General features: G+C 41.7%; 5 protein-coding genes across 6 annotated transcripts; 4 read left to right on the forward strand and 1 right to left on the reverse strand.

The window, feature by feature from the left end:
* The first annotated feature begins 4063 nt into the window (after window positions 1–4063).
* LOC120051055 (polyadenylate-binding protein 2-B-like) lies at window positions 4064–19763 on the forward strand. 2 transcript variants are annotated; one of them, XM_038997674.1, is made up of 7 exons: window positions 4064–4532; window positions 6200–6308; window positions 8041–8108; window positions 8366–8472; window positions 9682–9769; window positions 10399–10553; window positions 18291–19763. In XM_038997674.1, exons 1-7 carry the CDS (start codon window positions 4386–4388, stop codon window positions 18328–18330), a joined length of 714 nt encoding a protein of 237 aa, XP_038853602.1. In that variant the 5' UTR covers window positions 4064–4385; the 3' UTR covers window positions 18331–19763. The 2 variants fall into 2 exon arrangements, with proteins under 2 accessions (XP_038853602.1, XP_038853601.1); XM_038997673.1 differs by having other exon boundaries at window positions 19202–19570.
* Window positions 19764–25756: 5993 nt separating this feature from the next.
* ngdn (neuroguidin, EIF4E binding protein) lies at window positions 25757–31614 on the reverse strand. The gene is made up of 11 exons (XM_038996951.1): window positions 31579–31614; window positions 31238–31297; window positions 30459–30530; window positions 30200–30337; window positions 29914–29998; window positions 29735–29787; window positions 29113–29233; window positions 28777–28951; window positions 28480–28630; window positions 28153–28219; window positions 25757–25919 (listed from the first exon to the last, which is right to left on the reverse strand). Exons 1-11 carry the CDS (start codon window positions 31600–31602, stop codon window positions 25906–25908), a joined length of 960 nt encoding a protein of 319 aa, XP_038852879.1. The 5' UTR covers window positions 31603–31614; the 3' UTR covers window positions 25757–25905.
* A 5717-nt stretch (window positions 31615–37331) lies between these two features.
* Window positions 37332–38901, forward strand: cebp1 (CCAAT/enhancer binding protein (C/EBP) 1). Its single transcript, XM_038996952.1, has 3 exons — window positions 37332–37406; window positions 37672–37989; window positions 38158–38901. The coding sequence occupies exons 2-3, from the start codon at window positions 37672–37674 to the stop codon at window positions 38473–38475; spliced, it is 636 nt and encodes a 211-aa protein (XP_038852880.1). The 5' UTR covers window positions 37332–37406; the 3' UTR covers window positions 38476–38901.
* Window positions 38902–46563: 7662 nt separating this feature from the next.
* Window positions 46564–48606, forward strand: LOC120050368 (pistil-specific extensin-like protein). The gene is made up of 2 exons (XM_038996953.1): window positions 46564–47026; window positions 47945–48606. The coding sequence occupies exon 2, from the start codon at window positions 48003–48005 to the stop codon at window positions 48498–48500; it is 498 nt and encodes a 165-aa protein (XP_038852881.1). The 5' UTR covers window positions 46564–47026; window positions 47945–48002; the 3' UTR covers window positions 48501–48606.
* A 248-nt stretch (window positions 48607–48854) lies between these two features.
* On the forward strand, window positions 48855–57363 carry LOC120050647 (solute carrier family 22 member 17-like). The gene is made up of 9 exons (XM_038997227.1): window positions 48855–48860; window positions 50563–50666; window positions 51126–51280; window positions 53248–53413; window positions 54070–54185; window positions 54313–54418; window positions 55041–55264; window positions 55960–56071; window positions 56277–57363. The coding sequence occupies exons 1-9, from the start codon at window positions 48855–48857 to the stop codon at window positions 56551–56553; spliced, it is 1266 nt and encodes a 421-aa protein (XP_038853155.1). The 3' UTR covers window positions 56554–57363.
* The last annotated feature ends 14294 nt before the right edge of the window (window positions 57364–71657 follow it).

Consider the following 71657-nt stretch of genomic DNA (forward strand, 5'->3'; position numbering starts at 1 on the left):
AGGACCAGGGTCCAAATAATAATATAATAATAATCAATAATTTTGCTCTTTATTTAACCATCTTTTTATATAAAACCTTATTTGTTCATCTTAAATTGTGAATAACTCACCACAGGTTAATGAGAAGGGTGTGCTTGAAAGGATGCACATAACTCTGCAATGTTGGGTTGTATTGGAGAGAATCTGTCTTAAATCATTTTCCACACAGTCTGTGCCTGTATTTAGTTTTCATGCTAGTGAGGGCTGAGAATCCACTCTTACATGGGTACATGGTTGCAAAGGGCATCGGTGTCTTAACAGCTCGATTTGCCAAGGCAGGATACTCTGAGCACTGCCCTATCCAGAAATCTGGCAGTGGCTTCTGATTAAATTACATTTTCACAGAACCACTTGTTGCAATTTCGATGAGGTTCTCTTGTTCAGATATCGGTAAGTGGACTGGAGGCAGGGCATGAAAGGGATAACGAATCCAGTTGTTTGTTTCTGGAAAGTAATTGCGCACCCAGCTCACTCAGGTGCTTTGCTATATCACATTTGACATTGTCTGTAAGTTTGAGTTCATTTGCACATACAATGATGGAAATACCTGTGTGTTGTCCTTGTTAATGCAGACAGAGAAGAGCTCCAATTTCTTATTCATAGCCTCAATTTTGTCCCGCACATTGAATATAGTTGCGGAGAGACCCTGTAATCCTAGATTCAGATCATTCAGGCAAGAAAAAACATCCCCCAGATAGGCCAGTCGTATGTGAAACTCGTCATCATGCAAGCGGTCAGAAAAGTGAAAATTATGGTCAGTAAAGAAAACTTTAAGCTCGTCTCTCAATAAATTTTTTTAAAACGTGTCAATACTTTGCCCCTTGATAACCAGCGCACTTCTGTATGTTGTAAAAGCGTTACATGGTCGCTGCCCATATCATTGCATAATGCATAAAATACATGAGAGTTCAGGGGCCTTGCTTTAACAAAGTTAACCATTTTCACTGTAGTGTCCGAAACATCTTTCAAGCTGTCAGGCATTCCCTTGGCAGCAAGAGCCTCTCGGTGGATGCTGCAGTATACCGTTTGCATGCGCGTTACCACTCCACTATGTCTCCCTGTCATGGCTTTTGCGCCATCAGTACAGATACAAACACATCTTGACTACCAAAGTCCATTTGATGTCACAAAGCTGTCCAGTACTTTAAAAGTTTCCTCTCCAGTGGTTTGCAGAAGAGGATGTCTTCCTTAATTTACCCCCCATAAACGTAACAGACATACAGTATATCAGGAGCTGTGCCAGGCCCGCCACGTCTGTTGACTCATCCAGCTGTAACGCATAGAATTCAATGGCTTGTATGTGAAGCAGTAATTGTTTCGAAACATCTCCTGCCTTGTCACTGATGCATCGTGAAACAGTTTTGTTTGATGAAGGCATTGTCTGTATAGTTTTTTTGGCCTTTTCCCCCAGAATTGTCCCAGCCATATCTGCGGCAGCAGGAAGAACCGAACAAGAGACAGGGGCGTTGAACCATCGAAGAGGCGCAAATATGATGAGAACTACATTGATTTGGGGTTCACTTATATTGGGAGTAGTGCCTTTCCCCAGTGACAGTGTGCTATATGTGCAAAAGTACTATGTCACAACTCGATGAAACCTTCACTCTTGCGCAGACATTTAGAAACAAAACATGCCAATTTGAAAAATAAGCCATGGGAGTTTTTTGAGCGAGAATTAAGACAACTTTCAAGTAATAAGACATGTATAAAAGCAAGAGATACCATTAATAAGAAGGGGCTAGAAGCGTCTTATATGGTGAGCTACCGAGTGGCTAGGACAGGCAAGCCCCATACTATTGTGGAGGACTTAGGAACGCCCCTGTCTGTTGTTCGGTGCTTTCACGGGTAATGGGGCAGAAGCTCTTCAGCTGCATCAGATTCACAACTGTCAGTGTCCATGCTAGCTGGGCTAACAACAAATGTAGAATTACTGATGCTAGCATTGGATGTGTTCATGGAAGCAGAACAACTTGTGTCGTCGACAGGTGCAGGTGTAGTACTGCTGGTAGTAGCATTACTATCAGTAGAGCTGGTATGTGTCTCTATGGGCGCGGGCCTTACTTTTTTTAACCATTTATCAATTTTCGAGCAAACGGAATGAGCAGCAGCTACGTTTGGCTACATACGGACCGTTAGTGGAATTCCCGCAAGAGAGTAACGGTTAATGTGATTGGATGTTAATTATTTGACTAGGATACCTGTATTTGACATTGTGTTGCTATTTCGCTGAACACTAGATGGTTTAATTTTATTTTTGGCAGTGAAACGAGGCTATTCAGGCGAGAAAAAAACCTCACCCAAATGTATAGCCCTGTTGGAAAATATAAATAGACAGTTTGAAAATGTGAAAAAACAAAACCCCAAAAAAGTTTAATTTTTTATTTAAAAAATCTGAATCACATTTTTATTTGGCGTACCCCCGACGGCATTGCTCGTACCCCTGTGTTACACGAACCCCAGTTTGGGAATACCTTCTCTAATTGAACAAAATACTTGACTTTATATGGATTATTATCTTAACAAATGTACTGATGGGTGTCAAATTATACATAGCCTGTTAAGATACAGTATGTTGCATGAATTCACAAAAATTATTAGGCCTACTCTCACAATTTCACACATTTTCAACACCTTTTCCCCATTCTATGTTTGACAAGCAGTTTCACCACTTGGCACTGTGCATACACATGGTCATGACTGTGCGTAAATTTATGCACACACAAGCAAACGTTCATATTGATCAATCTCACATTTTGCTTGGAAATTATCCCACGCATGGTTTACGCACAGATTTGTAAATAAATAAATAAATGAGGCCCCTGGGCTGTTGGTGTGGATGGTAGAGCTCTCATCTCTGGACCGCAGGATAGTAAGATAGCACCCAATTACAGTACTTATGTGTACATCACTGGTGGCAGAGGTGAGATACCTATAGGGCCTTTGTGAAAGCTCATTTGGATAGGCCTATGGGGCCTGGACACATGGACGCAGTAGCATAAGCTGATGATAGTTCTACTGCATCTGTGAGGAGCTCTCAATATACATTGGTCGTCTACAGTTAGATATTTACAGTTATTACACATCCAGCAATTTATTTTCTAGATTACAACCTAATCTGTAACCCAACCTGATCTGGTAGTTTAATAAAAACAAACTGTATAAATTACATGGTAAACATTTAGCTATGTGCTTTATTCACAACACTTTCTCTCACTAGACTTTTCTTGCAGTAACATCAATCCCCACCATTTCTGAGAATTGTTATCATTTTTATTATTTTAATATTGAAAGTGTGTATTGCTGCCAAAGATAGGTCATTGATTGAGGTGGATTTACCTGACTCGAAGGTGTCACGCTAGCAGCAAATATTTATATAATTTAACCAAGACAGACCACAGCCTGTCGTTTCCAATGGGAAATAATTAGTCACAGTGGGCAGAACAAGCAAGGAGGTGGGAAAGTGCGCGTGTGCAATAACTCAATTCGCCTTTGCACTCCTTCTAATTAACGTGATTTAAAAATATATATTGGCAAAGGGTAAAGTGTACAAGACTTAGTCTACTCTGTTCATAACATATTCTAGTTTTGGGAACAGAAAACTGTAATGAGATCAAACGTTTAATCGATGAGAAATTTTGTAGAATGTTCCATCTTTCCCGTTGCCGGGCACTGGGCTTTTTCTCAATACCAGATTTGGTAGTTTGTGCAAATGCCAAGCGGATGCTTCACATTTATACATCCGGTGAAATATCTGTCTCATTGTTCTATCTGTGCTAGTGGAGTAGCAGAGAATTAATGAAAATACAGTCATAGGTCGAAAGACAAATTGGGTGGGCTTTGTGATTGACATACTTCTAATCGAATCAGAGTTTGAAGTGTAAGGCGAAATTGGTAAGAATGCATAAATGTGCTGCCATATATCCAATAGACGACAACGAAAGACGGTAGAAGGTGTGTCTACAATGCTTAATTGAGTAATAAGATTGCGAGTTTACGCCCGCAGTACGTAACTCCACCCCCGACTTCCATTTCTGAACTGAGGACACAGCACTCGTGAAGAGAATCTTTTATGTTATGTATATTTCTTAATGTAAATCAACTAACGTTAGGCTCTCCGCTGAAACGTCGATACACACACACAACTGAAGTAGCCTTTGCAATTGTAGTTGGTACCCGTTCGGACAGTGGCTAGAGTCGAAGCTGGCCTTTTATTTCACGTTTTAACTTTGCTAAGCGGCGATTTCCGCCGTTTTTTTTCTTTCGCCCCACTCACTCCCGCTGTGTGAGTAGGGGCCTGTAACGTTGGTTTAAGCCACGAGGCGCGTCGGATAAACCGGAATTGGGAGATGGCGGAGTTCGGTAACGGAATGGACTCAGGGATGACGGAAGAATCCCTGTTGGACTCAGACCCAGGGCACCCAGAACTAGAAGACCCGGGTGTTGGCGATGAGGAACCTGGATTAGAGGAAGGAGAGGCCGCGATCGAGGACCCGGTAAGTGAAGGGCATAGTTTATGCCCAAAACCTCACTCAAATTGAGACAATACATGTGTATTGTACGATAGAGATTGCGGGTGTAAGCACGTTATTTTAAGCTGCAATCAGCTATATTTTTTATTCCCGGTGGTGTCTTTTTTTAAATCTCTTGGTTGATATCCGACATTGAGGCTCAGTAGAAATGTGTGGTGACATGCGTGATTTTGGCGGCCATTTTGGCGCAGCAGCGTTGGTAGTTTCTCTGCGCCAGTACTGTCGACCTAGTGGGGGAAAAGTATTCGTCGCAAAAATGCAAGACGGAGATGTAGACAGGGGCGAGGGTAGGACAGGCCGCCATTAGCCGCCGGATTGCGAGTCCATCCGCAGACACTGCGAGAGCTCACGGTAAACACGCCTCCTTTCTTTTCTCATACGCTGACAGCTGCTGTAATGGAAGCGCTGATGCGCGTACGGAACATGATCGTCAACTCCGTGAATTTAAGTGATGACTTGTAAAAAAGCTTTAATGTTTTGACTTATTATCTGTTATATAACTGTTATAACTGTTATATAGCTAAAATGCTATCAGAAAAGTGTGGCACTTGCTCTGTTGTAGTAGGGATTAATGGATATTTGGGCTGGATAAAACGTTAGTGGGAGGGAGCCGACGAGTTAATGGTAGTTGACTGGCTAGCTAATAATTGGGATGTTGCAGACATGCACCTGACACGCATGTTTATTCTCTCAGTAAAGGCATTGAATGACTTGCGAAACGCAAACATTTTTAAACATGTAATTTTGACTATTATAAGTAGATATTATCTCTTGATAAATTAGTGCGTTATGGATATTACTGTGTGGTAGTGTGCAAAGATGCGGGTTGAAAATACTCAAATTAAAGCTGTTGGCTTGCATTTAAATGTTATCTAGAATGTTTCTGATTTGTATATGCATGTGTGATCGTGGTCTTTGGCATAGAATGTGTTCGAAAGAAATTCTGTAAGCACGAGACTGGGGGTGCGGTATTTTTTAGGGCTGGGCTAGCATCCTTCGATATTTTCAGGAGGGAATAGACTACACTAAATATGCGACAAAATGCAGTCAGTCATCACCAAATCAAATAAGCCATGTAGTTTCCTCTTGAAGCCCGTCGAAGCTGTTGAATTTGTCTATTGGTTGTTATGATCAATGGGGCCATGTAAGACATCCCCAAGACCTGGAATGGATTAACCTGCAATGCAAATAGTGTCAGTAGTGAAGGATGGATTTGGAGCAACTCCCATTGCGCTGCAATGCAGCAATGTCAAGGAGGCCTGAACCCAATAAGGGATACCACCCAACAGTATGTATGGCACCACCGTCTTATTGGCCATCACTGGGGCGGTGGGGATCCTTGCTGAGCGAGCAGTCTGTGAAATGAATGGTGAAGCCTGATACAAAGACCCCGGGCCGATGGTCATGTGCTGCGAGCCTGTTCCACTCAGCAGCCAGTGCAGGAACAGGGTCATCTTAGGCTACTGAACTGCCAAGTGTGTCATGCGCTTGCACGGCATGGATGAATACGATAAAATCATTCCTTTAGTACATGTTTCTTGTTTTCTTCCCATGATGTGTCTGTCAAGTCTGCCGACTAGTGTGGTGGGTGTTGCTATTGATGTATTGATTTATATATAAAAAAAAATCAGGAGCTGGAGGCGATCAAAGCTCGGGTGCGAGAGATGGAGGAGGAAGCAGAAAAGCTGAAGGAGTTACAGAACGAGGTGGAGAAACAGATGAATCTTAGCCCTCCACCAGGTGAGTTTGTTTGGGAAGAAAGTGATAAGGTGCCTCGAACATGTCTCCCAAAAATTACTGTTTGAGAAGACCGAATGATTTTTGTATTTCACAGAAGTTTCCAGAGCAGCTACAAGACAGAGATGAATTAATATCAAACCCTTCCAAATATACACTACCGTTCAAAAGGTTGGGGTCACATAGAAATGTCCTTGTTTTTGAAAGAAAAGCACAAAAAAATGGCCCATTAAAATAACATCACATTGATCAGAAATACAGTGTAGATGTTGTAAATGACTATTGTAGCTGGAAACGGCAGATTTAAAATAAATATATATATTTTTTAAAGGAAAATCTACAGAGGCCCATTATCAGCAACCATCATGCCTGTGTTTCAATGGCATGGTTGTGTTAGCTAATCCAAGTTTATAATTTTAAAAGGCTAATTGATCATTAGAAAACCCTTTCGCAATTATGTTAGCACAGCTGAAAACTGTTGTGCTGATTTAAAGAAGTAATAAAACTGGCCTTTTTGAGTATCTGGAGCATCAGCATTTGTGGGTTCGATTACAGGCTCAAAATGGCCAGAAACAAGGTACTTTCTTCTGAAACTCGTCAGTCTGTTCTGAGAAATGAAGACTATTCCATACGAGAAATTGCCAAGAAACTGAAGATCTGGTACGATGCTGTGTACTACTACCTTCACAGAACAGCGCAAACTGGCTCTAACCAGAATAGAAAGAGGAGTGGGAGGCCCCGGTGCACAACTGAGCAAGAGGACAAGTACATTAGTGTGTAGTTTGAGAAACAGATGCCTCAACTGGAAGCTTCATTAAATAGTACCCGCAAAACACCATTTTCAACGTCAACAGTGAAGAGGAGACACCGGGATGCTGGCCTTCTAGGCAGAGTTGCAAAAAAAAGCCATCTCAGACTGGCCAATGAAAAGAAAAGATTAAGATGGGCAAAAGAACAGACACTGGACAGAGGAAAATTGGAAAAAAGTGTTATGGACTGACAAATCTAAGTTTGAGGTGTTCGGATCACAAAGAACAGTCGTGAGACATTGAAAAGATGCTGGGGGAGTGCTTGACGCCATCTGTCAAGCATGGTGGAGGCAATGTGATGGTCTGGGGGTGCTTTGTTTGTACAGGATAAAAGGGGTCTTGAAGAAGGAAGGCTATCACTCCATTTTGCAACGCCATGCCATACTCTGTGGACGGCGCTTAATTGGAGACAATTTCCTCCTACGACAGGACAATGACCCAAAGCACAGCTCCAAACTATGCAATAACTATTTAGGGAAGAAGCAGTCAGCTGGTATTCTGTCTATAATGGCGTGGCCAGCACAGTCACCGGATCTCAGCCCTATTGAGCTGTTATGGGAGCAGTTTGACCGTATGGTACGTAAGACGTGCCCATCAAGCCAATCCAACTTGTGGGAGGTGCTTCAGGAAGTATGTGGTGAAATCTCTTCCTCAACAAATTGACAACTAGAATGCCAAAGGTCTGCATGGCTGTAATTGCTGCAAATGGAGGATTCTTTGACGAAAGCAAAGTTTGAAGGACACAATTATTTAAATTCAAAATCATTATTTATAACCTTGTCAACCTTGTCTTGACTATTTCCTATTCATTTTGCACCTCATTTCATGTATGTTTTCATGGAAAACAAGGACATTTCTAAGTGACCCCAAACTTTTGAGTGTATATAGTGTAGTGTATATAAATTTGTCTCAATTTTGCTCTCTAGCCGGTCCCGTCATCATGTCCATCGAGGAGAAAATGGAAGCCGACGCGAGATCTATCTATGTTGGAAACGTAAGGCTTCAACCCTCTCCTTAACCTCAGATGGTGTTTCTATTTTGGGTGAATGTGGAATTCACCTGGTTAGGTGTTCAAGGTGATTCTATCATATGATGAGTGTAGCAGAGTTTCAAATTGACATCATGCACGATTTCACACTACTTTGAATGCAAAAACCTCAATTTGGGGTTTGGCTCTGAGTTGATTCTGTATGTGGATTTGACTAGCCACTGTGTCAGCGGTATCTCACTGTTCTCCCTCTCTGTGGACAGGTTGATTACGGCGCCACGGCGGAGGAGCTAGAAGCCCACTTCCACGGTTGCGGCTCTGTCAACAGAGTCACCATCCTGTGTGACAAGTTCACAGGGCATCCCAAAGGGTAAATGCCTACACCCTCATTCCCTCCATGTGCAGTAGTGCTCTTTCACTTACAGACCTGTGAGTACACTATGCAGCATTCTTCTATCAGTCAATCTAGAGTAAATAAGACGTTTACAGCCTCCACCCTAAAGATTGTGTAGACACCATTTTACTAGCTATACCCTCTCGGCATCCCAGAGGGTAATTGCCTACATTCTATGTGCGGGTTAGAGAAGTAGTGCACCTTTATTCACAGGTACGTAAATACATGGTCCTAGTCATCTAGAGCAGTGTGATCTAGAGTTAAGAAGACTTTCAGCCTCAAGATCATCTACATGCTCACAAGTCTGATCATCATGTTTTGAATTGAATGATTTTGTACATGCAGGCCTTTATCTCAATGGGATTTTCCTGTTTAACTAAAGGTTAAAAATATTTAAATGATCCGTTTGCCACTGATTCGCATGAATCCATTATTGAATAGATACAAGCTGAAATTCCCAAATGTAAGGTTACAGATCTGTGTTCAGCCTACCCCTTATTTTGTCACATTGCTCATAGACCTAGTCTGTAGGTGCTTGCTTGGTTGGACCTTCAGAGTGTGGTGAGGGGGGGGGGTTGTCAGCAAATTGCATATCTGCATTCACTTGACATCTTCATAGGTTTTTGAAAACTATCAGAAATAAACCGCACAATGCAGAAGTGTCTATCACTTAGCAACAGCTAAGGAGGAGAAAGTGGCGTTCTCGAAAGACTGAAACCGCATTGCCCTAACTTTCTATAGAGAGATGACTCGGACTGCAGCACAGAGGATTTCTTTACTGACATGGTGGTCTAGCTCACTCAAGTGCCTATGTCCATTTTATAGCCACTCGCACAGGTGTACAATTCATGACTAGTATAAAAGCTTTTATCATTCCCTTTCCACTTGAAGTAATGCAATTAAACTAGCTAGTATTATTCTGTTTGATTCAGGTCTCAGTAGTGTTACTTTTAGTTAATTGAAAGTAACTGCTTATTCTAATAGGCTGGGGTTATTTTCTAAAGCTTGTATTTGTGTATGAGAAACCAGTTAGGATGATGATCAGGTTGCTAAACTATTGCTCATCACACATTTTATTCTCATTATTAGGGAATTATTGAAAAGAGGTGTCCATGATTTTTCAGTGAATTGTGCTCTGTGATTTTAGTGCTTCATGACGCTCTTTTATTTCTGCTGCTGTTGCAGGTTTGCCTATATCGAGTTTTCAGACAAGGAGTCTGTGAGGACGGCCATGGCATTGGACGAGTCTCTGTTCAGAGGAAGGCAGATTAAGGTGAGGACGCAACACTGTTTCATAAACCAGGTTTCCATCCAACCTTTTTTATGCGAGTAAAGTACATGTTGGGGGAAAAAGTCACGCCTGTCATGGAAACTACAGATATTTATGCCAAATATTGATATAATAACCATAATTTTGAAGTAAACTTGGGCGTCACGTGATATGCTGTGTGGTCCTCCCACTATGACTACAGTTTATTAGGTTACAGATTAATTAAGTTATTAACTTCCCAGGGTGATGAAAGTGCATGGTGAGGAGTTTGATGCGCCTTTGCACGACATCATCACGCACAGCCTTTTTTGTCTGCAGCAAGTCAGTTTGATGGAAACAAGTCCCTGGTTTGCGTATATTGTTTTTATGCAGATTTTAGAATATTTGTATGAAAATCTGTCGCCAATTGGATGGAAACCTAGCTACTGTCAGTCAATTCCTTTTCAAATAAATTAAAGAAATGGGGAAAATCTAAATTCTGAGCAATTTAGCTGTATGAATTGAATTTCAGTTCCATTTCCTACATTAACTGGGTGTTAAATGGGACTGACCCCTGTGCCCTTCTGAACTCTGTGGACCTGTGCTATTGTCTAACCTGTGGTTTCCTGTTTCCCCTGTCTTGATCCTGCCAGGTGGGTGTGAAGAGAACAAACAGGCCAGGTATCAGCACCACAGACCGCGGGTTTCCTCGGGCCCGCTTCCGCTCACGAGGAGGGAACTTTAACCCGTCGCGCGCACGGTACTACAGTGGCTACACACCGCCCAGAGGCAGAGGACGGGCCTTCAGGTGAGCACCCCGGGACACTCATACCCTGAGACTGAGAGACAGCTGGCCATTACCTGGGGGAGGGGAATAGTATGGAAAAGTGAGGGCGAGTGAGTTGAAGGGCAGTAGAATGAGTTGCTGAGTGAGATTATGGAGGAAGTGTTGATGAGCAGAGAGGGAGATGGTGGGCAGTGAGGACACCGTAAAGCCTGAAGCACCCCCCCCCCCCCCCCTTCTACAGTGCCTATAGAAAGTCTACACCAGTCTAATCTTTTCACATTTTGTTGTTACAAAGTGCGATTGAAATAGATTTAATAAAAACATTTCATTGATCTACACAATACTCCATAATGTCAGTGAAAATAAAATTCTACACTTTTACAAAGGAATAAAAAATTAAATTACAGAAATATAGTTGTTGCAGAACTAATCACCCCCTTTGTTTAGGCAAACCTAAATTAGTTCAGAATTAAAATTTTACTTGAAGGTGCTACACAGGATTTTAATTAATAAACATTTTTAAATGTTTACATTTTTAGTCATTAAGCAGATGCGCTTATCAAGAGCGACTTATATGCTGACCAAAACGCACGCACGCCTGCATGTTGATTTTGTCCCCCCACACCAGAAGCGATCAGGGCACGCAGGTTGAAATATCATATATTAATTAATATTAATTTGGGGACAGGTCGAAAAGCATTAAACATTTATGGCAATTTAGCTAGCTAGCTTGCTGTTACTAGCTAATTTGTACTGGGATATTAACATTGGGTTGTTTATTATACCTGAAATGCACAAGGTCCTCTACTCTGACAATTCATCCACAGATAAAACGGTAAACCCAATTTAGTTTTTTGTCATCTCTCCTCCTTCAGGCTTCTTTTTCTTCTTTGGACTTTATATGGCGGTTGGCAACCAACTTTACGGCGCATTAGCACAAAGTTGAACTGAATGTGGACTTCAGTTCATCTTTCAATCACCCATGTGGGTATATGCTCCTAAAAACAAATGAGGAAATGGGAGAGGCAGGACTTGCTGAGCGCCACAAATAGAACATAGTTCTATTTTAGCACCTGGCCATGCAGACGCTCATGAGCAGTGTGGGTGCAATGATTGAGTAACATGTATGTGTACATTTATTTTGCAGAGCACGCGACACGAGCGGTGTGGTCAGCATGTTACAGTATTGAGCGCGGACATTTTTCATACATTTATTTTTTGTACTGGCCCCCGTGGGAATCGAACCCACAACCCTGGCTTTGCAAGAGCCATGCTCAACCAACTAAGCCACACGGCTTTTGGAATTTTCGCGTTGTAATTTCAGAAAATGTCCATAATATCTGCTGCTAATAGTGGAATGATAGTGTTACTTACCCGCCAGTGTTGTGATTGGCTGTGATATTCAGCTATTGATTTCTCCCGCCAGAGCAGCAGGTGTTGTCAAAATGTTCTGACTTTGGGCTGCGTTATCTAGAGGAAATGGCTCTGTCATTTCCTGGATTCTAAAATTCTACATTGTTCACTCAATTTCAGATTGTGTGAGAAAACTAGCAGTGAATAGTGTAGTGAATAATTGTACCATTTTTAAATGGCGGGTGAAATATATTTTCAATTACAAAAAATATAGTTATTAGTGTTTTGAAGCTGGTGGAACAAAACTGAAAATTGCGGTTTGGACCACTAGTTTCAGACAGCTGTTTCAGCCTACAGTAGCAGCCAATGTGTGGTGTTCAATGTAGGCCCACATTCCGTGAGTGTGAAAAAATTACCCTGTCTGTTTATATTATATGCTGGAGGTCATTTTGCAGGGCTCTGGCAGTGCTCCTCCTTGCACAAAGGCGGAGGTAGCGGTCCTGCTGCTGGGTTGTTGCCCTCCTACGGCCTCCTCCACGTCTCCTGATGTACTGGCCTGTCTCCTGGTAGCGCCTCCATGCTCTGGACACTACGCTGACAGACACAGCAAACCTTCTTGCCACAGCTCGCATTGATGTGCCATCCTGGATGAGCTGCACTACCTGAGCCACTTGTGTGGGTTGTAGACTCCGTCTCATGCTACCACTAGAGTGAAAGCACCGCCAGCATTCAAAAGTGACCAAAACATCAGCCAGGAAGCATAGGAACTGAGAAGTGGTCTGTGGTCACCACCTGCAGAACCACACCTTTATTGGGTATGTCTTGCTAATTGCCTATAATTTCCACCTTTTGTCTATTCCATTTGCACAACAGCATGTGAAATGTATTGTCAATCAGTGTTGCTTCCTAAGTGGACAGTTTGATTTCACAGAAGTGTGATTGACTTGGAGTTACATTGTGTTGTTTAAGTGTTCCCTTTATTTTTTTGAGCAGTGTATATATTTTATTCACCCCAATTTTGTGATATCAAGTTGGTAGTGAGTCTTGTCCTGTCGCTGCAACTCCCCTACGGACCCGGGAGAGGTGAAGGTCGAGAGCCATGTGTCATAAAACACGACCCTGCCAAGCCGCACTGCTTCTTGACACACTGCTCGCTTAACCCGGAAGCCAGCCACACCAATGTGTTGGAAGAAACATTATCCAGCTTGCAACTGAAGTCAGCTCGCAGGCGCCCGGCCTGCCACAAGGAGTCGCTAGAGCGCGATGGGACAAGTAAATCCCGGCCGGCCAAACCCTCCCCTAACCCGGACGACGTTGAGCCAATTATGCGCCGCCTCATGGGTCTTCTGGTTACAGCTGGCTGTGACACAGCCTGGGATCGAACCCAGGTCTGTAGTGACGCCTCAAGCACTGCAGTGCCTTGGACCGCTGCGCCATTTGGGAGTTCCTTGCAATAGAATCCTACGCCAATGCGCTCTACTACCTACAAGAACATCTCTTGCACAGATAGTTTTGCATACTAAGTCTTGCATTGTTTGTTTTGTTTTCGGTATGTTAGATTGAAAGTGGCTAATATTGGGGCCTCGAGTCAAGCACAATTCCCACAGTAGAGCGAAACGTTGATAGTGTTAAAAGGGTTCAACTCTAAAAAGTTGAGTAGTTCAATCTCGTGCTTCTCTGCACGGGCTGATTACTTCAGCGCAGCAGTCTGTGGGGAGCTGCGCACCCACGCACAGCTTAGAGGGAACATTGCTGTTTGCTCAATTTCAGTTTGTGACAAAACAAGCACTGAAAATTGTACGGAATCTTTGCACCATCTAATTCACTATGGAAAAAAAATAAAGTTTTTATATATATATATATATATATTTTTATATATATATATATATTTTTATATATATATATATATATTTTTTTTTATATATATATATATATGCTGAATGATAAAACAGCTATTTCCATGTTAAAATGTTATGGGATGCAATTTTCTGTAATTTAAAAAAAAATTGTAGGCCACTCTTGTAGGCTTACATTATGATCCAGTAGCCTACTTGGCCACTGTTAAAACTGTAACTTAAAGCAGGTACAACTTAAGTTTTCACAGTAATTGCACAGCGGAAGTTGCATAGAATTTTCACAACGTTCAAGTTTGCACTCAGCAGACCTGAAATGTACCCAGTGCCGGGAAAAAATTTAGCATTTTATTTTTGCAACTAGGAGATGACAGGACGATTTCCACTAGATAACTGTTCCGACTTTATGTTTTCACATTTTGACAACTGTCGCTGCTCCGACAGGAGAAATCAATAGGAGAATATCAGTGTTTCACAGCGTTGTGATTCGCTATTATTGCAGATACAGTATATTATGGACATTTTCTGAAATTACAATGCAAAAAATATTTTTAAAGATCATATGTACCACCTTTAACAAATCACATAAGTTATATGGACTCACTGTGAAATAATAGGGGCTGACAATTTAATGACTACCCCTTCCTCTGTCCCCAATAAATCTGTAAGGTTTGTCAAGTATTGAATTTCATGCACAGATTTAACTACAAAGGCAGTGATTGGTAGATGGGTAACAATAACAAATCAGACATTTAATCTCTTTAAGCATGGTCAAGTTAATAATTATGCTGTATTAAACCACCCAGATGCAGTCATTCTTCTAAACTGAGCTGCAGGATAGGAAGGAAACTGCTTAGGGTTGTCACCATGAAGCCACTGGTGATTTTAAGAGCTACAGATTTCAATGGCTGTGATGGGAGAAAACTGAGGATGGAATCAACAACATTGTAGTGACTCCACAATAATGACCTAAATGAGAGTGAAATATTCCAAAACATGCATATGTATGCAACAAGGCACTAAAGTAATACTGCAACAAAAACACAGCAAAGGAATGCTTTTTTTTGGCTGAACTGCAAATGCAACACATCACTGAGTAAATGCCTTACTTTTAAACATGGTGGTGGCTGCATCATGGTATGGATATTTTGACATTGGCAAAGACTGGGGAGTTTTTCAGGATGAAAAGAAACCTAATGGAGGTAAGCACAGGCAAAATGCTAGAGGAAAACCTGGTTCAGTCTGCTTTACACCAGACACTGGGAGAGGAATTCACCTTTCAGCATGACCATAACCGACAACACAAAGCCAAATTTACACTGGAGTTGCTAACCAAGAAGTATGACTCTTCCTGAGTAGCTGAGTTAGACTTAAATCAGCTTGAAAGTCTATGGCCAGCCATGATCCTCAACACCTTGACAGATCTTGAAGAATAAAAAAATAATATTGGGTAAATATTGCACAATACAGCAAAGCTCTTATGAGACTTACCCAGGTAGCCTTGTGATTAAGAGGGTTGGGCAAGTAACTGAAAGGTTGCTGGTTTGAATCCCCAAGCCGACTAGGTGAAAAATCTGTGCCCGTGAGCAAGGCACAACCATAATTTCTCCTGTAAGTCACTCTCGATAAGTGTCTGCTAAATGACTCAAATGTACCCAGCTGTAATCGCTGCCAAAGGTGTTGTCCATTTCAAGTTATATTAGTGTTTTAATTTTCATCTTTAAAAGGTTAGAATTTTGCTTTTTGACAGATTATATTGTGTAGATTGACAAATTATAATTTAAAAAATGTTAATCCCACTTTGTAACACAATAAAATGTGAAGAAATCCAAGGGGGGTATAGACGTTTTCTATAGGCACTGAACGTCTATAAGCCTGCCTGTAGTGGGAGGGGACTGAAGCATTGGCTAGCATTGCTGAACAACATTCCAGCAATATCAGTGAAGGTGTGTATCCAGAGCACAGTGGAGGAGAGGTTCCCTTTTAGAGTGGGGTTATGGTGAGTGGAAAGGTAAGCGAGACTGGTGGAGGGAGTCAAATGGGTCAGTCGGTGTGGAGCGGTCTTGTTGCATGCGCCACCTACAACCGTTTCAGAGGAGGCAGCCAAACTCTCAGTGCACGGCAGTGCGATCCTCCCAGGCTGTACATGTATGCGTGGCAGGCTCTTTGTACGACTTGGACATACATTATGTATACATACATACTGACTGTGAGTGAGCATCTCTCCCACAGTGCTGGTCATTAATGCTTAAAAAGGTGACAGGCAAAGAGTGACTTGTCTGATTTTGTTTTCATATAGTATTAGTTTTCCTGCTGTACTTTTCCGCTCAGTTAACTAGATGTTCTAATGATTCACTGTTAGGAGACACTGTGTTCAGAGAAATAGAATATATCCATCCTGTTTGTTCACCTGGTGTAGCTGCTCCAGAGCCGTCTTTTGCCTGTGACCTTTCCAAAGCAACATCCCTGCAATCTGTATTTGCTTTCAATCCATACAAAAGCCTACCCCCTATGTATGTAAAACCTGGAGTGGATCAAAGCGCTGTGCACTGGGAGTCTGGTGTGTCTCCCTGGAGTGTGTGTCCTGCTGTGTCTCTCAGTGTGAGGTGAGAGGGGGGTTCCCATGATGACTCATTGAGCGCTCAGTGGGCCTCACGGTGGAGCTCTTGTCTCTGGGCCCATGTCCTGTTCAATATGTATTGCTGAGAGACTGAGAGGGCTGCAGAGCAATCAAAATGAGCATCCTCACCAACTGACATGCAATGAGATTCTGACCAATGGACCAACCTTTCCATTCCCCTAGACTAATGGTATCAGCTGGTCATCTGTAGTACCTTATTTGTCCCCCCTCTGTGGGAGCTGCTGATATGATTGAACAATCACTAATAAAAAAAAGTGTCCCGCTAAAATATGCTATCTGCAAAGTCCTATTTAAGACAATTAGTAGGATGACATGTGATTGGAAATGATTTTGGTGAAGTCAGAATCTCATGTTCCATGCACTCTGATAGATGGCTCATCAGCCTGGTCTCATAGACTACACATAATATAGTAAACGTAAAACCGGGACACTCAAATTAGTATGATATGTTACATTTTTAATATGGTTACATAATACATAAATCGCAAAAACGTCTCGCAACCCAATAGGTTGCGAGTTCAAATCTCATCACAGATAATTTTAGCTAATTAGCAACTTTTCAACTACTTAGCATGTTAGCTATAACTTTAACCGTTTTAGCTGACCTTAATCCTTTAACCTAACTCCTAAACTTAACCCCTAGCCTAGCTAACGTTAGCCACTAGCTATAATTCGTAATATCATACATTTGCTGGTTGAGAGAATGCCAAGAGTGTGCAAAGCTGTCATCAAGGCAAAGGGTGGCTACTATTAAGAATCTATGTATTTTGATTTGTTTAACACTTTTTTAATTACTACATGATTCCATGTGTGTTATTTCATAGTTTTGATGTCTTCACTATTATTCTACAATGTAGAAAATAGTAAACAATTTAAGGAAAAACCCTGGAATGAGTGTCAACTTTCGACTGGTACTGTATGTTACGAATTACATCATACGAAATGGGCGATGAACATCCACAAATTTAATACGTACAAAACATATCATACTAAATGGAGCATCTTTAATTTATGTACAGAATAATATGAAATTCTCTGAGACCAGGTTGCGCTCATACATATTACCCAGAGATGGGCTAACCTAGGAGTGGTTGATTGTTAACTACACATTGGTGCATCAAATACACTTGGCAAGGCAGTCCCACCCACTGCCTTCACTTCCGGAATGGAGGGTTCATTCCTGCAGCCTGATTTTGACTTCAGCATTCTAACCAGTGGTTTCTGCTTTAGTGTAACCCCTGTGTTTGTGGGCACTGGATGCCTGGGTCTGACGGTGGTGATGTGTGAGAATGGAAAAGCAATGTGTGATTTTGATGCTGGCTGTGTGTCTTTTTTTGATGGTCCAGTCCAGGTTGTCAGGAGAATGGGTCAGTCAAGTCTGTTTGTCTGCATGCTGGAGATGAATGTGGCCTGTCCTATAGCATGTGAAGGACTGTTCTAGTGTGTCTGTCATTCTGTTGGGAGGGTTTGTGAGGTGGGTTGGAGGCTGCTGTTCTCAGGTTCTCTCCCAACAGCGACCTCAGGAGCTGCTCTCACAGAGAGAAAGAGGAGAGAGAGAAAGAGGGAGAGCGAGTGCCTCACTGTCCCCACACCCCTACTATTATTTTTATAGTCCTGTATAATCTGAGAATTACACATTTTACTGTTGACAAAGCTGGTTTCGGCTTCTTTCTGTACTGTCAATTATTCTTAAATGAAATTGTGGTAACTCAACACTTATCAAAGGCACAATGCCATTAAGATGGTATACATTAAAATCTTTATGCACCCCCCCAGTCTACCTGAAGGATTGAGATCTCACCAGGCCCCCGTTCTACCTGCACACATACACAAACACACACTTCACACCTAAAATTGGTGTCTGTCTTTTTAAGCCAAGAAACTCACCCTCTTTTTCTCTCTCTTTTCCAGGGGCCGAGGGCGAACAACATCGTGGTATTCCCCTTACTAATACCCCCAAACCCCCTTACTATCACCTCCTTGTCCCCATACAAAAAAAGAATGAAAAAAGTCCCCCAATAAAGGAAGGAACCCTGAGAAGAAAAAAAGACAAAAAAAGACAAAAAAATATCTATAAATATATCCTGGACAGACAAACTGGCCGCAGTGTGCGATTGTGTGTGAGCGTGCGTGTGCGGAGTTGGTGCGGTCACCCTGGTAAGGTATATGATGGCCCTTGGGGAGATTTGGTGGCATTTCTTTTGAGAAGATGTTATCTCAGGCTGCAGATGTGTCTCCTTTGTCTGGGTGTGAGGGTCACAGCCAACACAGCCCCCAAATGCTTACATTCGAAAAGCAAACATCGAGGATAAGTCAATCTTTTTTGCTTTTTTTTATGTACCGTACATGTGAAACTTCCAATAGCAAAAATGTTGTTTATTTTTTAGGTTGATATTGGAGTTCTCATATTCCCTTGTCTCTCTGTTCTCTGACCAGTTGCCACTTACCCTGCCCCATCCTTTAACACATTACTTTTGTTACCATCTCCCTTTGGTTCCATCCCATGCTCTCTTGTTTTCAGTATCTTCCAGCATTTGGTCATTCTGACAGCGATTGCCTTTCAGTGGGTAAATAAATGTAATCTCCTTTTAGCCCATGGCATTCACCCCAAGAAAGCATGGCCAGAGCTCTGCCAACTTTACTTTTTTTTTGTGTGGGTCTGGTACTTTTTTTTTCTCCTTGCACCCCTCTGCCTTTCTGTGCTGCTTCTCCTCCCATTTGTCCTTCACTTCATCTCCATATCCTTCACCTCTCCATGTTCCTCTCTCTTCTTTCTCCCCCTCTCCTCTCTCTGTATATTAGACCACTTCTTGTCGTTTCAGGTTTCAGGACCAGTGGAGGCTGACAACCCCTGCTCCGGTGGCCGCGGCGCCCCCCAATGTCTCGGCAGGGTCTCTCTCTCTCTCTGCTCCTGCTATGCACACTCACCCCATCCTGTCTGTGTGGGGGGGAGGGGGTCAGGGCGATCACAGGGCTACCGCAGGGGGCATTTACTACAACAAGCGTTGAGCTGTCTTACACACACACACACACACACTAGGCCCACACACTTATTGTGCAGACACTACACAACCAACCACCACACATATTTATAGAGAGCTAATGTCAAGATGGCAGCAGCTGTTTTAGTTGGGAGAGTGAGAAAGATGGGACCAGAGAAGGGGTGGGGGGGGGGGGGGGGTACTAGGGCCCTGGCCTGATTTCGGACAGGGGCTAAAGTAATTAAAAAGAGTGGCGCTTTTATTTTAAGGGGGGTGGGTTTGTGTGGAGGGGTTTGGTTTTTGGAAACAGGAGTGGGTTTAAAAAAAAAAAAAGTTTAGCTTTTTTATTTTTAACCCATAAGTCTGTAATTAGAGGAAAAAAAATAAAGACTGTAAAAAATGACATGTTTGATTTTTGTCCAAGAGTTGATTTAAGCGGTCCAAGACCGGTTCAGACCGACATGTTTGTGTACAGGGAGATCTGAATGGCGCAACATCAATTTCTGTGCTCTCCGTTAAGGCCCTGGTTGTTCCGCTTCACATGCCGTTCTCCGCTTTAATCTGAGATGCAGTATGTGAAATTACATTTGCAATGCGTCACGTCACATTTTGTCGTATCCAGACAAAGGACCAATTTCCTCTGCCTGTGATCCTCGCCACTCCGTTTACAATACCGCATATGAAACGGGAGACCCTAGCGTTTGTAGCAAAATTAGTATAATCTCGCTGTGATGTTCTCGGATGGATTTAGATCTCTCAACATGAAAAAATACAATAATACCACCTTTTGTTGATTACACACGAATATAATCATGTCGTGCATAAAACTGAAGTTGTAACGAGTCGCCAGACATTTGAATCGCGTTAATAGCGTTTGTGTCGCTCAGAGGACGCTGGGCAGAACATGATGGTGCCAGATAGCTGCTAAAAGTTGAACATACCGAAATTGTTAGGAGCGTAAGAAAAGCAATGCGTGAAATGTAACCGTTAAATTGGATCTGTAAACGTACGAATGAATGAATGAACATTTAGATTTTACACGTTCAATTATTACGTTACATCTCCCTTTACTCGTTTAATTTTTATACGTACAAACGTCAGGAATGTGGCATCTGCAAATGACATGAACCGAACGTAGCTAGGCGAAGTTAGCTAGTCAATCAAGCAACTTTAGCGTAGAAGCTAACGTTAGTTGCTTTGCAGCTTCCGGTTTCATTTTCAAAATAAGGCTAGAGCTTGTTTTAGAACGACATTGCATAACGACGTTATACCAGTAGATGGTATAGGCTTGGGTCTTAAACAAATTACCTATGAGAATGATACTATTAAGACACAGAAGAGCCTTGTCTAGAATAACCGCCTGAGCTGCAAAATAGAAAGTAAATATGATTTAGGCTAAGCCTATTCCACTATATAAATATGCCATGCTGTTATTGGCCATATAATTGCATCATTTTATAGCTGCATGGGTTGCTGTGGTGATCATGTAACCCGATGAATCACACTTTCCAGTATTTGGGAGCAAAAACTAGGGTTTAAATTAGGCATTTTGTATTTGTGAATTCCACTGTGTGGGCTTGTTATAGCCATTTGCATTGCACAACCCCATCACGCAGAGGCTATATCAATACATGAGAAAACAAAATATTAAGTCTTGGCTATAACCTGACCTGAGCTAAATAGCCAAGCGGTCACAAATGGTCAAAACGATCTATAACCTATTCTTATTGCCAGATCTGTTTTCCCTATTAGCCACTACATGTGCTTTAAAAAAAAAAAAAAAATTGTAAGCTAGGGTCTATAAGGGTCTATAATAATCTATAGGGTCTATAATAATAAAAAGTTAAACACAAATGGAGTTCTAAAATTATTCAGCAAGACACCAGTACCCAAAATGATAGAAAAATTGCAATGCCTACAGTTTTTTTTATTTGAATAGGCCTAAATTAAACATTGAATTATTAAAGTGATAATTTTGGATAATTTTGAATACACACATGGATTTCAATAGACATGAATAACTTCCATTCTCTTTGATTTAGTTCTTATTGCCATTCAGAGACATGACAGAATGGATGACATACTGACTGACTTAAATGAAGGAATAATTAAATGTTCAAATACGTTGGAGTGATGAGTTGCACACATCATGCATGCTCTGCACTTCATTTGGCTAGTAGGCAAATAGGCCTAAATTAGGGTTCAATGACTGGCTGCATGCCTCCAGAAGGGCATCTTCTGAAGTTGAGGGGTGCTTTTCGGAAGGCGCATGGTGCTGCATAGAAATCACAAGCTCTTCAACTGGGAAGCAGTGTCGCGATGGAGGAAAATGCAAATACGGAGACTACCTTAAACCACTGCAACAGAGGTATTGTAAAGTGTGGGAATAAGTTTATGCCAGACTTAGCCTACGTTTAACCTCTCCCTCATTTCAAAGTCCAGATGTTCATGACCCGATCCATGTAAATGTCAAAATACTTTAAATTCATATTAAGTCCTACAGAATATGCTTTGGCAAGATTGAACAATGAAATACATTTTAAAATATTCGATTAAAAATATTTTGTGGCAAAGACGCCAGTGGTCATAATTCATAGATGAATAGTGAATGTTTCATTATTCCTGGTATATACTACTGGTTATGATTGCAGACAGAGCCCAGAGAATGGGATGGGGCAATATTGAATTAGTCATATTTTGATAAAGTGCATGCATGGGGATGTCTACGTCACCCAGAGATATGCCCATGCTGTAGAGATACACCTAGCGGACTGGAACTTCCCTGTTGTAGGTATAATACAGCTAGCGCTATCTAGACCTGTGCTGGCAAACAAATCTATTACATTAGTGACCTAAATGTGGAGTAAACTCAACTGTGGACTATTAGAGAAACAAGACTTTTAACTTGAAAACGTGCAGGATTCCTGTTTCCTTGACTTGTTTTTTTAATACGGCGTTATGCTCATTCGAGTAGCACTCCTCACAGGCCGTTTGGTGTACGTTGTTGGTGAGAGGAAACTTCCAAAACTAGGTATTATATGTCAGAATTGCAACAAGATTTGTTCAAGCCTAAAATGTTAGTCCATAATCGTAACATGGTGTACGTTCACAGATTACATTTCACGTCTATGTATCACACATGGCTTTTCTTACAATCCTAACAATATGTACGTTAAACCTTTGGCAGCTATCTAGCTCCATAAAAAATGATCAATCTTCTGTTATGAAATGGTGGCAATTTTGTACTGTCATTCAGTATGATGTATTTTACAGTTGGGGTTAAATATAGTAAATTGTTTAATTTGCTTACTATATTTAGGAAAGCATTTCAAGCCCTATTCCACCACTTCTGTTGAAATGGGGAAAACATGTTTACATGTGTACGTGTGCCCTCATTTGAATATTTCTGGCAGTATAAATAAGCATTACTAGGTATTGTTTATGGCCCTCGTGATAAATAATATTGTGTATGTCTATTTAGGCTGAAATCTTAATTTTGACATTACAATTACAGTTCTTTTGAGAAAGTAAAGTTGGCATGCTGCCGTTTTTTAAATGCTAGTTTCTACTTTTATGCTTGACTTTGGCAAAAAGAGTAAAAGCTTCTTCCTGAAAGGCAGGACTATGCTTCGTGAACATGGATAGGACAGACAAGACAGTGGCCTTGATCTTTTCCAGCGCCCTTATTAAGATGCAGGTGCCTAACACCCTCAGTTAGAATGACAACATACACATTTTACTTCAAGGCAAATTGCGTTTTTGTATTTGTGGAGCATACCATGTACGTGTTATATGTAAAATAAACCTTACTGTATGTATTAAAGCAGTGAATGAGGTTTTATTAGCTTAGGAAGAAACAATCAAATACTTGGAAGTAAGGACTCCATAAAATTGGAAATTTCTCCTGATTGTAAATGACGTACCTCTGAAAGTGGAACTTATATGCATGTATTTGAGTTGTAGAGATGACCCAATTTTGGCAATCTATACATACTGCTGCACAGAAAATATTTTGATGTACAGTTTGATGTAATCCCGTGTCTCGATCTTCTTAATGGAAATGTGAGAGAAAGTGTTTGACTATCACATACTATGCCAAAAAATGTATTCTCCTACTGCGGGCTTTAACTCCTCTCCTACATTTAAAATGTGGATTGACTTTCTTCCTTGTGAAAAGCTCACCTATGACCTCTAACAGAAAGCCCAGGTTCAATGGTCTCCATTACTCAACTATATTTCAAACTGGACAGAATTAATGGGGTGACTAAGGAAGTGTATGTATACATGTAAGGTGCTGTGAAACTAATTTACTAGTTGTCTCCGCTAACACTGGAAATATTTAATGCAATTACTCAGTGCTGCTGCTGTAAAAAAAAAAAAAAAAAAAAAATTGTTGGATTTTGTCTGCCATATCAGTGACTGTGGATTGTGTTATGTTTGTTTAAAAAATGGGGGAAAAAATGTTTTGAAAAAAATGAAACAATCTATCCAATAGGCCCTTATGTTACAAAATATGGGCGATAGACAATGAGTTAATGTAATTCAACAATACACTTGAATTTGAGCAAGAGTGAATTCAGTATGGATAAATGTTTAACCATGTTTGATTGTTCTTAAATGACATTATTTTTTTGAGCAGTGTATTTAAAACAAAGGGAACACTAAAATAACACATCCAAGATCTGAATGAATGACATATTCTTATTAAATACTTTTTTCTTTACATAGTTGAATGTGCTGACAAAATCACACAAAATTTTTCAATGGAAATCAAATTTATCAACCCATGGAGGTCTGGATTTGGAGTCACACTCAAAATTAAAGTGGAAAACCACACTACAGGCTGATCCAACTTTGATGTAATGTCCTTAAAACAAGTCAAAATGAGGCTCAGTAGTGTGTGTGTGGCCTCCACGTGCCTGTATGACCTCCCTACAACGCCTGGGCATGCTCCTGATGAGGTGGCGGATGGTCTCCTGAGGGATCTCCTCCCAGACCTGGCCTAAAGCATCCGCCAACTCCTGGACAGTCTGTGGTGCAACGTGGCGTTGGTGGATGGAGCGAGACATGATGTCCCAGATGTGCTCAATTGGATTCAGGTCTGGGGAATGGGCGGGCCAGTCCATAGCATCAATGCCTTCCTCTTGCAGGAACTGCTGACACACTCCAGCCACATGAGGTCTAGCATTGTCTTGCATTAGGAGGAACCCAGGGCCAACCGCACCAGCATATGGTCTCAAAAGGGGTCTGAGGATCTCATCTCGGTACCTAATGGCAGTCAGGCTACCTCTGGCGAGCACATGGAGGGCTGTGCGGCCCCCCAAAGAAATGCCACCCCACACCATGACTGACCCACCGCCAAACCGGTCATGCTGGAGGATGTTGCAGGCAGCAGAACGTTCTCCACGGTGTCTCCAGACTCTGTCACGTCTGTCACATGTGCTCAGTGTGAACCTGCTTTCATCTGTGAAGAGCACAGGGCGAATTTGCCAATCTTGGTGTTCTCTGGCAAATGCCAAACGTCCTGCACGGTGTTGGGCTGTAAGCACAACCCCCACCTGTGGACGTCGGGCCCTCATACCACCCTCATGGAGTCTGTTTCTGATCGTTTGAGCAGACACATGCACATTTGTGGCCTGCTGGAGGTCATTTTGCAGGGCTCTGGCAGTGCTCCTCCTTGCACAAAGGCGGAGGTAGCGGTCCTGCTGCTGGGTTGTTGCCCTCCTACGGCCTCCTCCACGTCTCCTGATGTACTGGCCTGTCTCCTGGTAGCGCCTCCATGCTCTGGACACTACGCTGACAGACACAGCAAACCTTCTTGCCACAGCTCGCATTGATGTGCCATCCTGGATGAGCTGCACTACCTGAGCCACTTGTGTGGGTTGTAGACTCCGTCTCATGCTACCACTAGAGTGAGAGCACCGCCAGCATTCAAAAGTGACCAAAACATCAGCCAGGAAGCATAGGAACTGAGAAGTGGTCTGTGGTCACCACCTGCAGAATCACTCCTTTATTGGGGGTGTCTTGCTAATTGCCTATAATTTCCACCTTTTGTCTATTCCATTTGCACAACAGCATGTGAAATTTATTGTCAATCAGTGTTGCTTCCTAAGTGGACAGTTTGATTTCACAGAAGTGTGATTGACTTGGAGTTATATTGTGTTGTTTAAGTGTTCCCTTTATTTTTTTGAGCAGTGTATAAATCCCTTGTCCAGAAAGTGTGGCTTAACCAGTCACCATTGATGCCCAATAAGGAAAACATATCTGCCCTGTGAATTCAAAATGGGGGGAATTTGCATATTCAAATGTTTTGGAGCATCATCTTGAAATGCACACAGGACTGAATATCAAACAAGGACTAATGATAATATAAGAATATAAGAAAATAAAAAAACATTGGGTGAAATTCTCCTTTATAATACACATGGTTTGAGCACCTACAATCACAAAACAATCCTGAAAAGCTATTCCAAGTGAATTGTCCCATTTAGCCTAAATCATCATTCTTCATCCTGCTTTGTGGTTTTAGGATTCCATTCGTGATCCTATCTTCTGAAAGCTGCAGGCAAAGAACAATGTTGATTAACTAACAATGCATAATCACTGCACTCCAAGTTATTGTAAAATGGTCTAACATTGAGAATCAATTGAATACAAAATTTAACAAAATAAATCACTGATGGCCTGACAATGAGTACTGTTAAATGCAATACACACAATTTGATTGTCAGATTAGTAGTAGTTCAATTAACATTTACATGCTTTGCAAGAAAAACGAGTTCCCTAATAATCCTGTTTACATGGACAGGTCTGAAATCAGGCTACTGATCATCAAGGACATCAACCACCCGAGCCACGGCCTGTACACCCCCATATCATCCAGAGGGCGAGGTCAGTACAGGTGCAGCAAAGCTGTGACCGAGAGACTGAAAAACAGCCATCACTAGCCGGCCTCCACCCAGTACCCTGCCCTGAACTTAGTCACTGTCACTAGCCGGCTACCACCTGGTTACTCAACTCTACACCTTCGAGACTGTTCCCCTATGTACATAGACATGGAACACTGGCCACTTTAACTTCTCTAGGGTAGGGGGCAGCATTCGGAATTTTGGATGAAAAGCATGCCCAAATTAAACTGCCTGCTTCTCAGGCCCAGAAAATATGATATGCATATAACTGGTAGATTTGGATAGAAAACACTCTAAAGTTTCCAACTGTTAAAATAGTGTCTGAGTATAACAGAACTGATTTGGCAGGTGAAAACCGGAGAAAAATCCATTCAGGAAGTAGTTTTTTTTGTTGGTTTTGTAGTTTTCTATTCAATGCCATTACAGTATCCATTGACTTAGGACTCAAATTGCAGTTCCTATGCCTTCCACTAGATGTCAACAGTCTTTAGAAATTGTTTCAGGCTTGTATTCTGAAAAATTAGGAAGTAAGATCAGTCAATGAGTGGACCCTAAAGTGTCACAGAGCTTTTTCATGCGTGCGACCGAGAGAGTGCCTTTCTTGTTTACCTTTCATATTGACGACGTTATTGTCCGGTTGAAATATTATCGATTATTTAGGCTAAAAACAACCTGAGGATTAAATATAAAACATCCGTTGACATGTTTCTATGAACTTTACGGATACAATTTGGATTTTTTTGTCTGCCTGTTTTGACTGCATTTGAGCCTGTGGATTACTGAAGAAAACACGAACAAAACGGAGGTTTTGGGATATAAAGAGACTTTATCGAACAAAAGGAACATTTATTGAGTAAATTAATGTCTGCTGAGTGCAACCATATGAAGATCAAAGGTAAGGGATTAATTTTATCTCTATTTTTGACTTGTGTAACTCTTCTACTTGGCTGGTTACTGTTTGTAATGATCTGTCTGCTGGGCTATGTTCTCAAATAATCGTAAGGTATGCTTTCGCCGTAAAGCATTTTTAAAAATCTGACACGGTGGTTGGATTCACAAGAAGTTCATCTTTAAACCTATGTAAAATATGTCTTGTTTTCTGAATTTTTATAATGAGTATTTTTGTATTTGAATTTGGCGCCCAGCAGTTTCACTGGCTGTTGAAGAGGTGGGACGCTAACGTCTCACGTACCCAAGAGAGGTTAATAGTGTTTACATACTGTTTTACTCATTTCATATGTATATACTGTATACTAGTCCATGCCACTGACATTGCTTGTCCTAATATTTATATATTGCATTCTTTTACGTTTAGATTGTTGTGAATTTTTAGATACTACTGCGCTGTTGGAGCTAGGAACACAAGCATTTCACTACACCCGCAATATCTGCTAAATATGTGTATGCAACCAATAAAAAATGTTCTAATTTTAATTTGATGGCACTCTGATAAATGCATAAAATAGCCAACCAAAATAAACGTTCTACCACAGCGTCCATGTTATTTTTGGAAAGCATATTTGAATCGGAGTTTGGACATATAACGTTTGTATGTGAAAACTACTTCTAAAACACATGCATTCAATTGTTCCAAACACTTCACTCGCGCTAAAGAGGGAAGCTCGCTCAGCTAGTGCTAGCACATGCGCAGATCAAATACATCGCTGGAGCGCCGATTAAGGTGTTTCCGTGTCTTAATAATTCGAAAGATTGTTTTAATCGGTGTATGCTTACTTCGTTTTTGACCGTACGCATATTAAGTTAAGCAGAGTAAGGTGTTTACATGACTATTGCATAATCTGCCTACTGCCATAATCAGATTAATATTGAATTATTACTGTGCATGTAAACATATTCAATGATGTCAACAAAACTCAGGCTCACCTTTTCTTTTAGTTTTCTTCTTCATTAGTTTCTTCTTCTTCTTCTTGGGCCCCGGGTTATCCGTGTCCTGAAGGGAGGGACAGAGAATGTTTATATCAACACTATCATATATTAATATCATAACACAGCAGTGGAGAATAAATCTGAAGTGTGCCCATTATTTCTGGGACCACCTGTATGTAAAATATTATGCAAGCATGACTAAGTCGCTTTGGATAAAAGCATCTGCGAAATGGCATATATATCTTTTATGATCAATCACTGCATGTCAGCAAGGAGTGTGACCTGTAGAAGACTGGTGTGTGTCACATAATGTGTCCAACTCACCTGTCCCTCTCCGCCCGTCAGGGCTGTGATGTCACTGAACCGTGTGATGCCGCTCAGCTGACCAGACATGCCCAGCATTCCTCTCTTCTTAGCACTTCTCTCATTTCGGGGCACTTGCAGACGCACCATCATCGACTCCTCAAAGTTTTTCCTAAAGGAAGAAAATAAATACATGAAGGGACTCCCTCCAAATGAGAGGGCTCAAACTACTGTAGTACTACACAGTTAAATGAGTCACAAATCAATAATCTAATTGATGATTGTGTGATCAATGTGTCTGATGATGACAGCACGGACCTGTGCAGCTGCTCTCGGCTCTGTCTATCCGTCTGGAAGTCCCTGTGCTCGCGGATCTCCTCGGGAGCGTCGCTGTACTGCTGCCGGAGTTCCTGGATCACAGAGCTGCGGAGGGCGGCACGCCTCTGCTTGTCCGCCAGCTCCTTCTTTTTGTCTGCATCGGTCAGGTCTCCCTCTGTTGATCAAGTAAAGAGGTCTTATATATCACAGCCATGGTTTTGTAACATCATCCATCACAGAAATAAGACAGCTTTGGGTGCATTTTTAATGGGGGGGGATGTGTACATACGATTTAACAGAGAGAAAAGAAGAAAAAATATATATATTTGACATTACCATAGTGCATTGGGGCAATCTTGGGGGGAACATATTTCTTGCCACTAGATGGCACTTTTTTCTCAGCGCCTTCAGCCTTCTCTCCACCACCTTCATCCCCCGAGTCTTCTGATTCACTTAGCTATTGAATTAAAAACATTTTTTTTAAAGACATTCCTAAGCTGTTGTGCAAACCAGATTTCATTCTGTGATAGGGAACAAAGAACACTATGAATAATAATAATAATATAATTAAGCAATAAGGCCAGAGGGGATGTGGTATATGGCCAACATACCATAGCTAAGGGCTGCTCTTATGCACAAAGCAGAGTGCCTGGATACAGCACTTAGCAGTGGCATATTGGCCATATACCACAAACCCCCAAGGTACCTTATTGCCATTATGAACTGGTTACCAACGTAATTAGAACAGTAACAATACATCTTTTGTCAAACCTGTGGTATATGGTCTGATATACCACGGCTGTCAGCCAATCAGCATTCAGGGCTCGAACCACCTAGTTTATTATGTCTGATATACCACAACTTTCAGCCAATCAGCATCCAGGAGTCAAACTACCCGGTTTATAATTGTATTCATCTAACATAGATTGAGGGATGCCAAGAGATGAGAAGTGCTTACTTTGCTAACAAGGTTATCCGGATTGGGACGGAACTGCAATGGGTCATTTTCCCCTACAAAATATAAAATAAACAATTTACAATACAATCAAGGAATGTATATCACATGCATTCTGATTAGTACATACATTTTTCATAACAATTAAAGACTTGCTTCCTTTACTCAATATCAAATCTCACCTAAGCTCCCAGTCACTGCTGTGCGCACCAATTTATCAATCTGATATCTCAGTTTCTGGTCCAGAGGGCGCATCTTCTCCAGAACCTAGTAGAGCAACACAATAGTTAGAATATAGCAACAGAGGTCCAAGATGGAATTCATGAGCCCAAACAAGACCAAGAAGACTATGCAAGAAGTCAACAGAAATTTGAATTTGGGATGATGAAAATGGGAGAGGTTGCACATGTACAGCCCCACACACTGAGTGGTACAACATGTAGTGACCAGCAATGAAGGGCATCTTACTGTTCTGACGGTGACCAGTCTGTGAAGGGCGCCACTGTCTTTCACACTACCACCCTCTGATTTAAGACTGATCAGGTGAGTGACATCTTGCAGGTAAAACAGCAGCAGCTGATATCTAAGGTCAAGGAAAGACAAACCCTACAAGAGAGTGGGAAATGTACATTTGCATAAATCATTTGAGCGAGACAATGCTGCGTGTTTGAGTCCATGCCAATGTGAACTCTCAACTACCATGTGTGAATCCTATTATAGTACTTACCTTGGATGTTTGGAATTTTCCACCTTGGACCCTCTTTAACAAATCTCGAACCTGCCCTGTAACTGATGCCACCTAGGGTTGAATGTGTACAGACAGACCTTAAACATCCGAGTGACTGGTAATAGATCTCAGTAACTAGTAATAGATATGACTGATAAACAACACTACCGTAGCTATGTCATATCATTAGCAAGGAAGCTACAGAAGACAAACAGCTGGCTGAATTCTAACTACTGATCGTACACCAGATAATGTGATATAAGCAAAGATTTTTGTTATCAATTACTGGACGTTACAGGTTTGCCTATACAAAACGTTGTCATAGATTTTTCAACTGAATCTTCTAAAATGTCTGTGTCCAGTTGCAGGTGGTTTTAAAATTTAAAAAAATGTTTGCTCCATGAAGTAATCCAACGTGTATGCAGACATCTTGTCAATTTTAAATCTCTCATTGATGAGACAGGGGTGTCATCATGACATGCAGCACTTTGGGGTGGACCCACCTGCCTCAATCGATGAGAAGATTTGAAATAGACAAGATGGCGGTGTACACATTGTTGGATTATTTCTTGAAGCAAAATTATCATTTTAATAATGGAGCCTTTTCGAAATTTAAAAGAACCACTTGCAACTGGTCACAGACATTTTAGACGTTCAGTATAGGTCGTTTGGCATAGGCAAACCTGTAACGTTAACGCTCAGTAATAGATGCCACAAATCTTTGGTTATATCTCATTATCTGGTGTCAAATCTGTAGCTAGCTGTATTCTGAACCTAACCTGTTCAGTAAGACTGTTCAACAGCCGCACAGCATTGGGTCCATCACTGTCAATCAAATCCTGAAAGAAAATAGCAAATCAAAATATTACAATAAGTACTGCTTTCAAAGTTGGTAAGCCCAGGCAAACACTGTCCCATAGTTAACTAGTACAGCTAACGTTACTAGCTAAGCTAATTAGTTAGCTATGTAACTAGCTATGGGGCGCCCTGTGTGAAGTGGCTGGATAATTGCGGTCTTTTCAATCATGAGATATGGCAGCAATAACTGTAATAATCTTGAAACGTTTAAAGAAATATCCAAAATCTTGACATAAAACGAAAAACATAAAGCCCAACTCACGTTTTCGCTATAAGAAGCCGCCATTTTGATTGAAAGTTGCATGTACGGAAAACGCTAAGGGACAGTGGAATCGCAAGAAAGAGTTTCGTAATTCGTATCACGTTGACTACATATCCAAAGAATTATGGAAAATGCACTTAAGCAAAATGCCCACGGTGAATAAAACATAAACAACTAACACAACATAATAACCTCATATTTTGGGTTATGGACGAGTGCAGCCCCATGTACAGTGCCTTCGGGAATTATTCAGACCCCTTGACTTTTTCCACATTTTGTTACATTACAGCATCATTCTAAAATTGATTAAATTGTTTTTACCGCTCATCAATCTACACACGTTACACCATAATGACAAAGCAAAAACAGGTTTTACATTTTTGGGGGGCTAATTTATTAAAAATAAAAAACTGATATCACATTTACATAAATAAGTATTCAGACCTTTTACTCTGTACTTTGTTGAAGCACCTTTGACAGCAATTACAGCATCAAGTCTCGGGGTAAAAACCTGTTTCCGCTTTGTCATTATGGGGTATCGTGTGTGGATTGCTGAGGATTGTTATTTATTAAATCAAGTTTGGAATAAGGCTGTAACGTAACAAAATTTGGAAAAAATCAGGGGGTCTGAATATTTTTCGAAGGGACTGTATATAGAGTCATTGAACACTGGTCACTTTAACAATGTTTACATACTGTTTTACCCACTTTATATGTATATACTGTATTGTAGTCATGGTTCATCCTATACAACTATATCTAGACTCTGATATTGCTCTTCTGATATTTCAAATATTTGTAAACTTTTTGGATTATGTGTGTATTGTTAATGTGTTGCTAGATATTGCTGCACTATTGGAGCTAGAAACATAAGCATTTCGCTGCACCTGCAATAACATGTGAGCAAGACCTTTAAACAGGTCAACACTCACAAAGCCGCGAGGCCAGATGGATTACCAGGACGTGTACTCAAAGCATGTGCGGACCAACTGGCAAGTGTCTTCACTGACATTTTCAACCTCTCCTTGACTGAGTCTGTAAGACCTACATGTTTCAAGCAGACCACCATAGTCCCTGTGCCCAAGGAAGTGAAGGTAACCTGCCTAAATGATTACCACCCCGTAGCACTCATGTCAGTAGCCATGAAGTGCTTTGAAAGGCTGGTCATGGCTCACTTCAACAGAATCCTCCCGGATACCCTAGACTCACTCCAATTCGCATACCGCCCCAACAGATCCACAGATGACACAATCTTAATCGCACTCCACACTGCCCTTTCCCACCTGGACAAAAGGAACACCTATGTGAGAATGCTGTTCATTAACTACAGCTCAGCGTTCAACACCATAGTGCCCACGAAGCTCATCACTAAGCTAAGGACTCTGGGACTAAACACCTCCCTCTGCAACTGGATCCTGGACTTCCTGACGGGCCACACCCAGGTGGGAAGGGTAGGCAACAACACGTCTACCACGCTGATCCTCAACACTGGGGCCCCTCAGGGGTGTGTACTTAGTCCCCTCCTGTACTCCCTGTTCACCCATGACTGCGTGGCCAAACACGACTCCAACACCATCATTAAGTTTGCTGACGACACAACAGTGGTAGGCCTGATAACCGACAACGATGAGACAGCCTATAGGGAGGTCAAAGAACTGGCAGTGTGGTGCTAGGACAACAACCTCTCCCTCAATGTGAGCAAGACAAAGGAACTGATCATGGACTACAGGAAAAGGCGAGCCGAACAGGCCCCCATTAACATCAACGGGGCTGTAGTGGAGTGGGTTGAGAGTTTCAAGTTCCTTGGTGTCCACATCACCAACGATCTATCATGGTTCAACCACATCAAGACAGTCGCGAAGAGGGCACTACAAAACCTTTTCACCCTCAGGAAACTGAAAAGATTTGGAATGGGTCCCCAGATCCTCAAAAAGTTCTACAGCTGCACCATCGAGAGCATCCTGACCGGTTGCATCACTGCCTGGTATGGCAACTGCTCGGCATCTGACCGTAAGCCGCTACAGAGGGTAGTGCGTACGGCCCAGTACATCACTGGGGCCAAGCTTCCTGCAATCCAGAACCTATATAATAGGAGGTGTCAGAGGAAAGCCCATAAAATTGTCAGAGACTCCAGTCACCCAAGACATAGACTGTTTTCTCTGCTACCGCACGGCAAGCGGTACCAGAGCGCCAAGTCTAGGACCAGAAGGTTCCTTAACAGCTTCTACCCCCAAGCCATAAGACTGTTGAACAACTAATCAAATGGCCACCGTACTTACACTGACACCCCCCCCCTCCATTTGTTTTCTACTCTGCTGCTACTCGCTGTTTACTATCTATACATAGTCAGTTCACCCCTACCTACGTGTACAAATTACTTCTAACCTGTACCCCCTGCACACTGACTAGGTACCGGTACCCCCTGTATATAGCCTCGTTATTGTTGTTGTTATTGTGTTACTTTTCATTATTTTTTACTTTAGTTTATTTGGTAAATATTTTCTTAACTCTTCTTGAACTGCACTGTTGGTTAAGGGCTTGTAAGTAAGCATTTCACAGTAAAGTCTACACTTGTCGTATTCGGCGCATTTGACAAATAAAGTTTGATTTGATATATGTGTACACGACCAATAAACTTTGATTTGGTAAGGGTATAATGTATACTTATACACTGAGTGTACAAACATTAAGAACACCTTCCTAATATTGAGTTACACCCCCTTTTGCCCTCAGAACAGCCTCAATTCATCGGGGCATGGACTCTACAAGGTGTCCAATGCGTTCCACAGGGATGCTGGCCCATGTTGACTCCAATGCTTCCCACAGTCGTGTCAATTAGGCTGGATGCCTTTTGGGTGGTGGACCATTCTTGATACACACAGGAAACTGTTGAGTGTGAAAAACCCAGCAGCATTGCAGTTCTTGACAGTCATACCGGTGGGCCTGGCACTTGCTACCATACCCCATTCAAAAGCATTTAAATATTTTGTCTTGCCCATTCACCCTCCGAATGGTACATACAAAATGAATTTCTCAATTTTTTGTATCAAAGCTTATCAAATTGTATCAAAGCTTAAAAATCATTCTTTAACCGGTCTCCTCCCCTTCATCTACACTGATTTAAAGTGGATTTAACAAGTGCCATCAACAAGGGTTCATAGCTTTCACCTGGTCAGTCTATGTCATGGAAAGAGCAGGGTTCCTAATGTTTTGAACATTCATTGTGCATAATACATACTGTATATCCACAGAAATACAGATACAGTACCTTCATAAAGTATGCAAACCCCTTGACTTATTACACATTTTGTTGTGTTACAGCCTGAATTTAAAAAACATTTTCACCCATCTACACACAATAGCCCATAATGACAAAGTGAAAACATGTTTTTAGAAATTGTTGCAATTTTAAGACCAATGATGTTGTAGGCGATGTACTTCTATAGATAAGACAGTTGAGATGTACTAAGTTCATGCGGCATTTATAGGTTATATTCTTAAATAATTAATGGTTATATATTATTGACCATAGAACAGCATTACATTTTTTTCCTGATTGCTGAGGCACTATCTTTGAAACTATTGGCTATTTTTGCAAAACTCTACACACTAACCACAAAACCTTACACCAAACCAGCAAAACATTATACATCTCTTGCAAAGCAAACAATTTTTGCAAAACTCTTCAAACTCTTTTAAAAATGTTTGTTTTTGCGTCAATACAGTACACACAAACCATCATTTGAATAAGCACACGAAGCACCAACTACGCACTGATAGTATCAATTAAAAACACTTGTGGCTTTTGTTTTTTCTGTGTGCAGGGCATAGCAGTTTGCAATAAAGTTGTGTCATACATGTAGTAAACACACATACACACAGGTATCCAAATGTGTAAAGTATGGATGTGTATTCCCGAATATAACACACTATCAATATAAATAAGGGGAAAATGTGTTTTTGTTTTTTCTCAAAATGTTCCAACACTCCTCAAACAACAAAAGCGCAGTAGAAGAAAACAATGCCTGGAGTGCCGTATCCAGGCATGAACCCTGATCGATGTCTCCACAAGCCTCATCCATTGCCTGTAGAAGGGGTATGCGTTGGTGGTGCTGGCGATCATACACGTTCCGACGCCATGCAGAGAATAATTATTCAATAGGATTCAAGAACGGAGAGTATGGGAGGAGTTTGAGCGCAATGAAAAGTGGGTGACCTGTGAACCAATTGCGTACCACAGCAGCCTGGTGGAAACAAACATAGTCCCAGATGATAACGTACCTGGGCTGCTCTGGCCCCTGGTCATTAGGGATTAGTCTGTTGTGGAGGGTGTCCAGAAATTTGATCATGTGTGCAGTGTTGTATGGGCCTAGGATTGCATGATGGTGAAGGACGCCGTTTTGACTAATAGCCACCACGTTGTCCCGGGATGTTGACGATGGCACGGTGCCCGATTATATTTTTGCCGTGGCCCATTGTTTTTGCAAGGTTGAAACCTGCCTCGTCCACATATATTAGCTCATGATGCACTGCATCTGCTTCTAGCTCCATGACTCTCTTAGAGGGACAAGACAAAACAATGTAGCACAGTAGGAAAAGACAGGGATCAGTCAATATGATGTAGCACCATACACTTCCAGATCCAGTACCAATGATAGGATAGTATAGCTTACCTGCACATATTCATATCTCAGTTGTTTTACACGGTCTGAGTTTCTTTTGAAAGGGCCTCTGTACAGCCGCTTCATCCTAATTCTATTGTGTTTCAGTAGACGAGACAGTGCAGAGAGACTCACTTTGTTGACGTTTTGGAATATGGTGTTATCTGCCATTATGTGGTCCTGCAGTTCTCTGAGTCTGATGCAGCTATTTGCAATGACCATATTTACAATGTGGGTCTCCTGCTCTGGGGTGAACAGGCGACCTCTTCCACCAGATGCTGATTTTCTTGCAGTTCTGTAAAAACGTTTGAATGGTTTTAGTGATAGATCCTTCTCATTATGAAGGTACAGTACATATTACTGTACCAGTAAGACTACAACACTTACAGTTACTTACTGTTTCTCATTTTGAAATATCTGGATGATACCTGCAACAGTATAGCGGCTCAGATTTGGTTGAACCCGTTGCCCAGTCTCCCTCATGCTCATCCCATGGTTGACAACATGGTCAACCACAGTCGCTCTGATTTCATCAGTTATTGTGTTCCTGACTCCCCTTCATCTTCCTCTTCCCCGTCCTCTCCTTCTCCTCCCCCTCTTACTTCTTCACCTCCTCGTCCTTCTCTAGTTCTCACCCCTCTTACTCTCTGTCCAATATTGGCCTCCATTGTTGTCCAAACCAAATGTTTACCTGTGGCGTATTTATAGTGCTCAAGCTCCGATTTGTAAGTGACCTCATTATCTAAAAGTGTTTTCACATCTGTCAATGTGGAAAAGCAATTGGTGAAATAGTGTATCAATATAGAGAACTATGTTTACAGTTTTGCTAGAAGTGTGTTTTTAAATTGCAATATGAGTGTTTAAATGTAAATGTAAAAATACTAATGTCAGGATGTGATCCTAAAAAAGGAGAAGTAAATTAAAGGCAAGAAACAAGGCCATAAGAAAAAACAAGCCCATGGGTGATGAGAGAGAAAGAGAGAGAGAGAGAGAGAGAGAGAGAGAGAGAGAGAGAGAGAGAGAGAGAGAGAGAGGTGGTGTTTAACTTAGAGGAAGTGATGGTGTGATAATCAGATGAGTACCTGTCTTTACAGTGTTTATGAGCAGAACATTGAGGGAGGAACTCACAAAACAGAAAAGGCTGTACGACGATAAACAAATTCAGAGGTAAGTCAGTCAATATCCTGGTGGGAAATGCTCATAATATATTGAAGCGCGTACAAAACCGACAGTTATGTACTGTAGGCTACGTGTTGTGCAAAAAGAGAATTTCATCATAGATGGAAATTAATCTTGACAATGTTAGTACTAGAATGTTGTTATACAATTTAAAACACTACAATAGGCCTATAGTTATCATGTAATTAATTAACAATGGACCTGATAATGAATGTGTCTGAACGTTACTATATTGTGTCTGAATCCCTAACAGATGTCTCAGTGTTCTGTGATTCAAGAGTATAGCCCTCCAGTTTCTGCCACATTCACAACCTTCAGGCAGACTCCCACCCACGCTTCTACAACCGTGGCCTTGAACACTGACCCATCGACCCCGGCACTCTTTACCAATGATATGACTCAGATGGAAGGGATTCCATACAGCCAGTCGATGGGGGCTCAAGGATTGGTCAGGACGGGCAGTAACAGAATGACAGAGCAGATGATGGGAATGTCATACCTGTCCTACGCACCTTGTCACAACACACCTTCCACGGAGAATGTTGGCCAACAGAGTCACATACTGCAACAGGTATATGGATACGCCGCTTGGGTTCTGTGCTCATGAGAATGCATAATGTTGCAGTTAGCATGTAGTTCAATGTTACGTTTTTTTCTTCTTGCATCCATTTTGTCTTTTTCAATTTCAAAGTTATCTCTTCCTTCCAAACCATCTACATCCCTCCTCCCTGTCCTACAGGATTTTTCCCCCTTCCTCCTCCCCCTTCCTCCCGGACCCCTGCGAAGCCCCCTGCAGAAGAGGGGTCTGACCAAGGACACCATGGAGTATCGACTGCGGCGGGAGAGGAACAATATTGCCGTGAGGAAGAGCCGAGACAAGGCCAGGCGGCGCATACAGCTCACCCACCAAAGGGCTCTGCAGCTCCATGAGGAGAACCACCGGCTGCAGATTCTCATAGGGCAACTCACACATGAATTGGACACTCTCAAACACATCTTGTCACAGCGTCACCTACAGCCCAGGGGTGAGAATGCAGCCAGGGAAGAGGGCTGTTGAGTGTGTTGGGGAGTGTTGTAGAGAATGACAGCAACTATGTGTGGTTCTGTATGAAAATATGCTCTTTTGTTACATTGGTGGAAATTGTACATTGTTATAAAACAGTCACATAAGTGCTTTCATCTGGGAGTATCCCAAATGTTGATATAATGCAGGGTTAATGCCTAAGTCAACAAAGGCTGTAAGTCAAAGAACACAAAATTCCAAGTACTTTAAAAGCCTTTTGTCTTTGGTTAGATGACACAGATTTCAGTACACTTTCTACCTCCACTACCTTTTCTCTGAAATTACATGGCAAGAATGATTACCCAATCTGATTACCCAATACCTTTTATGGGTTCAAAAAGATTCATTGAATTAAGCACCACTAAGAAAAAGGCAGTTGTCAAGAAATGTTAGATATCAGGCAAAAGTTATGTAATTGTGCAATTCAAACATTTTTTAATAAAAAATATTTTATAGCTCTTTCTCAACTGTCTGTGTTAGCTGACTTACAGTAAAATCAAGGTACAAAAAGAGACCAAAATAGTATTTTGTGAACAACACTAAACATTTGTGACCACTACTGCTTGAAATGAATATGAGTAAATTAATCCGGGCATATGCCATTTCTCCTTTTAGCTGATAATATAACATTACGCATCCCAATATAATAACAATTCCACTTTAGCCCAATCTCCTCCAAGTGATTGTATTGTATCTAAAATGGCTATAGTAATGGCTATGCCTAAACCCAGTTATCTCCTGCTATTTTGCTTCTCCAGTGTAGTATTTTATGTAAGGGCACATATAGAGATGCCCCCCCCCCCCCCCCCTCACTCTGTTCACAAAGGCCGTTAAAAACAAACACAATGACATGGTTGTTTTATGGGTAGAAAGCTGGGCCGGCCTTTGTGGGACGGGTAATATTTCAACACAGCACAGGACAGAAAACCAAAAAAGATAGCATCAGCACACAGGAATGAGCCTTCCTGTGGCAGCGATTGCAGTCAAGGGACAGATAGATAGGAAAAACATTTTTGGGGCCACACATCTTTGATAAAGTACCATGACATGTGCTCACAGTCTCTCTTTTTTTTACCTCTAGGAAATGTTATGTTTGTTAAAGAGGGAGTAAGACAATGCATAGTTAGCTGTATACTGATGCTGGTGCATGCAATGGCTATGAGAGTGCATGTGTGTGTTGAAATTACCCTCAATGTCTCTGTGGGGCAATCTGTGGTCCCAGGACTGCTGCAATGTCTCCACAGAATGAGGAAAGACAGTATTTCACCTCATCCCAAGTTACTCAACAGCAAGCATGTTAGAAAAAGATATATAAACCCACAACTAGAAAATAAATGGAGGGGGTATTTTGCAACAGGAAATTAACAGACGATTTTCAAGCACTTATTGTCATATTGAACATCATAGACAAAGCTTAAAGGGGCAATCTGGGATTGGCACATCCATTTCTTGACTTTTAAATGAATGAAATAGCCATTGATTATTGAATAATTTCAAGTTAAACTGTTGTACCCCATCAAGCCCCAAAATAAAGGCCATAAATCAATTGTTAGAGTGCTGCTGACAATGCAGCTTTTAAAAACAATATTCCCGCATTCGCGGAGATCTCAATAAACGGTAAACTCTGCAGATGTCAGCTTACTCTGAAAATACCTCTAAATGTCAAGCGCACTACAATGCCTTTTCTGATTGAATCCCGTCCATAAGCCTGTTTTAATATCGTTTGTCATTGTCGTTGTAGTTTTAAACCAGGATTTTTATCACACGGTTGGCCAGTCATTGCATCCATAGCTCTGTCTGAATTTGAGAGTGGTTACATTTCTCCAGCCCCATCCATCAGCTGTTTACCAAAGTAAGTACCTGCTTGTTTTTTTTCTTTGAATCACTGATTTCCCCTTTAACATTCAAAAAGCCTATTATTTCAAGTATGTTACAAAGTTATTCAGACCCATGAGTTGTAAACAAAAAGCAGGTGCTATTTGCATGTGAAAATGTCACGAGGTGCATTGCTCCATTACATTTGTATTGGTGTCCCAGCACTCTTTGCTGTAAAATGTACATCTTATTGTGGCTTTAAAAAACAGAATTAGGTTTTAAAATGGTTGATTAGTGGCACACAAATTAATTTGTCATATTTCTATATATTGCAGCAACCTTAGTAGGCCTAACATACCTAGCAACCAGGTCAAGATGGTCGAACCTTTTGGTGTATTGACAGTCTACACTGGTGTCAGAATTGGGATGGCACCCCAGCGCATCCATGAAAAGTGATTTGTTAGAAGACACTTGTTAGAATGTAGCGGGGGACATGCTTTCCCGAAGGAACGGGGTAATTAGGCGACATAGTGAACACACCTTGCGACATCTTCAAATCAAATCAAATCAAATTGATTTATATAGCCCTTCGTACATCAGCTGATATCTCAAAGTGCTGTACAGAAACCCAGCCTAAAACCCCAAACAGCAAGCAATGCAGGTGTAGAAGCACGGTGGCTAGGAAAAACTCCCTAGAAAGGCCAAAACCTTGGAAGAAACCTAGAGAGGAACCAGGCTATGAGGGGTGGCCAGTCCTCTTCTGGCTGTGCCGGGTGGAGATTATAACAGAACATGGCCAAGATGTTCAAATGTTCATAAATTACCAGCATGGTCAAATAATAATAATCACAGTAGTTGTCGAGGGTGCAGCAAGTCAGCACCTCAGGAGTAAATGTCAGTTGGCTTTTCATAGCCGATCATTAAGAGTATCTCTACCGCTCCTGCGGTCTCTAGAGAGTTGAAAACAGCAGGTCTGGGACAGGTAGCACGTCCGGTGAACAGGTCAGGGTTCCATAGCCGCAGGCAGAACAGTTGAAACTGGAGCAGCAGCACGGCCAGGTGGACTGGGGACCGCAAGGAGTCATCATGCCAGGTAGTCCTGAGGCATGGTCCTAGGGCTCAGGTCCTCCAAGAGAGAGAAAGAAAGAGAGAATTAGAGAGAGCATACTTAAATTCACACAGGACACCGGATAAGACAGGAGAAGTACTCCAGATATAACAAACTGACCCTAGCCCCCCGACACATAAACTACTGCAGCATAAATACTGGAGGCTGAGACAGGAGGGGTCAGGAGACACTGTGGCCCCATCCGATTATACCCCCGGACAGGGCCAAACAGGAAGGATATAACCCCACCCACTTTGCCAAAGCACAGCCCCCACACCACTAGAGGGATATCTTCAACCAAGAGGTTCAGACCTCTTAAGCCCTGTTTATACCTGGTTCTAACATGCATCCTTTGTCCTGATCTTGTCTATATTCTGATTGTGCCCACATTTTCAGACAGGTGTAGACGATTAAAAAATGCACATCTAATCATATGACTACGGCCCAGTACATCACTGGGGCCGAACTCCCTGCCACCCATGACCTCTATACCAGGCGGTGTCAGAGGAAGGCCCCAAAAATTGTCAAAGACTCCAGCCACCCAAGTCAAAGACTGTTCTCTCTGCTACCGCAGGGCAAGTGGTACCGAAGCGCCAAGTCTGTGACTTAAAAGGCACCTGAACAGCTTCTATCCCCAAGCCACAAGACTGCTGAACAGTTAATCAAATGGCTACCCGGAAAATTGACATTGACCCCCTTTATTATTTATTTATCTTAATTATTTTGCACTGGGTCTATGCACACTCACTAGACTCTACCCATACTGCACTGACACTCCAACACGCGCGCGCATGCACGCACGCACGCACACACACACACACACACACACACACACACACACACACACACACACACACACACACACACACACACACACACACACACACACACACACACACACACACACACACACACACACACACACACACACACATATATATTGATGTCACACACACACTCACACAGACACACTTTCACTGCTGCTACTCAGTTTATTATATATCCCGATTGCCTAGTCACTTCTCTTTTTAGTTGACCCCAACACACTCACCTTAAATCTTAACACTAAACCATTAACACTTGTAGCCAATGCATTTACCAAGTGTGCCAAACTGAATGCACGTTCTCTGGTTTACACTCAGTTTGTAATTTTGTAACACACTTTTGCAAAACTGTAAACACAACTCAATGCTTTACACTCAGTTTGCAATTTAATAACACACATCTAGCAAAACTGTAGAGAGTAAGAGGGGTGAGAACTAGAGGAGGACGAGGAGGACAAGGAAGACGAGGACAAGGAGGAGGAGTAAGTAAGAGGAGGAGGAGAAGGAGAAGGAGGAGAAGGAAGAGGTGAAGTAGGACAGGGAGGAGAGGACGGGGAAGAGGAAGAGGAAGGGGAATCAGGAACACAATAACTGATGAAATCAGAGTGACTGTAGTTGACCATGTTGTCAACCATGGGATGAGCATGAGGGAGGCTGGACAATGGGTTTACCCAAATCTGAGCCGCTATACTGTTGCAGGTTTCATCAGGATACTTCAAAATATGGTCGACTGTTCACCCCAGAGCAGGAGACCCACACTGTAAATATGGTCATTGCAAATAACTCCATCAGACTCAGAGAACTGCAGGACCACATAATGGCAGATAACACCATATTCCAAAACTTCAACAGAGTGAGTCTCTCTGCACTGTCTCGTCTACTGAAACACAATAGAATTAGGATGAAGCAGCTGTACAGAGTCCCTTTCAAAAGAAACTCAGACCGTGTAAAACAACTGAGATATGAATATGTGCAGGTAAGCTATACTATCCTATCATTGGTACTGGATCTGGAAGTGTATGGTGCTACATCATATTGACTGATCCCTGTCTTTTCCTACTGTGCTACATTGTTTTGTCTTGTCCCTCTAAGAGAGTCATGGAGCTAGAAGCAGATGCAGTGCATCATGAGCTAATATATGTGGACGAGGCAGGTTACAACCTTGCAAAAACAAGGGGCCGTGGCAGAAATATCATCGGACACGTGCCATCATCAACGCTCCGGGACAACGTGGTGGCAACATAACAATTTGGCTATTAGTCAAACGGCGTCCTTCACCATCATGCAATCCTAGGCCCATACAACACTGCACACATGATCAAATTTCTGGACACCCTCCACAACAGACTAATCCCTAATGACCAGGGGCCAGAGCAGCCCAGGTACGTTATCATCTGGGACTAAGTTTGTTTCCACCGGGATGCTGTGGTACGCAATTGGTTCACATGTCACCCACTTCTCATTGTACTCAATCTCCCCCAAACTCTCTGTTCTTGAATCCTATTGAAGAATTATTTTCTGCATGGCGTTGGAAGATGTATGATCGCCAGCCCCACCAACGCATACCCCTTCTAAAGGCAATGGAGGAGGCTTGTGGAGACATGGATCAGGGGTCAGGCCTGGATACGGCACTCCAGGCGATATTTTCCACGCTGCCTAGCTCAAGACAACATCGCATGTGATGTGGATGAAGTCTTATAGCCACAAAGAAGGCGAGATGTAGCCCAAATTAGATTAATTTATTTCAGAATAATTTTGTTAAACCCCCTCACAGAAACCACTTTATGTCACCAACTGTTTTCCAACACATTTGGGGGCATGCAAATGTAAAGAAAATTGGACAATTTAGTGTATTGTTTTTATTTTATTTTACCCCTTTTTCCCACCAATTTCGTGATTACAATCTTGTCTGATCGCTGCAACTCCCCAACGGGCTCGGGAGAGGCGAAGGTCGAGTCATGCGTCCTCCCGAAACATGAAGCTGCGCTTCTTAACACCCGCTCGCTTAACCCAGAAGCCAGCTTCACCAATGTGTCAGAGGAAACACTGTTCAACTGATGACCAGATTCAGCCTGCAGGTGCCAGGCCCGCCACAAGGAATCGCTAGAGCGCGATGAGCCAAGTAAAGCCCCCCTGGCCAAACCCTCCCCTAACCCGGATGATGCTGGGCCAATTGTGCGCCGCCCTATGGGACTCCCGGTCACGGACGGTTGTGACAGCCCAAGATTGAACCCCAGGCTGTAGTGATGCCGCAACACTGGGATGCAGTGCCTTAGACAGCTGCACCACTAGCGAGGGCCCTCATTTAGTGTATTTTCATATCAGATTCAAATCATTTTCAGTTACCCCTTATCTTTACCAGTGAAGACTTTTGGTGTGTTCCTCTGCTTAGATGCTGCTGACCCCTGCCAGATCTTAAAATGCCTGGATAGGTATTTTACATATCAGCTAACCACATAATTATGTGAGAGCAATCTGGTGTCCAATGGCACAGTTGATGATGTGGCAAACAACCATTAGTTGATGCATGCAAACGTCTGAGCAGGGGACTACGACCAGTGTTACATTTAACCCTGCAGCAGTGATGCCAATTTAGCAACTTTTCAGACTACCCTGGCAACTTTCTTTTCAAATAGCACCTAGCAACAAATGTAGCTACTTTTAAAAATGTATTTGGAACTTTTAGCAACTTTTGAAAAGTGACTCAAACGCTAAAATGCACGCAATTTCCCTCTAAATTACCCTGAAAATTAGTTGGCAACACTGCCCTGCAGCCTGTTACAGTATGCAGGCCATGGAAGAACTGAGACATTTTCAGCATCCAGGAATTGTTTACAGATCCTTGCGACATGGGGCCGTGCATTATCATGCTGAAACATCAGGTGATGGCGGCAGATGAATGGCACGGTATCTCTGTGGTTTCAAATTGACATTGATAAAATACAGTTGTGTTCATTGTTCGAACTTTATGCCTGCGCATACCATAACCCCACCGCCACCATGGGACACTCTGTTTACAATGTTGACATCAGCAAACAGCTCGCCCATACGACACCATACACGTGGTCTGAGGCAGTGTTGGAAAAAGTACCCAATTGTCATACTTGGAGTAAAAGTATACATACCTTGATAGAAAATGACTCAAGTAAAAGTGAAAGTCACCCAGTAAAATCCTACTTGAGTAAAAGTCTGAAAGGATTTGGTTTTAAATATACTTAAGTATCAAAAGTAAATGTAATTGCTAAAATATACTTAAGTGTCAAAATTAAAAGTATAAATCATTTCAAATTCCTTATATTAAGCAAACCAGACGTCACCATTTCTGTTTTTTAATTTTTAATTTACGGATAGCCATGGGCACGCTCCAACACTCAGACATCATCTACGAATGAAGCATGTGTTTAGTGAGTCCGCCAGATCAGAGGCAGTAGGGATGACCGGGAATGTTCACTCGATAAGTGTGTGAATTAGACAATTTTCCTGTCCTGCTAAGCATTCAAAATGTAACAAATACTTTTGGGTGTCAGGGAAATATATGGAGTAAAAGTACATCATTTTCTTTAGGAATGTAGTGAAGTGAAAGTAAAAGTTGTCAAAAATATAAATAGTAAAGTAAAGTACAGATACCCCCAAAAAACTACTTAAGTAGTACTTTCAAGTATTTTTACTTAAGTACTTTACACCACTGGTCTGCGGTTGTGAGGCCGGTTGGATGTACTGCCAAATTCTTTAAAACAAGATTCAATACTCTGGCAACCGCTCTGGTGAGCATTCCTGCAGTCAGCATGCCAACTGCACACTCCCTCAAAACTTGAGACATCTGTGGAATTGTGTTGTGTGACACAACTGCACATTAGAGTGACCTTTTATTGTCCCCAGCACCTGTGTAATGATCATGCTGTTTAATCAGCTTGATATGCCAAACCTGTCAGGTGGATGGATTATCTTGGCAAAGGAGAAATGCTCACTTACAGAGGGATGGAAACAACTTTGTGCTCAACATTTTAGAGTATTTTTGTGCTATTTTTGTGCTTATGGAACATTTCTGGGATTTTTAATTTCAGCTCATGAAACATGGAACACTTTACATGTTGCGTTTATATTTTTGTTCAGTGTAGTACAACTCATAATGTGCGTTTTTTCAACCTTGAGAATAATCTATGAATTATGGCCCCACCATGCGGCAGATGGCTTAATTTACAGTGAAAGAGGGGACGTCGGTCTCCTCAACGATTTCACCCGATTTCTCACGAGCCTGAATGTCGCTTCCCCCATTGCAGTTTTCCACCCCCTTTGTCCCAGAGAGGATCGGTTCGACTATGGCTGTCACCCGTCCCCTTTAAGATGATTTCGGAAATAATAATGTATTATTTAATTACTTAACACTTTCTTTCATGTCGGCGGACAATACACTTAGGTCGCGCAACAACATTAGAAATCAGGGACCATAGAAGTCGAGCATGACAATATAGCCCAAAAATTGCTTAATTAGGTGTCTATGTTGAAACGGCGTTTTCTTCTCTGACATGACTTTAGTTTCCAGTGCTTCATACAATACTACCCTGGGACAGTAGCCTATGTCACAGGAGGATGGAATAATCGACAGCCGACAGAGAGAAGACGCATAGGAAGAGTAAAGGGAATGCGGTGAAAACCCAACTCAATTCGGAACACTGTTCCCTTTATCCCCTGCAATGTTTTGGCTTTACCAAAACGGACGTTTGAAAGTGACAGTGGGCAATCGTTAACCTACCGGATGTATTATAATATCTGACGACTATAATAATACTGGAAAGGGGTAAGTCATTTTGCTGCTACTGTCCCCATGCCACCCAAACTGTGACAATATTGTATATTTACAGAATAATGTGTTTTGCTGTCTGTCTGCCCGGGGCAGGTGCGTGCGTGCATTTTTTGTCAGTGACCTAATATGACACCACCATTTCAGTGTAGGCTTGACATTTATTCATCCCACAGGTTGAATCAACGTTGTTTAATTTCAATGAAATTACGTGGAACCAACGTATAATAGACGTTAAATTGACGTCTTTGCCCAGTGAGATCGTACAATGTTACTTGAATGTTCTTTTTCTGGTGGTTTGTGTGTTGCTCTATGTTACCTCTATTAAACTATGCGTTTGCTCTTTTCCTTCCATGCAGCACTGTTCCCTGTCTGAAAAGCCTCTTATGTAACTGGAATTCCTTTAGCAGAACTTCCTGGCCTTGTAGCAGCCTAGAATATTAACATAATAGACCATGTGCACTTGTGGCTGATAGTGTAGGCTTAAAACAACATGTCCAAATACCTTGTTTTGATCTTGGGCAATAGGATACAGCTGTATAATGTATTCCCTACACGTGTATAGCCATGCTACAAATAAACACTTCCTGTGTGATTCACCCAGCAATAGAATGGGTATATCCACCAATGTAATACAAAGCTTAACATGATTTAATGTGGTTGGCATTGCTCCCTCTATTATGAGATTGGAGATGTAATTTGCCAGGGTTTATGATTATGCACTATAAAAGTTTAAAAAACAAACAAAAAAGACTGTTTAAGTCTGTAAATAAATAAGAATGAAGATTCATTCACTCACTGAACAATTGTTGTTATTTCATCATATTCTGCAGGTGCACTGTAGCTAATAATATATTTGTGAGAAAGTAGTCATGGTCAGTGTCATTATTTTTTAAAAATGTTTTCCCTCCACAGATATTTCCCATATTTCCCACTCACCCAGGATTGACCACAACCTCTCTGACCCTCAGTCATGACATCACCTGAGTCCCCCCTCCCCTCCCCTTCCCCCTGTCCACCTCCCCCCCTCCCCTCTTCTCCCACTCCCTCGTCTCCCGCTCCTTCCTCCCTCCCGCTTCCCCCCTCCCTGCCTCCCACGGGGGAGGTGATGGTCCTGGCCCTAGGGAGGAAGAAACAGAGGATGCTCATCTGTCTCTCCCTCTTGCCCAATCTCTTCCTGGCCTTCCTTCTCTCCTCGGATCCCCTGCTCACCCTCGCCTCGCCCCACCACTGCCGCCTCCCGGGACCTTCGCCTGCTCCGCAGGTCCTCAACGCCTCTCTGCCCTGGGAGAAAGGGGGCAGAGTGGGGGACAGCGGAGGGCTGTCTCAGTGCAAGCAGTATATCAACGGTACCCAGTCCAGGGTGGAGAACTGCGATGCTGGCTGGGACTACAATGTCACAGAAGGATTGAGAATTAACATTGTTACTGAGGTACCTCAAGGAACTTTGTCGGTCTCATTGTTTTCTTGATTAGTTTGTATATCCCGGTCTCAGAATCCAAATTACATAATGGATTACTGAGTAGATTCTGATAAGAAGTGAAGCACTGCTACCCTTACACGGTAAAAAATGCCTTCACCATTAACACTGCTTTGATTAAAAATGTCATAGACAGTCACAGCACTCTCAGTGTCAGAAAACATGATCCAATGCTTTGCAGCAGTAATGATGTGTGTACTTATTATAAAATGTCTTATGACGCTTCAGGCCTAATGTCTTTAGCAGAACTGTTGTCCACCACACCCACAATTTCCCATGGAGGTATTTAGCTCTCACTTGGCTCACTGTGGACTCTCTCTCTATTTGTTTTGAATTCCATGAGTGATGCGGGTGGGAAACCTGGTGCTTCTGTAAGCTGTTCTGTCGGCCCGTTGCCCTCTGTGGTTAGCTAAACATACACTGGTCAAAAGTAGTCATTGTAATTTAAGAGACAGACTACTGCAGCGGTTTTACCATGTGCTTGTAGACAGCAGGAATATCATCCAGTCTCTCTGTTCATTAATAGAAGGCTCGATTCAGCGGTTGATTTACGAGTGTATTTTTATCTTTAGTCATGATCGACCAGTATAACGCCACTATGCTGCTTCAGCAACTTCTCACAGAAGCCAGAACAGCCCTCACCAGTCTCCACCATTAATCAATAAGGCTTCAGTAGAAATACTGAACTAAACATCTTTAAGCAAATGCCTTGTAACACCATTTTGTAGTAGAATTGTCAGGGCAGACGTCTATATGCTCATTTGACATTGAGGTTTTAGTATAAGAGGGAAGAAACAGAAGGCGTAGGTCTAGGGCCAAGGGTATTATAATGCTTTTGATTCATGTTCATAACTGGTTTGGGCAGTTTGTGAACTTGTTTGTGTGCAAGTTTGGCATTTCTTATTTTTTCCAAGCACGTCGTCCATATGAATGCTATCATTTGTGAGGTAACTATACTGAACAAAAATATAAATGCAATATGCAACATTTTCAAAGATTTTGCTAAATTACAGTTCATAATAGGAAATCAGTCAATTTAAATAAATAAATAATGCCCTAATCTATGGATTTCACATGACTGGGCAGGGGTGCAGTAATGGGTGGGCCTGGGAGGGCATAGGCCCAGCCAATCAGAATGAGTTTTTCCCAAAAAAGGGCTTTATTGCAGACAGACATAGTCCTGGGCTGGCGTGGGCCGGTTGTGAGGCCGGTTGGACATACTGACAAATTCTCTAAAACGATGTTGGAGGCGGCTTATGGTAGAGAAATTAACATAAAATTAACTGGAAACAGCTCTGGTGGACATTCCTACAGTCAGCATGCCAATTGGACGCTCCCTCAAAACTTGAGACATCTGTGGAATTGTGTTGTGTGACAAAACTGCTTATTTTAGAGTGGCATTTTATTGTCCCCAGCACAAGGTGCACCTGTTTAATCAGCTTCTTGATATACCACACCTGTCAGGTGAATGGATTATCTTGACAAAGGATAAAATGCTCACTAACAGGGATGTAAACAAATTTGTGCACAACATTTGAGAAAAATAAGCTTTTTGTGCTTATGGAACATTTCTGGGGTCTTGAAACAAGGGACCCGCACTTTACGTGTTGCGTTTATATTTTTGTTCAGTGTATATAGTTCAGCCATGCCGAACCAGGGATAGGATGAGTGATAGTATGTGACAGGCTCTTCATGCGTCCCTGTATAGGGTCCTATTACATAAGGCATTGTTAGCAGCAGCTTCCTGACTCTGCCCAGAAACTATGCTATCTCATTGTAATCACTTAGCTTTCAACAGTAGCGAATGCACCAATGGAGCACTTCAGATGTAATAACAAAGCCATGCTCAAGTTATTTCCAACAAAATGGAAATGATTGAAATAACATTTCAATATAGTGTAGTTTGGTTGAAATTAGTTGTTTTGTATTACCTGGAACAATGTCCTATTGATGGAATGATTGTGCGTAACAAAACATATGTCTACCTCCCTCTCTTCTCTTTCTGTAACCTTTTGTTGGTTTTCCACCTCCTTCCTTCTCTCTCCTCTCCCAGTGGGATTTAGTGTGTGGTCAGTACTGGCTGGTCCCAGTCGAGGAGGTGTCCTTCATCCTGGGTGTTCTGACAGGATGCCTGGGACTGGGCTTTGCTGCTGACAGGTAAGATGACACTAGAAATACAAAGGAAAAGGTGAGGGTTAGACTAGGGGGGTGAGACCTCTTGAGGATTGAGAGTCAGATGAAGCCAATTGAATTAGCAAACAAGAATGACGCTTTCGGCGACAGTTTCACTAACTCAGGCTTAGACTGCACTTGAATCCAGACAGTGGTCCTAAAAATGTGGTGGAATGAACATGGTTTGAGTATATTTGTTGTCTCAGTCCTGATAAAGTCTGGGAATATACAATAGGTGTCCATAATATGTATTTTACTATGTATGTACATGGTCATTACAAAACATTTGATCTAAAATGACCCTGGTTCATTACTAGCTTAATCCAGGAATGTTTACGAGGCCTACGCCTGGCTTTAATTTCCATGAAACTGGCCCATGGTGTTCGGAGGCCTCTGCTTATGCCCTAAGATCTTTGTATTTTCTCTTCCTTGTTTTTTTCTCAGACTGGGCAGGTTGAAGACACTGCTCACCTCGCTAACCCTCTCGGTGGTATTTGGCGTGCTTGTGTGCGTCTCTACCTCCCCCCCTATCTTTATTGTCATGCGCTTTTGCCTGGCTGCTGCTAGTGCTGGTGTCTACCTCACGCTTTACATCACACGTGAGTACTATCCAGATACTGATGCCATAGTACAGTGGTTTCCAAACTGTGCGAAGGGTCGGCAGAGGGGGGTGCACCCCCCCCCCCCAAAGGAACTCAGTCTGGCTTTAAATGTACTCTTGAAAGTTGGAGTAGTAGAATGCACAAGGTGCGATTTTGAAATTGGATAGTTCTTCTTGTCATGTAAGTCATTGCATTCAGTGCCTTCACAAAGTATTCAGACCCCTTGACTTTTTCCACATTTTGTTAGGTTACAGCCTTAATCTAAAATTGATTAAATCTTTTTTTCCCCCTCATCAATCTACACACCATACTCCATAATGACAAAGAAAAAACAGGATTTAGAATTAAAAATAAATAATAATAATAAATAAATAAGGAAATTTCACATTTACATAATTATTCAGACCCTTTACTCAGTACTTTGTTGAAGCACCTTTGGCAGCGATTACAGCCTCAAGTCTTCTTGGGTATGAGACTTGTCCCGAAGCCACTCCTGTGTTGTCTTGGCTGTGTGCTTAGGGTTGTTGTCCTGTTGGAAGGTGAACCTTCGCCTCAGTCTGAGGTCCCGAGCACTCTGGAGCAGGTTTTCATCAAGGATCTCTCTGTACTTTGCTCCGTTTATCTTTGCCTCGATCCTAACTAGTTTTCCAGTTCCTGCCGCTGAAAAACACCCCCACAGCATGATGCTGCCACCACCATGCTTCACTGTAGGGATGGTGCCAGGTTTCCGCCAGAAGTGACGCTTGTCATTCAGGCCAAGGAGTTCAATCTTGGTTTCATCAGACCAGAGAATCTTGTGTCTCATCATCTGAGAGTCTTTAGGTGCCTTTTGGCAAACTCCAAGCGGGCTGTCATGTGCCTTTTACTGAGGAGTGGCTTCTGTCTGGCCACTCTACCATAAAGGCCTGATTGGTGGAGTGCTGCAGAGAAGGTTGTCCTTCTGGAAGGTTCTCCCATCTCCACAGAGGAACTCTGGAGCTCTGTCAGAGTGACCATCAGGTTCTTGGTCACCTCCCTGACCAAGGCCCTTCTCCCCCGATTGCTCAGGTTGGCCGGATGGCCAGCTCTAGGAAGAGTCTTGGTGGTTCCAAACTTCTTCCATTTAAGAATGATGGAGGCCACTGTGTTCTTGGGGACCTTCAATCCTGCAGAAATGTTTTGGTAACCTTCCCCAGATCTGTGCCTTGATACAATCCTGTCTCGGACCTCTACGGACAATTCCTTCGACCTCATGGCTTGGTTTTTGCTCTGACATGCACTGTCAACTGTGGGACCTTATTTTGACAGGTGTGTGCCTTTCCAAATCATGTCCAATCAATTTGTAAAAACATCTTAAGTATGATCAATGGAAACAGGTTGCACCTGAACTCAATTTCAAATCTCATAGCAAAGGGTGAAACTTAGGTAAATAAGGTATTTCTGTGTTTTATTTTCAATAAATACGTTTTCTCTTTGTTATTATCGGGTATTGTGTGTAGATTACTGAGATTTTTATTTAATCCATTTTAGAATAGCGCTGTTACGTAACAAAATGCGGAAAAAGTCAAGGGGTCTGAATACTTTCCGAAGGCACTGTACCTTAGAGAGCTATTCATAACTTGTCAGAAATATCCAGATCAACTAGCCCATGTCAGCTAGCATTTTTTTATGTCGGTTTTTTAGCCCATAGATAATTTTTTTGTCACTCAAATATCACGACTACACATTAGACATGTTGAAATGTATAGAATTGCAAGAAAATTTGCTTTAAAACTGCAAAATTGTATTTGCACGCCATGGGAGGGGCCGCGAGTGAAAACGTTTGGGAACCCCTGCCATAGTACACAAGGCTCTAAATAATAGCATCAAAACACTACTGCATCTTAAAACTATTTTGAGAATTGACCAAAGACCAAACCTGTTTACTAATTGTACAACATTGTTGTGTCTGTAATCATTCATTGTTCTGTTTGTTTGATTGACAGGTCTTGAACTCTGTGATCCCTCACTGCGTCTCCTGGTCACCATGGTGGCAGGACTAACTACGGTTTCTGGGGAGCTGCTGTTGCTGGGTGTTGCTCTGTCTTGCCAGTCCTGGAGGGGCTTACTCGGAGCTGGGGCTGCACCACTCTCTCTGTTCCTCACCTATGGGTGAGTGTGTGTGCTGTGTTGGAGGACAGAAACCTATACACAAGGGAATGCGGAATATGGTAGTAATTTGATTAAAGACCTTAAAGCAAACTAACTTGTTGAGAGCATTGTATTGACTTAAAGCCCCCTGTTTCATTCAGCAATTAGTTCAAGTCAGAATACATTAGCATTTTTCTTCGAGGTGCAGTGTTCTTACGTTTACATTTTAGCAGACACTCTTATCCAGAGTGACTTACAGGAGCAATTAGGGTTAATTGCCTTGCTCAAGGGCATATCGGCAGATTTTTCACCTAGTTGGCTCGGGGATTCAAACCTGCAACCTTTCAGTTACTGGCTCAACGCTCTTAGCCGCAAGCCTACCTGCCGCCTTTTGTTTCATAGCATTACTTTTTATTGCAAATAGCAAATTTAACACAGAGAAAATAAAATGCAGTCCTCTGTCAGTTGGTAGAGCATGGTGCTTGCAACGCCAGGATAGTGGGTTCGATTCTGTAGTGGGCACGCATGACTGTAAAAGTCTCTTTCAGATAAATGCGTCCTTTAAGTGGCATATTCCTATTTTTTTCATTTTAATATAACAACATTGCTGTTCCAGGAGAGAGAATATAGTAATATGGAAGCTAGGAATTTACATGAAAATGTCTGTTTTGTTTCAGTATTCCAGGAGTATTTCCTGAGTCTCCTCGCTGGCTTCTTCTCTCTGAGAGATCAGCTGATCTGAATTTCTTCAGTGAAAGAAGAGATAGAGAGAGGGATGACGAGAGCTTCACAGGTGTGTGGGAACCATTTTGTCTTTCTGCATTGGTCTTTTCATGAGATTTGCTGTCTATTGTTTGAAAACGTCTCCGCTGATGCCTCCACTGTGACATGGTGGTGTGACATTGTTGTCATTATTGCAGAGTTGGACTCGGAGCCGTCTCCCTCTACTTACCCCCACCTGTCCTTCCCAGAGCTTGTACACAGCAGGAACATCTGGAAAAACATGTGTGTGCTCGGCTTCACCTCGTAAGTCACCTAACTGTGTCATTTGAAGTTAGCCCTCACACGTTTGGTCACACTTTAAAGCTGGATTCCTTAGTTGCTACATCCATTTTTGGACTTTTTTCAATTAATTGTAAACAAAATGTATGTAAACAAACACGGTATAGTTTCAAAAGATGGTTACAACAATAATTTTGATATCATGGATGGTCAGTCCTTGCATCCATAGCTCCGTCTATGAATTTGAGAGTGGTTACATTTCCCCAGGTCTATCCCTTAGCTTTTCACCAACACACAGGTGGGGTGGCTGCTTTGTTATTGTTTCAATTTATGATTTTAGCCTTAAATAGTTGCACGCATAGTAGTATTAGTAGTACTACAGTAGTTACATGAAAGTTTAAGTTCTTTGTTTAATTACATGTAACTACTCAGTAACTGCACCAGTTACTCATTTCAAGTAGTAACAACATTCTGGTAACCAAACATAGTAGTATCAGTATGTATGCCACACTTAGATACAAACAACCTAATGTAAAGGTTTGCCCTTGCTTTTATCAACATTGTACTGGTAAGCACACATAGGAGTATAGTAGTTGCCAAACAGACCATGATTTTCCATCTCCATCTCTCTCCTGTTGTCTGTCAGGTTCATTTCCCATGGCATTAGTCATTGTTACAGCTCATTTCGGGGTGATGTCAGAGGCACTGCCCCCAGCTTCTATTGGACCTATCTGCTGTCCGTCTGTGCTGGAGGAGGGGCCTGGCTGTTGTTATGGGCAACCGTGAACAGGTGTGGTCGCCGTGGTATCCTGCTCCTCGCCATGACAATGACAGGGCTGGCATCTCTGATTCTCCTCGGACTGATGGAGTGTAAGTTGGTGCTCAATGTGGAAGTTGCCCTTAATAGATGTAATGTCCCCTGTTTCCTCTAAGCTGCGTGCGTAGAGAAATGAACATCCAATTCTCTGGCAACAGCTCTGTTGGACATTCCTGCAGTCAGCATGCCAATTGCACGCTCCCTCAAAACTTGAGACATCTGTGGCATTGTGTTGTGTGACAAAACTGTACATTTTAGAGTGCGCTTTTATTGTCCCCAGCACCAAGGTGCACCTGTGTAAGGATCATGCTGTTTAATCAGCTTCTTTATATGCCACACCTGTCAGGTGGATGGATTATCTTGACAAAGGAGAAATGCACACTAACTGGGATGTAAACAAATTTGTGCACACAATTTGAGAAAAATAAGCTTTTTGTGCCTATGGAATATTTCTGGACTCTTTTATTTCATCTCATGAAACATGGGACCAACACTTTACATGTTGTGTTTATATTTTTGTTCAGTATAGTTACGACTCCATAAGTTTTCAATGGACATTCATTACTGGAAGCACAGATCCTCTTTGCATGGTGCCACCTTGTGGCTGAATGGTGGTATTTCAGTTCATGTAGGACACTGCAATGGCAGTAAAATCAAAGCCATGTCTCAGTTTCAGCTGTAATCACAAGCCAGTCAGAGCCTGGGGAGTCCAGTGCTAAGTTAACTCTCCCTCCTGTCCCTCTCTTAGATCTAAGTGAGGCGGCCATCACTGTGTTCTCAGTGATGGGACTTTTCTCCTCCCAGGCGGCTGCCTCTCTCTGTGTCCTCTTCACTGCAGAGATCATGCCCACCATCATCAGGTAAGGACCAGCAACTCATAGACTGTCACATGAGTCTTCATGATCTAGGCTTGTTCTTTGTATTAGGTGTATTATTAGGCCTTAAAGGCATGTTAGACTTCAATGTGAATGGGTGTAATGTCAGGCTTGGTTCTCGCATTATCTCTCTTCCCTGGCCCTTCCTCTTTTGGAAATCACTGACCTTTGACCTTACCCTCTTGTCCAGGGGCAGTGGCGTGGGCACGGTGTTGGCCCTGGGCTGCGTGGGCCGCCTCACCTCGCCCCTCATGGACCTGCGCAACCACTACGGCTACTTCCTGCACCACGTGGTGTACTCCTCCCTGGCCCTGCTGGCCGTGCTCTCCATCCTGCTGCTGCCCGAGAGCAAGAGGAAACCCCTGCCCCAGACGCTGGCCGATGGGGAGCAGTACCGACGCCCCCCGCTGGGCAGGAGGAGGAGGGACAACGTTCCCCTGCTGGCCACCCCCAACCCAGAGACCTAGCCGCCCAAACGTCACACATCAGTCATAACGCCAGCCCAGAGTGTCACCAGGTCCATGCTGCAGAAAGGAAGATGGGTGAAAATGAAGAGGGAGAAGTGCTGTCTGGTTAAGATGGTTGTGTAGAGAGCCAGTGAAGGGAGATGGTAGAATCAACCACACACTCTACTCTTCCTAACATATAATTTTCTAGTCATTCCTAACACAGGAGTGTGGGTGGGGCGGCCATACGTCGTTCGTCTGTCTCCATTTCTGCCAATGAAGTGAGTGTGTGTGTGTACGTGACTGTGTATATGCGCACGCGTATGTGTGGCCCTGGTCGGATGGCGGCGTGGAGAGTGCTCGTCATGCAGTGACCTGTCCCCCCCACCTTTCCTATAAGGCCTGCGTGTCAGGGAAGGGCATCAGCTGCTTCATGCTTATGCTCCAGAACGCCCACCTTTGATGTGTATGATCTGACAGAGCATGGCATCACACACAGCTCACAGAGGCAGATCTACTGCCCTGTAAATACCATAAACCTAGTTTCTTTAACTTAATGAATGCTGGCTTATCTGTTGATAAAAACAGTAGGAGTTTTGTTACATAGTGCTGGATCTTGGCAGAGTGCTTTTGTACTGTGCAAAAGCATGGCACTTAGCCAAGATGATAGAGCACATCTGTCTACTGCTCTTAAAGGCAATGGGGAAAATAATATTGATCGACTGAAGATGAATTGAGTAACGTTATAATAGAGAGTAGTTTGAGGAAACGTTGTGAACTTGCATCAAATAAATAGTAATAGACGTCCTCCTACAATCAGTTGATAAAAAAGAGAGAAAATTACATTTTAATGTACTGTAGTTCCTCAAACTTGATTGGATGTGATAAAATTATATGAATTACATTTTCAGATGTGGCCTGGAGCCAATACTGTTTATGGGTCATTAATCTTGATGGTCTTGTCTCTGCTCTCAGACCCACCTTACTGTAGGCTCCTCTGAAGACATAGGAAGAGATGATAGAGTGCCTGTGTATTCAGAGCTGAAAACCTTGTGTAAATAGACATGTATGGTAGAGAATGGATGGACACACCTTTACACTCCCCTATGTGTTTATTTAGACAGTGAAGCTGAAACTTTTCATTTGGCTTTATACTCCAGCATTTTGAGATCAAATGTTTCATATGAGGCGACAGTAGATAATGTCACCTTTTATTTAAGGTTATTTTCATACATGTCTGTTTTACCGTTTAGAAATTAAAACTAGTCCCCCCCATATGAAGGTGTCATAAGTATTTGGACAAATTAACTTATAGTGTATTACATTTAGTCAAAAATGTAGTATTTGACCCCATATTTGTAGCACGCAATGAATACACCGTGCTGGTAACTATACAAACTTGTTGGATGCATTTGCAGTTTGTTTTGGTTGTGTTTTCAGATTATGTTGTACCCAATAGAAATGAATGGTAGGTCATGTATAGTGACTTTCACTGAATCTATTCCACAGCCTTCTCTGAGCGGAGGGCAGAGGTGAGGGCTAGGCAGGATGGGGTTTGAAGTTAGGGAGGGAAAAATACACTTACCTACCGAAACACCTCCCTCTGCCGGTCTTTGGTAGTTTCTTTACAATGCACTCAACAATTATAATATTAATATTGATATTATTGATGATGAAAATAACTATTAATAACTTGACAATAGTAATACAATTTTAGACAATGCTGTTTGCTTAAGATTATCTGTTAAGTAATCCAGCAATGTAATTATGTAAATAACTTGAACCTGATTTAATTGAAAATAAAATGTTAAGTAAACAATGGGCTGTTATGTGTCTTGTCTGTGTATTGATGTCGTCAGAAAGCTAACAGCCCCACATCATATTGATCTTGTACATGTCCTTTAAGTCCTTTAACATTGTATCATTGACTTTTTGTTTTGTACACCGTTCCCCCCCCAGAAAACAACGTAAATAGATTTTTTAACATGACTGGTGGCCAGATTGTGTTTTTGTGACAGTAACATAATTTCAGTGTTATTGAATGCTGGCCGGCAATGATATAATCATCTTTATTACCTTGCAAAACATTGCTGACACCAGTTCAACTGCTCTTGTCAACCAATAACAAAAACAGTGACACTAAAAAAAGATGTGCATGTGTCCAGAGACAAGCTGGCTGCTGTTTACTTCTATTTCTTTGCAAGGGCGAGTAATGTTTAGTGAGTTGTTCTCTTATTTGTGTCTGGAAGTAGCTAGCATGTTAGCTTGGGTGCTTGACTGCTAGGACAGAACGCTCGGATCAACCCTTAAAGAGATGGATGGGGCTAAAGCTTAAGAGGGTGTGAACGATGCTGAATGAGTGTAGACAAAGAAGAGTTCTCCAATAGTAGTAGCAAACAATTCAAAGGCCGTTTTCTCAAAAGCGAGTTTACAAGTTAATCAACTTTCAAAGCAAAATTACTTTCCCATTGTTCCTCAATAAAAGTCTCTACTTTTATCCAATGTAAAAAACACAATTTCAAATGTTGCTACATAAGACCGATTTGAGCTGGTCGGTCACATATTTTATTGGCGATTTCCTTTTTTTTGTGCAAGAAAAAAATTAAACATGCCACCTGGTGGCAGACAAGACACACAACACCCATAAACAACAACTTCATACAATAAGAAGTAAAACATTAATATACAATTGACAGCTTAACAAGGAGCAATAATAGTGATTCCTTTGATTCGGGTCCTTTACGGCACCAGCTAGGTTGTGATTGTGAGCTTGGGTTAGGAAAATTAAATTAAATGGGTGCATCGTTCCGGATGTGTACAGGCTTCTAATATATACAGCATATGCGTCACACTTGTGTCCTAGCCCAAGCTCACAATCACAACCTAGCTGGTGCCTTAAAGGACCCGAATCAACTGTATCCCTATTATTGCTCCTTGTTAAGCTGTCAATTGTATGTTAATGTTTTACTTCTTATTGTATGAATTTGTTGTTTATGGGTGTTGTGTGGCTTGTCTGCCACCAGGTGGCATGTTTTATTTTTTTCTTGCACAAAAAAAAGGAAACCGCCAATAAAATATGTGACGACCAGCTCAAATCGGTCTTATGTAGCAACATTTGAAATTGTGTTTTTTTACATTGGATAAAAGTTGACTTTTATTCGTCTACAATCAGTGAAGGCTGCTGAGGGGAGGACAGCTAATTGTAATGGCTGGAATGGGGTGAATGGAATGGCATCCAACCATGTGTTTGATGTATTTGGTGTACAAAAGCTGAAGAACATACGCACATCCAGGTAGTTTCCGCAGGTGCTGGAGTTGTAGGCAAACTCAGGGAAAACAGAAAGGAAAACGCTGCGCGCCGCTGTTCATGCTCCCAGGTGATATTTATTTACAACAACATTTCGACCCTTAGGTCTTCATCAGGCATCCATGTCCCAGGCGGGGGTGGAAGGTCCTATATACAGGGGCAGTACTCAGTGACATCACTTCTTGAAACAGGAGGTAAAAAATGTATAACATAGTTTCACAATATTAACATTCAATGTATCAAAATATATGATCATACACAGGGAATGTGATCAATGTTTACCGTATTATACATACACATACAATATTCAATTAGGATTTTTTTTTAAACACAATTTGGATATATTGAAACTATAAAATGGTTTCAAGTCAAACTCCTCGTTAAGGCCAAGAGAAGACAGTGTGTTGAGCCTGTGGATCCAGAAAGATTCCCTTTGAAGAGGTTTCCTCTCAATGTCCCGTCCCCTACGTGAGATCTTGACCATTTCTACTCCAATGTATCTCAGAGAACTAATGGGATGTCCAGCTTGTACAAAATGAACAGCGACCAGATTGTTTTGTCTCGCCTGTCCGTATGTTGCTGCGGTGCTCACTGATCCGGGTCTTAAGGCTTCTACCGGTTTTTCCTATGTAAGACAGACCACAAGGACATTTCGAAATGTAAATAACATTGGTGGACATGCAGGTAATCATGCCTTTGATCTTAAATCTTTGTCCTGTGCAGGGGTGGGTAAATGAGTTGCATTTGTACGTGAAGTTGCATTGAGCACATTGGCCACATTTGTAATTACCCTCCGGAACCTTGTCCAAGAAAGTTTCCCTTTTCTCTGGTGGGTAATCAGATTTAACCACAATATCTCCCTCGTTTGGGGTCTTTTAAAGACCATACATGGGGGATATTTAAAAATGGGTTTCAATTGTGGGTCAGTATCAATAATGTACCAGTTCTTCCTGATAATGTCCTTAAATGCCTTCCCCAATGGTGAGTATTGGGTAAAGCATGATGGGACATGTTCTGCTTTTTCTTTGACTTTAATTGATACCATTCCACCTATTCCGCTCCAGCCATTACCACGAGCCCATCCTCCCCAATTCAGGTGCCACCAATGTCCTGTGGTCTACGTCCAACCCAGATAAGGCAGATGACACAGAAAATATCCTGCATTCCTGGACACTGTCCCAGATACTAGTGACAACACACTTTGGGAATAGTCAGACCATGGCCCAGGAATGGCCCCTTTGGGTAATGGATGAATGGATGGATGAAAGGGTAATCCAATGGATTTAGGGGCTAGGCAGGGGCAATGGCTACTGTGTCCTTGGCCTTATAGGGCTGGGCAGCTAGGGGTATAAATCTGACCTCTACCATGTGTCACATCTAACAGCCTCCTCTGGATCTGGGATGAGTACTGGATGTTAGCATGTCTTGCCTGCCCCATTGCATGTGCCTATCATTTCACCTTCATCACTGTCTCATTATTTGCCCTTATCTCCCTCCCTTTACAGAGGTCACTCAACGCTATGTCTGTCAAACTCTCCCTTCATCCATCCATCTACTAGTCAATCACTGGCACATCACTGTCACTGTGTCAGTGTCATTACTGTCATCTAGCATGTATTGCTTCGTCTGTCGTGTTTTCCAGAGAAAGCCCTGACAAAACATATGGATCAGGCTCTATGGTTTAAACAGGGTAACCTAAAGCTACTTCAACAAGAGAACTTCCCAGTTAGCATTTCTTTATTTGGAGTAATACTAGCTGAAATGTAAACATCATCCCATAACCTGTTGTGTGGAACTTCTGCTGACTCGGGAGTTCGAGTATGTCTGGGCTCCACTACCATGGGAACACTGTGAGGACAGAGACAGAATGGAAAGGTCAGTGTTTCTGCATCTGTGTCTTTCATATGGAGTAATTCCTGTAACACACTCTTAGAAAAAAAGGGTTCTTCGTTTGTTCCCATAGGAGAACCCTTTTTGATTCCAGGTTGAAGCCTTTTGTGCTTAACAATATTCTACTTAAAACCCTTTAGTGGTGAAACAGCTCCACGTTAAACCTTTTATTAGTGAAAGGATTCTACATGGAACAAAAGTAATTATTTTCAGAGGGTTCTCTTATGGGGACAATTGAAGAACCATTTATGGTTCTAGTTACCACCTTATTTTCTAAGAGTGTATGGGGCTCATATTGTGTTGTAATTGCATACATAGCCAGCATAGACTTTTCTTTGTCTCACTGTAGTTATATTGTTAACTGGTACTGGGTGTCTGGGGGTAAGGAATGTTGTATGTACACTACCGTTTTAAAGTTTGGGGTCACTTTTAGACATTTCCTTGTTTTTGAAAGAAAAGCAATTTTTTGGGCCCATTAAAATAACATCAAATTGATCACAAATACAGTGTAGACATTGTTAATGTTGTAAATGACTATTGTAGCAGGAAACTGCAGATTTTTTATGGAATATCTACACGGGCGTACAGAGCCCCATTATCAGCAACCATCACTCCTGTGTTCCAATGGCACGTTGTGTTAGCTAATCCAAGTTTATCATTTTAAAAGAAAACCCTTTTGCAATTATGTTAGCACAGCTGAAAACTGTTGTTCTGATTAAAGAAGCAATAAAACTGGCCTTCTTTAGACTAGTTGAGTATCTGGAGCATGAGCATTTGTGCCCAAACAATTTGAGCTTCTACTAAGCCCCGCCTTATCTCAGCTCACTGGTCACCATAGCAGCACCCACCCGTAGCACGTGCTCCAGCAGGTATATTTCACTGGTCACCCCCAAAGCCAATTCCTCCTTTGGCCGCCATTCCTTCCAGTTCTCTGCTGCCAATGACTGGAACGAATTGGGTTCGATTACAGGCTCAAAATGGCTAAAAACAAAGAACTTTCTTCTGAAACTCGTCAGTCTACTCTTGTTCTGAGAAATTAAGGCTATTCCATGCAAGAAATTGCCAAGAAACTGAAGATCTCGTACAACACTGTGTACTACTCCCTTCACAGAACAGTGCAAACTGGCTATAACCAGAATAGAAAGAGGAGTGGGAGGCCCCGGTGCACAACTGAGCAAGAGGACAAGTACATTAGAGTGTCTAGATTGAGAAAAAGACGCCTCACAAGTCCTCAACTGGCAGCTTCATTAAATAGTACCCGCAAAACACCAGTCTCAACATCAACAGTGAAGAGGCGACTCTGGGATGCTGGCCTTCTAGGCAGAGTTGCAAAGAAAAAGCCATATCTCAGACTGGCCAATAAAAATAAAAGATTAAGATAGGCAAAAGAACACAGACACTGGACAGAGGAACTCTGCCTAGAAGGCCAGCATCCCGGAGTCGCCGCTTCACTGTTGACGATGATACTGGTGTTTTGCGGGTACTATTTAATGAAGCTGCCAGTTGAGGACTTGTGAGGCGTCTGTTTCTCAAACTACACACTCTAATGTACTTGAATTCTTGCTCAGTTGTGCACCGGGGCCTCCCACTCCTCTCTCTATTCTGGTTAGAACCAGTTTGCTCTGTCCTTGAAGGGAGTAGTACACAGCGTGGACGAGATCTTCAGTTTCTTGACAATTTCTCGCATGGAATAGCCTTCATTTCTTAGAACAAGATTAGACTGACGAGTTTCAGAAGAAAGTTCTTTGTTTCTGGCCATTTTGAGCCTGTAATCGAACCCACAAATGCTGATGCTCCAGATACTCAACTAGTCTAAAGAAGGCCAGTTTTATTGCTTCTTTAATCAGAACAACAGTTTTCAGCTGTGCTAACATAATTGCAAAAGGGTTTTCTAATGATCAATTAGCCTTTTAAAATGATAAACTTGGATTAGCTAACACAACTTGCCATTGGAACACAGGAGTGATGGTTGCTTATAATGGGCCTCTGTACGCCTATGTAGATATTCCTTTCAAAATCAGCTGTTTCCAGCTAAAATAGTTGTTTACAACATTAACAATGTCTACACTGTATTTGATCAATTTGATGTTATTAATGGACAAAAAATTTGTTTTTCTTTCAAAAACAAGGACATTTCTAAGTGACCCCAAACGGTAGTGTATATGTAGGATTTTTTTTTTCTTCTCTGTTCTATATTTCATCTCAATTCTATTTCCCATAACCTGTACATTACTTCTGTTAAACCTCAATAAATCTGAGGTAATGCTTTTACCTTATGTATATAAATATTGATGAAGCTACTGGTCCTCTGATATTTATTATACTATTCGAACAGTCTACCAGTGTATGGGTGACTCCAGACGTTTCCCATGCCCAGGAGCATGTGCCAGCTCCCCATTGTCTTACGTCAGATTGCACGGCAATTCCGCCTTCACTGTAATAGTTAATGGTTACCTGGACTGTCTGCAGTGACCTTATCTTGCACTGACTCTATGTACACTCACAAGACTATACTGTATAGTGCATTCGGAAAGTATTCAGACCCTTTCCCTTTTACACATTTTGTTAAGTTACAGCCTTATTCCAAAATTGATTAAATTCAAGTTTTTTCCCCCTCCCAATACCCCTTAATGACAAAGCGAAAACAGGTATTTCGAAGTTTTAAGAAATATATTAAAGATAGAAAAACAGAGATACCTTATTTACATAAGTATTCAGATCCTTTGCTATGAGACTCGAAATTGAGCTCAGGTGCATCCTGTTTCCATTGATCATCCTTGAGATATTTCTACAACTTGATTGAAGTCCACATGTGGTAAATTCAATTTATTGGACATGATTTGGAAAGACACACACACACTAAGGTCCCTCAGTTGACAGTGCATGTCAGAGCAAAAACCAAGCCATGAGGTCGAAGGAATTGTCCGTAGAGGTCCGAGACAGGATTGTGTAGAGGCACAGATCTGAGGAAGGGTACCAAAAAAGGTTTGCAGCATTGAAGGTCCCCAAGAACACAGTGGCCTCCATCATTCTTAAATGGAAGAAGTTTGGAACTACCAAGACTCTTCCTAGAGCTGGCCACCCAGATAAACTGAGCAATCGGGGGTGAAGGGCCTTGGTCAGGGAGGTGACCAAGAACCTGATGGTCACTCTGACAAAGCTCCAGAGTTATTCTGTGTAGATGGGAGAACCTTCCAGAAGGACAAGCATCTCTGCAGCACTCCACCAATCAGGCCTTTATGGTAGAGTGGCTAGACAGAAGCCACTCCTCAGTAAAAGGCATAGGACAACCCACTTGGAGTTTGCCAAAAGGCACCTAAAGGACTTAGACCATAAGAAACAAGATTCTCTGGTCTGATGAAACCAAGATTGAACTCTCTGGCCTCAATGCCAAGTCTCATATCTGGAGGAAACCTGGCACCATCCCTACGGTGAAGCATTGTGGTGGCAGCATCATGCTGTGGGGATGTTTTTCAGCGGCAGGAACTGGCAGACTCACCAGGATCGAGGGAAAGATGAATGGTGCAAAGTACAGAGAGATCCTTGATGAAAACCTGCTCCAGAGCGGTAAGGGGTCTGAATACTTATGTAAATGTGATATTTCCGTTTTTTATTTTTGTATAAATTTGCAAACATTTAAAAAATCTTGTTTTTGCTTTGTCATTATGGGGTATTGTCTGTAGATTGATGAGGGAAAAAAACTATGTAATCAATTTTAGAATAAGACTAATGTAACAAAATGTGGAAAAAATCAAGGGGTCTGAATACTTCCCAAATGCACTTTATATACACATTATATACACACTAACACTACACTGACACTCTCACACAAAACCCACACACATTCACATACATTACATACATACGCACACACACACACACACACACACACACACACACACACACACACACACACACACACACACACACACACACACACACACACTCAAAATATGCTGCTGCTGCTACTCTGTTCTTTATTTTAGTCTTATTAATATCTATCCTGATGCCTAGTCACTTTACCCTGCCTTCATGCACATATCTACCTCAAATACATTATATCCCTCCATGCACATTGATCTGGTACCCGATCAATAGTAACTCTTGTGTTACTATTTTTCTTTTTATTATAATAATTGTATTCGGCACGTGACAAATAAAATACATTTAGATTTCCTTTGACTCCTTGGCATTAAGATGGTGATTGTGAAGTCATGACATTTGACTGTTGGTTGATGTTAGCTCCCTGGCAATAGGATGGTGATTGTGAAGTCATGACATTTGACTGTTGGTTGATGTTAGCTCCCTGGCAATAGGATGGTGATTGTGAAGTCATGCCAATTGACTGTTGGTTGACGTTAGCTCCCTGGCAATAGGATGGTGATTGTGAAGTCATGACATTTGACTGTTGGTTGATGTTAGCTCCCTGGCAATAGGATGGTGATTGTGAAGTCATGACATTTGACTGTTGGTTGAAGTTAGCTCCCTGGCAATAGGATGGTGATTGTGAAGTCATGCCATTTGACTGTTGGTTGACGTTAGCTCCCTGGCAATAGGATGGTGATTGTGAAGTCATGACCAGGATCATGGAACATAAATAGAGCAGTCAGAAAAGGTGGGTGGGATTAATTTGTGACCGAATGCTTCCAGCACCTGCGGCTCTAGTCAATCTGAAGCGTTATAGATTCCCTGATAGAAATGTGAAGGTGATTTCCGATTGAGCCGACATATGCAGCGTTTACCGTGAATGCAGCCTCCGCTAACGTGGAAACATTGCCTTTAAAATGTCAATCAAGCTGTAAAACTGAATTTCCACGATGTGTATTGAATAGACCCACAATGTATGCTACTTCACAAGCTGTCCGAATCAATCAAACAAAGGCACTCAGCAGGAATGCCACTGGGTTATTTTTGTACTCAAGGACAAAGGGAGGGAAACAATGTGGCATAAACAATACCACTGGGTCTTTCCACGAAATGAGTCCCTTTTGCGTAGTGTAACTTGGTGAAAAAAAACGTTTGATATGACCTAATTTTAACATTCTGTCATGAAGAGCAGATGTTCAACTAATAACAAAACATATTTTCTATACTATAGTAAGTGCCTATTAAGTGCCAAATAAAGTAACAGGGTTGATCAACCTAAGTTCCAAATAAAGCAACAGGGTTGACCGCAACAGTTTGACGTAACAGGGTTGAGGATTTCATCTTAAATCAGCCATACATCCCTTTGTGACAGTAGAAATGGAAGCTTGTCGCTGCAACAGGGAGGGGCAATTGAATGTAAGCTTCACACAATTTTTTTTAATAGCCTGTCTATTTATGGGTAACAGGGTTGACATGTTATACTCGTGTAACGGATGTGAAATGGCTAGCTAGTTAGCGGGTACGCGCTAGTAGCATTTCAATCAGTTACGTCACTTGCTCTGAAACCTAGAAGTAGGGTTGCACCTTGCTCTGCAAGGGCCGTGGCCGTTGTGGAGCGATGGGTAACGATGCTTCGTGGGTGTCAGTTGTTGATGTGTGCAGAGGGTCCCTGGTTCGCGCCCGTGTCGGGGCGAGGGGACGGTTTAAAGTTATACTGTTACATTGATGCTGTTGACCCGGATCACTGGTTGCTGCGGAAAAGGAGGAGGTTGAAAGGGGGGTGAGTGTAACGGATGTGAAATGGCTAGCTAGTTAGCGGGTACGCGCTAGTAGCATTTCAATCAGTTACGTCACTTGCTCTGAAACCTAGAAGTAGGGTTGCACCTTGCTCTGCAAGGGCCGCGGCTTTTGTGGAGCGATGGGTAACGATGCTTCGTGGGTGACTGTTGTTGATGTGTGCAGAGGGTCCCTGGTTCGCGCCCGTGTCGGGGCGAGGGGACGTACTAAAGTTATACTGTTACACTCGACCCACTCAGTTTTCCACCACAAAACACCAGCAAATGGCCAAAAAGAGTAGAACCACCTCAGCTTTTTTTACACTAGAATTTCACTATTAGACGTTAAAAGTTTATTTTGAAAAAGATATTTCTAAAATATGTTTCTCCATATTAAAACAAGAGTTCAGTTGACATAACAGAGTTGACCTTAATGAGGGACAGGTTTTTTTCGTCCTTAAAATGAATCACTAATCACATGAAATCAATAATACTCTTCAGTAATGACTTTGTCAAAGCAACAAAATAACTAGGTCTTTACAATGATGATGAAAACTTGGAAACATTTTGGAGTTAAGTGGGTTAAAATCTTCCTAGAATTCACAGAGACAGAGGGACATGTTAAAATACAGAATTTGGGCACTTTAGCAAGTCTTTATTCAGATTTATTGAATTTTACATGTGGTCTATATTAAAGGGCACGTCACATAATATAACAGACTTTTAAAATGCAATATTGGTGCACAATTTCTACTTAAAACATCAAAGGGACGCAAAAGGGACTCATTTCGTGGAACGATCCAGCTAAGGTTATACCTCACAAGCCAACAAGTTGAGAGATGGCAACAGCTAGGCCTCATTATTCTTTTTATCCCACATTCTACATTTGGCTTACACACACTGTTTTCAATGAAATGTTGTATTATGTAAATTATGCATTTCTTCAGTTCTTCTGTAAACTGTGAGAAAGAATGAATAAAGTCAACAGCAATAACTGATGCAGTGGGATGCCTGGGATACCAACACTTAAACTGACACCAGTGCTCTTTATAAAGAGAGGCCATAGCTCTGAGCACAGTGTCTACCAACACATCATATGATTGCTAAGGAAAGCATTGTTGGGGACATGTTGGATTTCTGTATTCTTCAGGTAACAAAATCTAGCCACATTAATTACAAAATACCTTCCCTAATGAGTTAGCTAATCAAATAATCGTAATAACTTTCAAAGAATTGGACAAGCACAAACAATATAGGACTACACTACTCACAATAGTAAAGCATTTAGGATGTCTTATTTACTTACACAATCTTTGTGACAGATACATCCTCAAAATGTAGAGGGTAGAAAGTCTTTAAAAAATAAATGTAATGTCTGTATTGTGTCCACTAACAAAGTAAACCGCTCCACTTGGTTAGACAAGGTAAAAGCTGATCTGGAAATAAACACAGTAATACAATTCTTTCAATATAATTTCTTAATAACTTGGGTTATTGATTTTGAAAATAGTGAACAAGTGTGAAACACAAAAGCTGCATTGACCAATTAGGGTATTATCTAACATACATTTCTGATGAACAACCTGCATTTTGAAAGGTTTAACATAACGGTAAAATAAAATTACATTGTTGCAGATTCTGCATGTATTTACCATATTAAAAATGAGCAATTGTGGACTTTCATGGGAGTGTTTGATTAATGTCTTTGCTCGCAGACCTGAATCAGGTCCTATTATTAGCAGGCTCCTCTACGGCAAATAAAAATACTTCTCCACAGCAAGTAGGCTTCTCAGCACAAGGTAGGCTCAGGATTCTGATATCCGATTTTATGTTTTCTCTCTCAGATTTGATAATGTTTCTATTACTAAAATGTAAATGTATGTAGGTATTATTTTTCTGGCAATGATCAAAAACAGATCAATTGAAAATGCTGTGATACTTTGATACAATAGTCCTACTAGGCTGAAGCTGAATCTAAACAAGCACACTGCAGCACCACCACAAGCTGTGGGATGGGGCTGGGGAATAAATCAATTCTGTCAAATTCATGAACATACAGTGTCATACATAATTATTGGGACAGTGAAGCATTTTTTCTTCTTTTGGCTCTATACATCAAATCTATACTTCAAATGAAACAAGGTTAAAGTGCAGAATATCAGCTTAATTTGAGTGTACTTTCATCTATATTAGGTGAACCGTTTAGAAATTACAGCAGTTTTTGCACATAGTCCCCCCCATTTTAGGGGTGCAAAATTATTGGGACAAATTCACTTATATGTGTATTAAAGTAGTAAAGAGTTAAGTATTTGGTCCCATATTCATAGCACACAATGACTACAACAAGCGTGTGACTCTACAAACTTGTTGGATGCATTTGCTGTTTGTTTTGGTTGTGTTTCAGATTATTTTGTGCTCAATTGAAATGAATGGTAAATAATGTATTATGTCATTTTGGAGTCACTTGTATTGTAAATAAGAATAGAATGTTTCTAAACACTTATACATTAATGTGGATGTTACCATCTAAATGGTTCACCTGATATGTATGAATATGCCCTCAAATTAAAGCTGACAGTCTGCACTTTAACTTCATGGTCATTGTTTGATTTCAAATCCAAACTATTGGAGTATAGAGCCAAAAGAAGAAAGAATGCTTCACTGTCCCAATAATTACGGAGGGCACTGTATGTTGAAGGTTGTATGAGCTTCTACTATTTGCATTGATCCTTTGAATTTGTGCATGCTTTTCTGCCTGCAATGCACAAGTTCTGCTCGCAAGGGATTCACTTCAGTCTGAGAGGTCAATGTAATTAACTTAAGCTACTTCACTCCCATGCGTCACTGCAGAAATCTTATAGTAAAGTCATTTTTGTTTTGCCATATTGCTGTACATAGCTCTAACACTGGAGAGAGTGTCAAAGCATGAAACAAGTGTCTCAGAACAGCCAAAAGAGCCTAGCCAACCTTTCAAACGCATGATGTCTATTTCGCATGACATGAAGGCAAAGTTTTGTCAATCGGACCATTTTAGGCTTGCCAATGTCAATGGTAGGGTTATAATAAATATGATTAGATCATAGATTATGGACAACTAACCAAGCATGGCTACATATCTTACTGTATAAAGACACCAAACATATTTTTATTTTGTGGGTCACATGAATGTTAAATTAAAAAAAATTAAATGCACAATATTAAAGAGACATTTAGGCTACTGAAACAGTTCTGCTTTATTAATTTATTCAATTAATGACATTACTCATTATTGATGAACACAATATTTATTCAACAAAACATTCATTACATTACTGTACTAATCAACTAAATATTATTACAGATGGTAAATATAGGAACATCTATTTCCCACTAAGGAGTAAAATATTTTGCTTACCTTTAATTAAAAATACAAAGACTACAAGGAAACAACGAGCTAACACTTCTTCTGTTTTCCCCTGTCTACAGTACGGGTGAAACCAGTGTGTGTGACCTCCTGGGCTGTAAACTCAGAATGTTCTCCCTGTACTTCCCACGCTGCCCACTTGGGGAAGGTAGAAAATAAGCTGTACCATTAACCACCTCTGTACTGGCTTCTCCTGCCACTTCTGGTAAGTTAACAGAACTCATGGACTGTCCTACACCAAAAAAGAGAGATAACATTGAAGTGAGGTCCTGTAAAATGAAGGCTATTTTCTCAGTCTTTGAGACAGACCATGACACCCACTCATTTCCTATGAATACCTGGGAATCCAACTAACTATATTTGGGGAATCTGCTAATAGTGTATTAGTTCAACCTGGGTGAAATTATAAACACTTCTACTATGACTGTGAAATGATGCACATTCCGTAGTAGACACCAAAGGTGGCATGCCCATAGGGGGCACAGTGGAATGTCACCCTCAGAGCTGTCCTGTTCATCTTTTTTTATGTTGTTGTTTCGCTGTAATACCTAGTCATTTTATGAAGTTGGCTTTAGCCAGCCCAGATACTGTAGGTCCCCAAACTCATAACTAGCTACCAAGAAGCCATTTCAGGCTATCAATCAAGTTTGCATAGCTAGCTTGTCTAACTGCTGGCAAGTTTGGTAGACTTTAGAAAAGCAAGCAACATCTACATGTAATGAATAAGACTCACATTCCTTTCAATCTTTTACCCAGATTTTAGCAGCGATGCAGAGAAGCATATTTTGTTTCTTTATAGAAATAATGACGCTCAAGATGAAAATCCTTAAACGAGATAATGAGGATTCCTATCAGCCTAATCGAGCATAATTCCAGTGTTTGA

Source organism: Salvelinus namaycush, chromosome 7 (genome assembly GCF_016432855.1).
Source record: "Salvelinus namaycush isolate Seneca chromosome 7, SaNama_1.0, whole genome shotgun sequence".
NCBI classification, from domain to species: domain Eukaryota; kingdom Metazoa; phylum Chordata; class Actinopteri; order Salmoniformes; family Salmonidae; genus Salvelinus; species Salvelinus namaycush.

Bases quoted from the DNA above. Each gene is read 5' to 3' on its own strand.
- LOC120051055 (XM_038997673.1), top strand. From the start codon at position 4,386: ATGGCGGAGTTCGGTAACGGAATGGACTCAGGGATGACGGAAGAATCC. The intron at 8,473-9,681 runs GTAAATGCCTAC...CTGCTGTTGCAG, and splicing joins TTCACAGGGCATCCCAAAGG to GTTTGCCTATATCGAGTTTT. The intron at 9,770-10,398 runs GTGAGGACGCAA...TGATCCTGCCAG, and splicing joins TCAGAGGAAGGCAGATTAAG to GTGGGTGTGAAGAGAACAAA.
- ngdn (XM_038996951.1), bottom strand. From the start codon at position 31,602: ATGGCGGCTTCTTATAGCGAAAAC. The intron at 30,531-31,237 runs GTTAGGTTCAGA...ATTCAACCCTAG, and splicing joins TGAACAGTCTTACTGAACAG to GTGGCATCAGTTACAGGGCA. The intron at 28,952-29,112 runs GTAATGTCAAAT...CTTGATCAACAG, and splicing joins GATTGCCCCAATGCACTATG to AGGGAGACCTGACCGATGCA.
- cebp1 (XM_038996952.1), top strand. From the start codon at position 37,672: ATGTCTCAGTGTTCTGTGATTCAAGAGTATAGCCCTCCAGTTTCTGCC. The intron at 37,990-38,157 runs GTATATGGATAC...CCTGTCCTACAG, and splicing joins AGAGTCACATACTGCAACAG to GATTTTTCCCCCTTCCTCCT.
- LOC120050368 (XM_038996953.1), top strand. From the start codon at position 48,003: ATGACATCACCTGAGTCCCCCCTCCCCTCCCCTTCCCCCTGTCCACCT.
- LOC120050647 (XM_038997227.1), top strand. The intron at 51,281-53,247 runs GTGAGTACTATC...TTTGATTGACAG, and splicing joins CCTCACGCTTTACATCACAC to GTCTTGAACTCTGTGATCCC. The intron at 54,419-55,040 runs GTAAGTCACCTA...GTTGTCTGTCAG, and splicing joins TGTGTGCTCGGCTTCACCTC to GTTCATTTCCCATGGCATTA.